We start from the raw sequence: 72,089 nt of genomic DNA on the forward strand, positions 1-72,089 counted from the left end.
GGGTTCCCACTTGCCCTTTATCACCATATAAAAGTGCGATATGTATATCTCTATAAAATATTTACGAGCAAATAACACTAATTTTTCTTATAAAGATGACAAAAATATTCCCTCAAATGAAGCTGAAAAACGACAAGTGCCAAATTTAAAATTAATAATCTGATATTTTATATTCATCTACAGGGTCCCCACTTACAGTTTATCACCATATGAAGGTGGGCTATAAATATCTGTATAAACTATGTACGAGGAAAAAACACTAATTTTTCGGATAAAGATTAGCAAAATATTCCCTCAAATGAAGCTGAAAAACATGCAGTGCCCACTTTAAAATTAATAATCTAATAATTTCATATTCATCTACAGGGTCCCCACTTACAGTTCATCACCATATAAAAGTGGGATACGTATATCTTTGTACAATATGGACGAGGAAAGAACAGTAATATTTCAGATAAAGAGGAGCAAAAAATTCCCTCAAATGAAGGAGAAAATCGACCAGTGCGAACTTGAATATTAATAATCTAATAATGTTACATTCATCTACAGGGTCCCCACTTACAATTTGTCACCATATGAAAATGAGCTATATATATCTCTATAAACTATGTACGAGGATTGAACACTAATTTTTCGGATAAAGATGAGCAAAATATTCCCTCAAATAAAGCTGAAAAACGTGCAGTGCCCACTTTAAAATTGATAACCTAATATTTTTATATTCATCTACAGGGGTCCCACTTACAGTTTGTCACCATATGAAAGTGCGATAGGTATATCTCTATAAAATACGTACGAAGAAAAGCACTAATTTTTCGGATAAAGATGAGCAAAATATTCCCTCAAATGAAGGTGAAAAACGACTAGTGCCAACTTGAACATTAATAATCTAATACATTCACATTCATCTACAGCGTCCCCACTTACAGTTTATCACCATATAAAAGTGGGATAGGTATATCTGTATATAATATGTACGAGGAAAGAACACTAATTTTTCGGATAAAGATGAGCAAAATATTCCCTAAAATGAAGCTGAAAAACATGCAGTGCCAACTTTAAAATAATAATCTAATAATTTTCTATTCATCTACAGGGTCTCCACTTAGAGTTTATCACCATATAAAAGTTGTATAGATATATCTCTATAAAATATGAACGAGGAAAAACACTAATTTTTCGGATAAAGATCCGCAAAATATTCCCTCAAATAAAGCTGAAAAGCAACGAATACCAACTTCATATATAATAATCTAATAATTTTACGTTCATCCACAGGGTCCTCTCTTACAGTTTATATTCATATGAAAGCGGGCTATATATATCTCTATAAAATATGTACGAGCAAAAAACACTAATTCTTCTGATAAATATGAGCAAAATATTCCCTCAAATGAAGCTAAAAAAACAAAATTGTCAACTTTAAATTAATAATCTAATAATTTTACATTCATTTACAGTGTCTCCACTTACAGTTTATCACCATATAAAAGTGGGATATGATACTGTGGGACAAATGTATCTCTTTAAAATATATACGAGGAAAGAAAACTAATTTTTCGGATAAAAATGAAAAAATATTCCCTCAAATATAGCAAAAAGCGTGCAGAGCCATCTTTAAGTTTATTAATCTAATAATTTCTTTTTCATCTAAAGGGTCCCCGCTTACAGTTGATCACCATATAAAAGTGAGATATGTATACCTCTATAAAATATGAACGAGGAAAAAAGACTAATTTTTCAGATAAAGATGAGCAAACAATTTCCTCATATGAAGGTGAAAATCGACCAATGCGAACTTGAAAATTAATAATCTAATAATGTTACATTCATCTACAGGGTCTCCACTTAGAGTTTATCACCATATAAAAGTGGTATAGATATATCTCTAAAAAATATGAACGAGGAAAAACACTAATTTTTCGGATAAAGATCAGCAAAATATTCCCTCAAATAATGCTGAAAAGCAACGAATACCAACTTCATATATAATAATCTAATAATTTTATGTTCATCCACAGAATCCCCTCTTACAGTTTATATCCATATGAAAACGGGCTATATATATCCCTATAAAATATGTACGAGCAAAAAACACTAATTCTTCTGATAAGGATGAGCAAAATATTCCCTCAAATGAAGCTAAAAAAAACAAAATTGTCAACTTTAAATTAATAATCTAATAATTTTACATTCATTTACAGTGTCTCCACTTACAGTTTATCACCATATAAAAGTCGGATATGATACTGTGGGATAAATGTATCTCTTTAAAATATGTCCGAGGAAAGAAAGCTAATTTTTCGGATAAAGATGAAAAAAATATTTCCTTAAATAAAGCTAAAAAACGTGCAGTGCCAACTTTAAAATTAATAATCTAATACTTTTATATTCATCTTTATCCATACTTACTCTTAATCACAATATAAAAGTGGGCTATATATATATATACCTATAAAATATGTACGAGCAAAGAATGCTTATTTTTCGGATAAAAATGGGCAAAATATTCCCTCAAATGAAGCTGAAAAAAGTAAAATTGCCAACTTTAAAATTAACAATCTGATATGATTTGTTCATCTACAGTTTTCACAGTTACAGTTTATCACCGTATAAAAGTGGGCTATATATATCTCTATAAACTATGTACGAGGAAAGAACACTAATTTTTCGGATAAAGATGAGCAAAACATTCCCTCAAATAAAGCTTAAAAACGACCAGTGCCAACTTTAAAATTAATAATCTAATAATTTTACATTCATCTACAGCGTCCCCAGTTACAGTTTATCACCATATGAAAGTGGGATAGGTATATCTTTATAAAAATGTACGAGGGAAGAACACTAATTTTTCGGATAAAGATGAGCAAAATATTCCCTCAAATGAAGCGGAAAAACGAAAAGTGCTACTTTAAAATTAATAATCTGATATTTTATATTCATCTACAGCGATCCCATTTACTGCTTATCACCATATAAAAGTGGGCTATATGTATCTCTATACACTATGTGCGAGGAAAGAACACGAATTTTTCGGATAAAGATGAGCAAAATATTCTCTCAAATAAAGCTGAAAAACATGCAGTGCCAACTTTAAAATTCATAATTTGATAATTTTATAGTCTTCTACAGGGCCCCACTTACAGTTTGTCACCATTTAAAAGTGGGATAGGTATAACTCTATAAAATATGTACGAGGAAAGAACACTAATTTTTCTATTACAGATGAGCGAAAAATTCCTTCAAATAAAGCTGAAAAACGACCAGTGCCAACTTTAAAATTAATAATCTAATAATTTTATGTTCATCTACAGGGTACCCACTTATAGTTTATCACCATATAAAAGTTGGCTGTCTATATATCTTTATAAAATGTGTACGAAGAAAGAACACAAAATTTTTCGGATAAAGATGAGCAAAATATTCCCTCAAGTGAAGCTAAAAAAATAAAAATTGCCAAATTTAAAATTAAATATCTAATTGCTTTATGTTGATCTACAGTGTTCCCACTTAAACTTTATCACCATATAAGAGTGGGATATGTATATCTGTATTAAATATCTACGAGCAAAAACACTAATTTTTCGGATAAAGGTGACCAAAATATTCCCTCAAATGAAGGTGACAAACGACTAGTACACACCTGATAATTAATAATCTAATAATTTCACATTCATCTACGGGGTCGCCACTTACAGTTTATCACCATATGAAAGTGGGATAGGTATATCTCTTTAAAATATGTACGAGGAAACAACACTTATTTTTCGGATAAAGATGAGCTAAATATTCCCTCAAATGAAGCTAAAAAAAGGAAAATTGCTAACTTTTAAAATAATAATCTAATAATTTTTTATTCATCTACAGAATCTCCACTTACAGTTCATCACCATATAAAAGTGGGATTAGTATATCTCTATAAAATATGTACGAGCAAAGAACACTAATTTTTGGGATAAAGATGAGCAAAGTATTCTCTGAAATGAAGCTAAAAAACGACCAGTGCCAACTTTAAAATTAAAAATCTAATAATTTTGCGTTCATCTACGGGGTCGCCACTTACAGTTTATCACCACATGAAGGTGGGATAGGTATATCTCTATATAATATGTACGAGGGAAGAACACTAATTTTTCGGATAAAGATGAGCAAAATATTCCCTTAAATGAAGCTGAAAAATTGGAGTGCTAACTTCAGAATTAATATGCTGATAATTTTATATTCATCTACGGGGTCTCCACTTACAGTTTATCGCCATATAAAAGTGGGCTATATATATCTCTATAAAATATGTACGAGAAAGAACACTAATTTTTCTGGTAAAGATGAGCAAATGATGCTGAAAAACGACCAGTGCAAACTTTAAAAATAATAATCTATAAATTTTGTTCATCTACAGGGTACCAACTTATACTTTATCACTATATAAAAGTGGGTTGTATGTATTTCTCGATAAAATATGTACGAAGTAAGAACTCCAATTTTTCGGATAAAGATGAGCAAAATATTCCCTCAAGTGAAGCTAAAAAAAGAAAAAATACAAACTTTAAAATTAATAATCTAATAATTTTATATTCATCTACAGGGTCCGCACTTACACTTTAATACCATATAAGAGTGGGATATGTATATCTGTATGAAATATGCACGAGAAAAAAACACTAATTTTTCGGATAAAGATGAGCAAAATATTCCCTCAAATGAAGGTGAAAAACGACTAGTGCCAACTTGAAAATTAATTATCTAATAATTTGACATAAACCTACAGGCACGCCACTTACAGTTTATCACAATATGAAAGTGGGATAGGTATATCTCTATAAAATATGTACGAGAAAATAACACAAATTCTTCGGATAAAGATGAGCAAAATATTCCCTCAAATGAAGCTAAAGCGCGGAAAATTGCCAACTTAAAATTAATAATCTAATTATTTTTTATTCATCTACAGAGTCTCCATTTACAGTTCATCACCATATAAAAGTGGGCTATATATATCTCTATAAAATATGTAGGAGGAAAAAACTAAATTTTCGGATAAAGATGAGCAAAATATTCCCACAAGTATAGCTGAAAAACGTTCAGTGCCAACTTTAAAATTATTCATCTAATAAATTTATATTCACCTACAGAGTCCCCACTTACAGATCATCACCATTTAAAATTGAGATACGTATATCTCTATAAAATATGTACGATTAAAAAACACTAAATTTTCGGATAAAGGTGAGCAAAATATTCCCTCAAATATAGCTGAAAGACGTGCAGTGCCAACTTTAAAGTTATTAATCTAATAATTTTATATTCATCTGCAGGGTCCCCACTTACAGATCATCACCATATAAAAGTGAGAGAGGTATATCTCTTTAAGATTTGTGCGAGGAAAGAACACTAATTTTCGGATAAAGATGAGCAAAAAATTCCCTCAAATGAAGCTGAAAAACGACCAGTGACAACTTTGAAATTAATAATCTCATAATTTTATGTTCATCTAGAGGGTCCCAACTTCCAGTTCATAACCATATATAAAAATGGGATACGAATATCTGTATAAAATATGTACGAGGAAAGAACACTAATTTTTCGAATAAAGATGAGCAAAATATAATCTCAAACGACACTAAAAAAAAGGAAAATAGCACACTTTAAAATTAATAATCTAATATTTTTATATTCATCTACATGTTTTCCACTTACAGTTTATCACCATATAAAAGTGGGATAGTTGTATCTCTTTAAGATTTGTGCGAGGAAAGAACACTAATTTTTCGGATAAAGATGAGCAAAAAATTCCCTCAAATGAAGCTGAAAAACGACCAGTGACAACTTTGAAATTAATAATCTCATAATTTTATGTTCATCTAGAGGGTCCCAACTTCCAGTTCATAACCATATATAAAAATGGGATACGAATATCTGTATAAAATATGTCCGAGGAAAGAACACTAATTTTTCGGAGAAAGATGAGCAAAGTATTCTCGCAAATGAAGCTAAAAGAAGGAAAATTGTCAACTTTTAAATTAGTAGTATAATAAATTTATATTCATCTACAAAGTACCCACTTACAGTTTATCACCATATGAAAGTGGGATAGCGATATCTCTATAAAATATGTACGAGTATAGAACACTAATTTTTCGGTTAAAGATGAGCAAAATATTCCCTCAAATGAAGCTGAAAAACGACAAGTGCCAACTTTAATATTAATAATCTGATAATTTTATATACATCTACAGGGTCCCCACTTACAGTTTATCACCATATAAAGCTGGCCTATATATATCTCTATAAACTACGTACGAGGAAAGAACACTAATTTTTCGGATAAAGATGAGCAAAATATTCCCTCAAATAAAGCTGAAAAACGTGAAGTGCCAACTTTAAAATTAATAATCTAATAATTTTATATTCATCTACAGGAGCCGCAATTACAGCTTGTCACCATATAAAAGTGGGATAAGTATATATCTATTAAATATGTAAGAGGAAAACACCAATTTTTCGGATAAAGATTAGCAAAATATTCCCTCAAATAAAGCTCAAAATCGTGCAGTGCCAACTTTAAAATTAATAATCTAATAATTTTATATTCCTCTACAGGGTCATCACTTACAGCTTATCACCATATAAAAGTGTGATATATATTTCTTTTTTAAATATGTACGAGCAAAGAACACTAATTTTTCGGATAAAGATGAGCAAAATATTCCCCCAAAAGAAACCAAGAAAAATTGCCAACTATAAAATTAATAATAAAATAATTTTGTATTCATCTACAGGGTCCGTACTTACAGTTTATGACCATATAAAAGTGGGATATATATATCTCTATAAAATATGTATGAGGAAAGTACACCTAATTTTCGGATAAAGATGAGCAAAATATTCCCTGACATAAAGCTGAAAACGACCAGTGCCAACTTTAAAATTAATAATCAAATAATTTTACATTCATCTACAGGGTCCCCTCTTACAGTTTATATCCATAAAAATGTGGGATATGTATATCTGCATTAAATATGTACGAGCAAAAAGCACTAACTTTTCGGATAAAAGATGATAAAATATTCCCTCAAATGAAGCTAAAAAAAAGAAAATTGCCAACTTTATATTAATAATTTAATAAATTTTCATTCATTTACGAAGTCGTCCCTTACAATTGATCACCATATGAAAGTGGGATACTTATATCTCTATAAAATATGTACGAGAAAAAAACACTAATTTTTCGGATAAAGACGAACAAAGTATTCTCTCAAATGAAGCTTAAAAACATGCTCTGCCAACTTTAAAATTAATAATCCAATAATTTGGCATTCATCTAAAGGGCCCTACTTACAGTTTATCACGATACAAAAGTGGGATAGGTATATCTCTATAAAATATGTACGAGGAAAGAACGCTAATTTTTCTTATAAAAATGAGATAAATATTACCTGAAATAAAGCTCAAAAACGTGCAGTGCCAACTTTAAAATTAAAAATCTAATAATTTTATATTCATCTTTATCCATACTTACACTTTATCACCATATAAAAATGGGCTACTTTTATCCCTATAAAATATGTACGAGCAAAGAACACTAATTTTTCGGATAAAGACGACCTAAGTATTTTATCAAATGAAGCTTAAAAACATGCAGTGCTAACATTAAAATTAATAATCTAATAATTTTACATTCATCTACAAACCCCCACTTACAGTTTATCACGATATAAAAGTTGGATAGGGATATCTCTATAAAATATGTACGAGTAAAAGACACTAAATTTTCGGATAAAGATGATCAAAATATTCCCTCAAATGAACCCAAAAAAAGGAAAATTGCCAACTTTAAAATTAGTAATAAAATAATTTTGTATTCATCTACAGGGTCCCTACTTACAGTTTATCGCCATATAAAAATGGGCTATATATATATATGTATAAAATATGTACGAGGAAGAACACTAATTTTTTTGGTAAATGTGAGCAAAATGTTCCCTCAAATGAAGCTGAAAAACGACCAGTGCCAAATTTAAAATTAATAGTCTAATAATTTCATGTTCATCTACAGTGTACCAACTTATAGTTAATCACAATATAAAAGTGGGCTGTATATATATATATTTATGAAATATGTACGAAGAAAGAACACATTTTTCGGATAAAGATGAGCAAAATATTCCCTCAAGTGAAGCTAACAAAAGAAAAATTGCCAACTTTAAAATTAATAATCTAATAATTTTACGTTCATCTACAGGGTTGCCACTTACAGTTTGTCACCATATAAAAGTTGGATAGGTATATCTCTATAAAATATGTACGAGGAAAGAACACTAATTTTTCGGATAAAGATGAACAAAATATTTCGTCAAATGATGCTGAAAAACATGCAGTGCCAACTTCAAAATTAGTAATCTAATATTTTTAAAATCATCTGCAAGGTATCCACTTACAGTTTATCACGATATAATAATTGGATAGGTATATCTCTATAAAATATGTACGAGGAAAGAACACTAATTTTTCAGATAAAGATGAGAAAAATATTGCCTCAAATGAACCCAAAAAAAGCAAAATTGCCAACTTTAAAATTAGTACTATAATAATTTTTTATTCATCTACATGGTCCCCACTTTAAGTTTATCACCATATAAAGGTGGGCTATATATATCTCTATAAAATATGTGCGAGGAAAGAACACTAAATTTTAGGATAAAGATGAGCAAATTATTCCCTCAAATAAAGCTAAAAAACGTTTAGTGCCAACTTTAAAATTAAAAATCTAATAATTTTAAATTCATCTGCAGGGACCTCACTTACACTTTATCACCATATGAAAAGTGGGAAATGTATATCTCTATAAAATATATACGAGCAAAGAACACTAATTTTTCGGATAAACATGAACCAAATATTCTCTCAAATGAAGGTGATAAATGATAAGTGCCAACTTCAAAATTAATGATCTAATAATTTTACATTCATCTACGGGGCCTCACGTAGAGTTTGTCACCATATAAAAGTGGGATAGGTATATCTCTGTAAAATATGTAAAAGGAAAAACACTAATTTTTCGATTACAGATGAGCGAAAAATTACCTCAAATGAAGCTAAAAAACGACCAGTGCCAACTTTAAAATTAATAAACTAATAATTTTACCTTCATCTGCGGCTTCCCCAGTTACAGTTTATCACCATATGAAACTGTGATAGGTATATCTTTATAAAATATGTACGAGGGAAGAACACTAATTTTTCGGATAAAGATGAGCAAAATATTCTCTCAAATAAAGCTAGAAACCGTGCAGTGCCAACTTTAAAATTAATAATTTAATATTCTTCTACAGGGCCCCACTTACAGTTTGTCACCATATAAAAGTGGGATAGGTATATCTCTATAAAATATGTACGAGGAAAAAAACTAATTTTTCTGGTAAAGATGAGCAAAATATTCCCTCAAATAAAGCTGAAAAACGACCAGAGCCAACTTTAAAATTAATAATCTAATAATTTTATGTTTATCTACAGGGTACCCACTTATAGTTTATCACCATATAAAAGTTGGCAGTCTATATATCTCTATAAAATATGTACGTAGAAAGAAAACAAAATTTTTCGGATAAAGATGAGCAAAATATTTCCTCAAGTGAAGCTGAAGAATTTCAGTGCTAACTTCAAAATTAATATCCAAATAATTTTCTGTTCATCTACAGGCTCCCCACTTAGAGTTTATCACCATATAAAAGTTGTATAGGTATAGGTCTATAAAATATGTACGAGCAAAGAACACTAATTATTCGGATAAAGAGGAGCACAATATTCCCTCAAATAAAGCAGAAAAACAACAAGTGCCAATTTTAAAATTAATAATCTAATAATTTTATATTCATGTACAGGGTCACCACTTGCAGTTTATCGCCATATAAAAGTGGGCTATATATATCTCTATAAAATATCTACGAGAAAGAACACTAATTTTTCTGGTAAAGATGAGCAAAATATTCCTTCAAATGATGCTGAAAAACGACCAGTGCCAATTTTAAAATTAATAATCTCTTAATTTTATGTTCATTTACAGGGTACCCACTTATACTTTATCACTATATAAAAGTAAGCTGTATATATTTCTCTATAAAATATGTACGAAGTAAGAACGCAAATTTTTCGAATAAAGATGAGCAAAATATTCCCTCAAGTGAAACTAAAAAAAAGAAAAAATACCAGCTTTAAAATTAATAATCTAATAATTTTATATTCATCTACAGGGTCCCCACTTACACTTTAATACCATATTAAAGTGGGATATGTATATCTCTATAAAATATGTACGAGGAAATATCACTAATTTATCGGATAAAGATGATCAAAATATTCCCTCAAAAGAACCTGAAATAAGGAAAAATGCCAACATTAAAATTAGTAATAAAATAATTTTGTATTCATCTACAGGGTCCCTACTAACAGTTTATCACAATATAAAAGTGGGCTCTATATATCTCTATATAATATGTGCGAGGAAAGAACACTAAATTTTCGGATAAAGATGAGCAAAATATTCCCTCAAATATAGCTGAAAAACGTGCAGTGCCAACTCTAAAGTTATTAATCTAATAATTTTATATTCATCTACAGGGCCCCACTTACAGTTCATCACCATGTAAAAGTGAGATAGGTATATCTCTATAAAATATGCACGAGTAAAGAACACTAATTTTTCGGTTAAAGATGAACAAAATATTCCCTCAAATGAAGCTGAAAAACGATTAGTGCCAACTTTAAAATTTATAATCTAATAATTGTATATACATCTAAAAGCTCCCCACTTGCAGGTTATCTCCATATAAAGGTGGGAAAAGTGTATCTCAATAAAGTATGTACGAGCAAAAACACTAATTTTTTGGATAAAAATGAGCAAATTATTCCCTCAAATGAAGGTGAAAAATGATTGGTACATGACAAAATATTCCCTCAAATGAAGGTGATAAACGATTAGTGCCAACTTTAATATTAATAATCTGATAATTTTACATACATCTACAGGGTCCCCACTTACAGTTTATCACCATATAAAGCTGGCCTATATATATCTCTATAAACTACGTACGAGGAAAGAACACTAATTTTTCGGATAAGGATGAGCAAAATATTCCCTGAAATGAACCTAAAAAAAGGAAAATTTCCAACATTAAAATTAGTAATATAATAGCTTTATATTCATCTAAAGGGTCCCCACTTACACTTTATCACCATATAAAAGTGGGCTATATATATATCTATATAATATGTGCGAGGAAAGAACACAAAATTTTCGGATAAAGAGGAGAAAAATATTCCCTCAAATGAAGCTCAAAAACGACCAGTGCCAACTTTAAAATTAATAATCTAATAATTTCATGTTCATCTACAAAGTACCCACTTATAATTTATCACCATATAAAAGTGGGCTGTAGATATATATCCCTATGAAATATGTACGAGGAAAGAACACTAATCTTTCGGATAAAGATGAGCAAAATATTCCCACAAGTATAGCTGAAAAACGTGCAGTGCCAACTTTAAAATTATTAATCTAATAAATTTATATTCACCTACAGGGTCCCCACTTACAGATCATCACCATATAAAAGTGAGATAGGTATATCTCTATAAAATATGTACGATTAAAGAACACTATTTTTTCGGATAAAGATGAGAAAAACATTTCCTGAAATAAGGCTAAAAAACTTTTAGTGCCAACTTTAAAATTAAAAATCTAATAATTTTAAATTCATCTGCAGGGTCCCCACTTACACTTTATCTCCATATAAAAATGGGAAAAGTGTATCTCTATAAAGTATGTACGAGCAAAAACACTAATTTTTTGGATAAAAATGAGCAAATTATTCCCTCAAATGGAGGTGAAAAATGATTGGTACATGACAAAATATTCCCTCAAATGAAGGTGATAAACGACAAGTGCCAACTTGAAATTTAATGATCCATTAAATTTACATTCATCTACAGGCTCCCACGTACAGTTTGACACCATATAAAAGTGGGATAGGTATATCTCTATGAAATATGTACGAGGAAAAACACTAATTTTTCGGATAAAGATGAGTAAATATATTCCATAAACAAAGCTGAAAAACGTGCAGTGCCAACTTTAAAATTAACAATCTAATAAATTTATATTCATTTACAGGGTCCCCACTTACAGTTTATCGACTTATGAAAGGGGGCTATATATTTCTCTGTAAAATATGTACGAAGTAAGAACGCTAAGTTTTCGGATAAAGATGAGCAAAATATTCCCTCAAATGAAGGTGAAAAACGACTAGTGCCAACTTGAAAATTAATAATCTAATAATTTGACATAAATCTACAGGCTCGCCACTTACAGTTTATTACAATATGAAAGTGGGATAGGTATATCTCTATAAAATATGTACGAGGAAAGAAAACAAATTTTTCGGATAAAGATGAGCAAAATATTCCCTGAAATGAAGCAAAGAAAAAGGAAAATTGCCAACGTAAAATTAATAATCTAATAATTTTTTATCCATCTACAGAGTCTCCACTTACAGTTCATCACCATATAAAAATGGGATAGGTATATCTCTATAAAATAGGTACGAGGAAAGAACACTAACTTTTCTGATAAAATTGAGCAAAGTATTCTCTGAAATGAAGCTAAAAAACAGTCAGTGCCAACTTCAAAATTAATAATCTAATAATTTTCAATTCATCTACAGGGTCCCTTCTTACAGTTTATATTCATATGAAAGTGGGATAGGTATATCGCTATAAAATATGTACGAGCAAAGAACACTAATTTTTCTGATAAAGATGAGCAAAATATTTCCTCGAATAAAGCTGAAAAACGTGCAGTGCCAACTTTAAAATTTATAATCCAATATTTTTGTATCCATCTACAGGTTCCCACTTACAGTTTATCACCATATAAAAGTGGGCTATATATATATATATATCTATAAATTATGTACGAGGAAAGGAAACTAATTTTTCGGTTAAAGATGAGCAAAATATTCCCTCAAATATAGCGTAAAAACCTGCAGTGCCAACATCATCAAATAATAATATAATTATATTATATTCATCTACAGAGTCCCTACTTACAATTCATCACCATATAAAATTGGGATAGGTATACCTCTATCAAATATGTACGAGGAAAAAGTACTAATTTTTCGGATAAAGATGAGCAAAATATTGCCTCAAATGAAGGTGAAAAACGACCAGTGCCAACTTGAAAATTAATAATCTAATAATTTAACATTCATCTGCAGAGCCGCACTTACAGTTTTTCTCCATATGAAAGTGGGATGGGTTTATCTCTATAAAATATGTACGAGAAAAGAACATTAATTTTTCGGATAAAGAAGAGCAAAATATTCTCTCAAATATATCTGAAAAACGTGCAGTGCCAACTTTAAAATTATTAATCTAAAAATTTTATATTCATCTATCGGGTCCCCAATTACAGTTCATCACCATATAAAAGTGGGATAGGTATATCTCTATAAAATATATACCAGGAAAGAACACTAATTTTCGGATAAAGATGCTAAAAATATTTCCTCAAATAAAGCTGTAAAACGTGCAGTGCCAACTTTAAAATGAATAATCTAATAATTTTATATTCATCTACAGGGCCCCACTTACAGTTTATCACCATATAAAAGTGGGATAGGTATATCTCTTTAAAATATGTGCGAGCAAAGAACAATAATTTTTCGGATAAAGATGAGCAAAATATTCTCTCAAATGAAGCTATAAAAGGAAAATTGCCAACTTTAAAATTAATAATCTAATAATTTCACATTCATATACAGGGTCCTCACTTACAGTTTATCACCATATAAAAGTGGGTAGTATATCTCTATAAAATATATACGAGGAAAGAACACTAATTTTTCGGATAAAGATGAGCAAAATATTCCCTCAAATAAAGCTGAAAAACGTGCAGTTCTAACTTTACAATTAACAATCTAATACATTATAATCATCTACGAGGTCGCCACTTACAGTTTATCACCTAATAAAAGTAAGCTATATATATCTCTATAAAATATTATGAGGAAAGAACAGAAATTATTCGGATAAAGATGAGCAAAATATTCCCTCAAATAAAGCTTAAAAACGACCAGTGCCAACATTAAAATTAATAATCTAATAATTCTACTTTGATCTAAAGTGTCCCTTCTTACAGTTTATTTCCATATGAAAGTGGGATGGGTATATCGCTATAAAATATGTACGAGGAAAGAACACTAATTTTTCGGATAAAGATGAGCAAAACATTCCCTCAAATAAAGCTGAAAAACGTGCAGTGCCAACTTTAATATTAATAATCTAATACCTTTATGATCATTTACACGGTCCCCACTTAAAGTTTATCACCATATAAGAGTGCGATATGTACATCTGTATAAAATATGTACGAAGGAAAAACACTAATTTTTCGGATAAAGATGCGCAAAATATTCCCTCAAATAAAGCTGAAAAACGACCATTGCCAACCTTAAAATTAATCATCTAATAATTTTACATTCATCTACAGGGTCCTTTCTTACAGTTTAACACCATATTAGAGTGGGTATAATATATATATATACAAATTATGTACGAGGAAAAAACACTAACTTTTCGAATAAAGATGAGCAAAATATTCAATCAAATGAAGCTGAAAAACGACCAGTGCCAACTTTAAAATTAATAATCTAATAGTTTTACATTCATCTACAGGGCCCCTCTTACAGTTTTCATCCATATGCAACTAGGATGGGTATATCGCTATAAAATATGTACGAGCAAAGGACACCAATTTTTCGGATAAAGATGAGCAAAATATTCCCTCAAATAAAGCTAAAAAACGACCAGTGCCAACATTAAAATAATTAATCTAATAGTTCTACTTTCATCTACTGTGTCCCTTCTGACAGTTTATATTCATATGAAAGTAGGATGGGTTTATCTCTATAAAATATGTACGAGAAAAGAACATTAATTTTTCGGATAAAGAAGAGCAAAATATTCTCTCAAATATATCTGAAAAACGTTCAGTGCCAACTTTAAAATTATTAATCTAAATATTTTATATTAATCTACCGGGTCCCCAATTACAGTTCATCACCATATAAAAGTGGGATAAGTATATCTCTATAAAATATGTACCAGGAAAGAACACTAATTTTCGGATAAAGATGCTAAAAATATTTCCTCAAATAAAGCTGTAAAACGTGCAATGCCAACTTTAAAATGAATAATCTAATAATTTTATATTCATCTAGAGGTCCCCACTTACAGTTTATCACCATATAAAAGTGGGTAGTATATCTCTATAAGATATGTACGAGGAAAGAACACTAATTTTTCGGATAAAGATGAGCAAAATATTCCCTCAAATAAAGCTGAAAAACGTGAAGTTCCAACTTTACAATTAATAATCTAATACATTTATAATCATCTACGGGGTCCCTACTTACAGTTTATCACCATATAAAAGTAAGCTATATATATCTCTATAAAATATTTCGAGGAAAGAACACTAATTTTTCGGATAAAGATGCTAAAAATATTTCATCAAATAAAGCTAAAAAACGTGCAGTTCCAACTTTACAATTAATAATCTAATACATTTATAATCATCTACGGGGTCCCTACTTACAGTTTATCACCTAATAAAAGTGAGCTATATATATCTCTATAAAATATTACGAGGAAAGAACACTAATTATTCGGATAAAGATGAGCAAAATATTCCCTCAAATAAAGCTTAAAAACGACCAGTGCCAACGGTAAAATTAATAATATAAAAATTCTACTTTCATCTACAGTGTCCCTTCTTACAGTTTATATCCATATGAAAGTGGGATTGGTATATCGCTATAAAATATGTACGAGCAAAGAACACTAATTTTTCGGATAAAGATGAGCAAAATTTTCCGTCAAATGAAGCTGAAAAACGACTAGTGCCAACTTTAAAATTAATAATCTATTAATTTTATATTCATCTACAGAGACCCCACTTACTTTTTATCACCATATAAAAGTGGAATAGGTATATCTCTAAAAAATATGTACGAGGAAAGAACACTAATTTGTCGGATAAAGATGAGCAAAAAATTCCCTCAAATAAAGCTGAAAAACGTGCAGTGCCAACATTAAGATTATTAATCTAAAAATTTTATATTCATCTACAGGGTTCCCACTTAACGTTTATCACCATATAAGAGTGCGATATGTATATCTGTATAAAATATGTACGAAGAAAGAACACTAATTTTTCGGATAAAGATGCGCAAAATATCCCCTCAAATAAAGCTGAAAAACCACCATTGTCAACTTTAAAATTAATAATCTAATAATTTTACATTCATCTACAGGGTCCCCACTTACAGTTTATCACATATAAAAGTGGGTAAATATATCTCTATAAAATATGTACGAGGAAAGAATACTAATTTTTCGGATAAAGATGAGCAAAATATTCCCTCAAATAAAGCTAAAAAACGACCAGTGCCAACATTAAAATTATTAATCTAATAATTCTACTTTCATCTACATTGTCCCCTCTTACAGTTTATATCCATATGAAGGTGGGATAAGTATATCGCTATGAAATATGTACGAGCAAAGAACACTAATTTTTCGGATAAAGATGAGCAAAATATTCCGTCAAATGAAGCTGAAGAACGACCAGTGCCAACTTTAAAATTAATAATCTAATAATTTTATATTCATCTACAGGGTACCGACTTTCAGTGTTTCCCCATATAAAAGTGCGCTATATATATCTATATAAAATAAGTACGAGGAAAGAACACTAATTTTTCGCATAAAGAGGAGCAAAATATTCCCTCAAATGATGTTTAAAAAAAGGAAAATTGCCAACTGTAAAATTAATAATCTAATAATTTTGCATTCATCTACAGTGTCCCCACTTACACTTATTAGCATATAAAAGTAGGATATGTATATCTGTGTAAAATATGTACGAGGAAAGAACACTAATTTTTCGGATAAAGATGAGCAAAATATTCCCTCAATTGAAGCTGAAATTGTGCACTGCCAACTTTAAAATTAATAATCTAATAATTTTACGTTCATCTACAGGGTTCCCACTTACAGTTTATCACCATATAAAAGTGGGATAGGTATATCTCTAAAAAATATGTACGAGGAAAAAACACTAACTTTTCGAATAGAGATGAACAAAATATTCTCTCAAATAAAGCTGAAATTGTGCAGTGCCAACTTTAAAATTTATAATCCAATATTTTTATATTCACCTACGGGGTCCCCACTTACAGTTTATCACCATATAAAAGTGGGCTATATATAACTCTATAAATTATGTACGTGGAAAAAGCACTAATTTTTTGGTTAAAGATGAGCAAAATATTCCCTCAAATGATGCTGAAAAACGACTAGTGCCAACTTTAAAATTAATAATCTAATAGTTTTACATTCATCTACAGGGCCTTTCTTACAGTTTTCATCCATATAAGAGTGGGACAGGTATCTCTCTTTAAAATATGTACGAGCAAAGAACACTAATTTTCGGATAAAGATGAGCAAAATATTCCCCCAAACGAAGCTAAAAAAATAAAAAATGCCAACTTTAAAATTAATAATCTAATAATTTCACATTCATCTACAGGGTCCTCACTTACAGTTTATCACCATATAAAAGTGGGTAGGTATATCTCTATGAAATATGTACGAAGAAAGGACACTAATTTTTCGGATAAAGATCAGCAAATTATTCCCTCAAATAAAGCTAAAAAAAAGAAAAATTCCAACTTTAAAATTAGTTATCTAATTATTTTATATTCATCTACAGGGTCCCCTCTTACAGTTCATCACCATATAAAAGTGAGATAGGTATATCTCTATAAAATATGTACGAGGAATGAACAGTAATTTTTCGGATAAAGATGACCAAAATAGTCCCTCAAATGAAGCTGAAAAACGACCAGTGCCAACTTTAAAATTAATCATCTAATAACTTTACATTCATCTACAGGGTCCTTTCCTACAGTTTAACACTTATTAGAGTGAGCTTTATATATCTCTATAAATTATGTACGAGAAAAAACACTAACTTTCCGAATAAAGATGAGTAAATAATTCCCTCAAATAAAGCTGAAAAACTGGCAGGGCCAACCTTAAAATTAATAATCTAATAATTTTATCTTCATCTACGGAGCCGCTCTTACAGTTTATATCCATGTAAAAGTGGGATAGGTTTATCTCTATAAGATAAGTACGATTAAAGAACACTAATTTTTCTGGTAAAGATGAGCAAAATATTCCCTCGAATAAAGCTGAAGAACGTACAGTGCCAACTTTAAAATTTATATTCCAATATTTTTATATTCAGCTACAGGGCCCTCACTTATAGTTTATCACCATATAAAAGTGGGCTATATATATCTCTATAAATTATGTACGAGGAAAAAACACTAATTTGTCGGTTAAAGATGAGCAAAATATTCCCTCAAATGAAGCTGAAAAACGACCAGTGCCAACTTTAAAATTAATAATTTAATCCTTTTACATTCATCTACAGGGCCCCTCTTACAGTTTTCATCCACATAAGAGTGCGATATGTAGATCTGTATAAAATATGTACGAAGAAAGAACACTAATTTTTCGGATAAAGATGTGCAAAATATTCCCTCAAATAAAGCTGAAAAACGACCATTGCCAACTTTAAAATTTATCATCTAATAATTTTACATTCATCTACAGGGCCCTTTCTTACGGTTTAATACCATATAAAAGTGGGCATAATATATATATATAAATTATGTACGAGGAAAAAACACTAACTTTTTGAATAAAGATGAGCAAAATATTCAATCAAATGAAGCTGAAAAACGACCACTGCCAACTTTAAAATTAATAATGTAATAGTTTTACATTCATCTACAGGGCCCCTCTTACATTTTTCATCCATATGAAAGTAGGATGGGTATATCGCTATAAAATATGTACGAGGAAAGGACACTAATTTTTCGGATAAAGATGAGCAAAATATTCCATCAAATGAAGATAAAAAAGGAAAATTGCCAACTTTAAAATTAATAATCTAATAATTTTACATTCATCTACAGGGTCCCCACTTACAGTTTATCACCATATAAAAGTGGGTAAATATATCTCTATAAAATATGTACGATTAAAGAACACTAATTTTTCGGATAAAGATGAGCAAATATTCCCTCAAATATAACTGAAAAAGTTGCAGTTCCAATTTACAATTAATAATCTAATACCATTATAATCATCTACGGGGTCCCTACTTACAGTTTATCACCATATAAAAGTAAGCTGTATATATATCTATAAAATATTACGAGGAAAGAACACTAATTATTCGGATAAAGATGAGCAAACTATTCCCTCAAATAAAGCTAAAAAGCGACCAGTGCCAACATTAAAATTAAAAATCTAATAATTCTACTTTCATCTACTGTGTCCCTTCTTACAGTTTATATTCATATGAAAGTGGGATAGGTATATCGCTATAAAATATGTACGAGCAAAGAACACTAATTTTTCTGATAAAGATGAGCAAAATATTCCCTCGAATAAAGCTGAAAAACGTGCAGTGCCAACTTTAAAATTTATAATCCAATATTTTTATATCCATCTACAGGTTCCCACTTACAGTTTATCACCATATAAAAGTGGGCTATATATATATATATATATCTATAAATTATGTACGAGGAAAGGAAACTAATTTTTCGGTTAAAGATGAGCAAAATATTCCCTCAAATATAGCGTAAAAACCTGCAGTGCCAACATCATCAAATAATAATATAAGTATATTATATTCATCTACAGAGTCCCTACTTATAATTCATCACCATATAAAATTGGGATAGGTATACCTCTATCAAATATGTACGAGGAAAAAATACTAATTTTTCGGATAAAGATGAGCAAAATATTGCCTCAAATGAAGGTGAAAAACGACCAGTGCCAACTTGAAAATTAATAATCTAATAATTTAACATTCATCTGCAGAGCCGCACTTACAGTTTTTCTCCATATGAAAGTGGGATGGGTTTATCTCTATAAAATATGTACGAGAAAAGAACATTAATTTTTCGGATAAAGAAGAGCAAAATATTCTCTCAAATATATCTGAAAAACGTGCAGTGCCAACTCTAAAATTATTAATCTAAAAATTTTATATTCATCTATCGGGTCCCCAATTACAGTTCATCACCATATAAAAGTGGGATAGGTATATCTCTATAAAATATATACCAGGAAAGAACACTAATTTTCGGATAAAGATGCTAAAAATATTTCCTCAAATAAAGCTGTAAAACGTGCAGTGCCAACTTTAAAATGAATAATCTAATAATTTTATATTCATCTACAGGGCCCCACTTACAGTTTATCACCATATAAAAGTGGGATAGATATATCTCTTTAAAATATGTGCGAGCAAAGAACAATAATTTTTCGGATAAAGATGAGCAAAATATTCTCTCAAATGAAGCTATAAAAGGAAAATTGCCAACTTTAAAATTAATAATCTAATAATTTCACATTCATATACAGGGTCCTCACTTACAGTTTATCACCATATAAAAGTGGGTAGTATATCTCTATAAAATATATACGAGGAAAGAACACTAATTTTTCGGATAAAGATGAGCAAAATATTCCCTCAAATAAAGCTGAAAAACGTGCAGTTCTAACTTTACAATTAACAATCTAATACATTATAATCATCTACGGGGTCGCCACTTACAGTTTATCACCTAATAAAAGTAAGCTATATATATCTCTATAAAATATTATGAGGAAAGAACACAAATTATTCGGATAAAGATGAGCAAAATATTCCCTCAAATAAAGCTTAAAAACGACCAGTGCCAACATTAAAATTAATAATCTAATAATTCTACTTTGATCTAAGGTGTCCCTTCTTACAGTTTATATCCATATGAAAGTGGGATGGGTATATCGCTATAAAATATGTACGAGGAAAGAACACTAATTTTTCGGATAAAGATGAGCAAAACATTCCCTCAAATAAAGCTGAAAAACGTGCAGTGCCAACTTTAATATTAATAATCTAATACCTTTATGATCATTTACACGGTCCCCACTTAAAGTTCATCACCATATAAGAGTGCGATATGTACATCTGTATAAAATATGTACGAAGGAAAAACACTAATTTTTCGGATAAAGATGCGCAAAATATTCCCTCAAATAAAGCTGAAAAACGACCATTGCCAACCTTAAAATTAATCATCTAATAATTTTACATTCATCTACAGGGTCCTTTCTTACAGTTTAACACCATATTAGAGTGGGTGTAATATATATATATACAAATTATGTACGAGGAAAAAACACTAACTTTTCGAATAAAGATGAGCAAAATATTCAATCAAATGAAGCTGAAAAACGACCAGTGCCAACTTTAAAATTAATAATCTAATAGTTTTACATTCATCTACAATGCCCCTCTTACAGTTTTCATCCATATGGAACTGGGATGGGTATATCGCTATAAAATATGTACGAGCAAAGGACACCAATTTTTCGGATAAAGATGAGCAAAATATTCCCTCAAATAAAGCTAAAAAACGACCAGTGCCAACATTAAAATTAATAATCTAATAATTCTACTTTCATCTACTGTGTCCCTTCTGACAGTTTATATTCATATGAAAGTAGGATGGGTTTATCTCTATAAAATATGTACGAGAAAAGAACATTTATTTTTCGGATAAAGAAGAGCAAAATATTCTCTCAAATATATCTGAAAAACGTTCAGTGCCAACTTTAAAATTATTAATCTAAATATTTTATATTCATCTACCGGGTCCCCAATTACAGTTCATCACCATATAAAAGTGGAATAGGTATATCTCTATAAAATATGTACCAGGAAAGAACACTAATTTTCGGATAAAGATGCTAAAAATATTTCCTCAAATAAAGCTGTAAAACGTGCAGTGCCAACTTTAAAATGAATAATCTAATAATTTTATATTCATCTAGAGGTCCCCACTTACAGTTTATCACCATATAAAAGTGGGTAGTATATCTCTATAAGATATGTACGAGGAAAGAACACTAATTTTTCGGATAAAGATGAGCAAAATATTCCCTCAAATAAAGCTGAAAAACGTGCAGTTCCAACTTTAAAATTAATAATCTAATACATTTATAATCATCTACGGGGTCCCTACTTACAGTTTATCACCATATAAAAGTAAGCTATATATATCTCTAAAAAATAGTTCAAGGAAAGAACACTAATTTTTCGGATAAAGATGCTAAAAATATTTCATCAAATAAAGCTAAAAAACGTGCAGTTCCAACTTTACAATTAATAATCTAATACATTTATAATCATCTACGGGGTCCCTACTTACAGTTTATCACCTAATAAAAGTGAGCTATATATATCTCTATAAAATATTACGAGGAAAGAACACTAATTATTCGGATAAAGATGAGCAAAATATTCCCTCAAATAAAGCTTAAAAACGACCAGTGCCAACGGTAAAATTAATAATCTAAAAATTCTAATTTCATCTACAGTGTCCCTTCTTACAGTTTATATCCATATGAAAGTGGGATGGGTATATCGCTATAAAATATGTACGAGCAAAGAACACTAATTTTTCGGATAAAGATGAGCAAAATTTTCCGTCAAATGAAGCTGAAAAACGACTAGTGCCAACTTTAAAATTAATAATCTATTAATTTTATATTCATCTACAGAGACCCCACTTACTTTTTATCACCATATAAAAGTGGAATAGGTATATCTCTAAAAAATATGTACGAGGAAAGAACACTAATTTTTCGGATAAAGATGAGCAAAACATTCCCTCAAATAAAACTGAAAAACGTGCAGTGCCAACTTTAATATTAATAATCTAATACCTTTATGATCATTTACACGGTCCCCACTTAACGTTTATCACCATATAAGAGTGCGATATGTATATCTGTATAAAATATGTACGAAGAAAGAACACTAATTTTTCGGATAAAGATGCGCAAAATATCCCCTCAAATAAAGCTGAAAAACCACCATTGTCAACTTTAAAATTAATCATCTAATAATTTTACGTTCATCTACAGGGTCCTTTCTTACCGTTTAACACCATATTAGAGTGGGCATAATATATATATATAAATTATGTACGAGGAAAAAACACTAACTTTTCGAATAAAGATGAGCAAAATATTCAATCAAATGAAGCTGAAAAACGACCAGTGCCAACTTTAAAATTAATAATCTAATTGTTTTACATTCATCTACAGGGCCCCTCTTACAGTTTTCATCCATATGAATGTGGGATGGGTATATCGCTATAAAATATGTACGAGCAAAGAACACCAATTTTTCGGATAAAGATGAGCAAAATATTCCCTCAAATGAGGCTAAAAAAAGGAAAATTGCCAACTTTAAAATTAATAATCTAATAATTTTACATTCATCTACAGGGTCCCCACTTACAGTTTATCACATATAAAAGTGGGTAAATATATCTCTATAAAATATGTACGAGGAAAGAACACTAATTTTTCGGATAAAGATGAGCAAAATATTCCCTCAAATAAAGCTAAAAAACGACCAGTGCCAACATTAAAATTATTAATCTAATAATTCTACTTTCATCTACATTGTCCCCTCTTACAGTTTATATCCATATGAAGGTGGGATAAGTATATCGCTATGAAATATGTACGAGCAAAGAACACTAATTTTTCGGATAAAGATGAGCAAAATATTCCGTCAAATGAAGCTGAAGAACGACCAGTGCCAACTTTAAAATTAATAATCTAATAATTTTATATTCATCTACAGGGTACCGACTTTCAGTTTTTCCCCATATAAAAGTGCGCTATATATATCTATATAAAATAAGTACGAGGAAAGAACACTAATTTTTCGCATAAAGAGGAGCAAAATATTCCCTCAAATGATGTTAAAAAAAAGGAAAATTGCCAACTGTAAAATTAATAATCTAATAATTTTGCATTCATCTACAAAGTCCCCACTTACACTTATTAGCATACAAAAGTAGGATATGTATATCTGTGTAAAATATGTACGAGGAAAAAACACTAATTTTTCGCATAAAGATGAGCAAAATATTCCCTCAAATGAAGTTAAAAAAAGGAAAATTGCCAACTGTAAAATTATAAATGTAATAATTTTACATTGATCTACAGGCTCCTCACTTACACATTATCGGTATATAAGAGTGCGGTATGTACATCTGTATAAAATATGAACGAGCAAAGAACACTAATTTTTCGGAAAAAGATAACCAAAATATTTCCTCAAATGAAGGTGAAGAACGACGTGACAACATGAAAATTAATAATCTATTAATTTTACATTCATCTACAGGGACCCCACTTAGAGTTTATCGCCATATAAAAGTGGGATAGGTATATCTCTATAAAATATGTACGAGGAAAGAACGCTAATTTTCCGGATAAAGATCAGCAAAATATTCCCTCAAATAAAGCTAAAAAAAGAAAATTGCCAACTTTAAAATTAATAATCTAATTATTTTATATTAATCTACAGGGTCCCCACTTAGAGTTTATCACAATATAAAGGTGGGCTATATATTTCTGTATAAAATATGTACGAGGAAAGAACTCTAAATTTTCTGATAAAGATGAGTAAAATATTCCCTCAAAAGAAGCTGAAAAACGACCATTGCCAACTTTAAAATTAATAATCTAATAGTTTTACATTCATCTACAGGGCCCCTCTTACAGTTTTCATCCATATAAGAGTGGGATAGGTATATCTTTTTTAAATATGTACGAGCAAGGAACACCAATTTTTCGGATAAAGATGGGCAAAATATTCACTCAAATGAAGGTGAAGAACGACATGACAACATGAAAATTAATAATCTTTTAACTTCAAATTCATCTACAGGGACCCCACTTACAGTTTATCACCATATAAAAGTGGGATAGGTATATCTCTGTAAATTATGTACGAGGAAAAAACACTAACTTTTCAAATAAAGTTGAGCAAAATATTCCCTCAAATAAAGCTGAAAAACGTGGAGTGCCATCTTTAAAATTAATAATCTTATAATTTTATCTTCATCTACTGAACCCCTTTTACAGGTTATATCCATGTAAACGTGGGATATGTACATCTTTATAAGATATGTACGAGAAAAGAACTCTAATTTTTCTGATAAGGATGAGCAAAATATTCCCTCGAATAAAGCTGAAAAACGAGCAGTGCCAACTTTAAAATTAATAATTTAATAGTTTTACATTCATCTACTGGGCCCCTCTTACAGTTTTCATCCATATAAGAGTGGGAAAGGTATATCTCTTTAAAATATGTACGAGCAAGGAACACTAATTTTTCTGATAAAGATGGGCAAAATAATCACTCAAATGAAGCTAAAAAAGGAAAATAGCCAACTTTAAAATTAATAATTTAATAATTTTACATTCATCTACAGGGTCCCCACTTACACTTTATCAATACATAAAAGTGCGATATGTACATCTGTATAAAATATGAACGAGCAAAAAACACTAAATTTTCTGAAAAAGGTGACCAAAATATTCCCTCAAATGAAGGTGGGGAACGACGTGCCAACATGAAAATTAATAATCTATTAATTTTACATTCATCTACAGGGACCCCACTTACAGTTTATCACCATATAAAAGTGGGATAGGTATATCTCAATAAAATATGTACGAGGAAAGAACGCTAATTTTTCGGATAAAGATCAGCAGAGTATTCCCTCAAATAAAGCTAAAAAAAAAAGAAAATTGTCAACTTTAAAATTAATAATCTAATTATTTTTTTAATTCATCTACAAGGTCCCCTCTTACAGTTCATCACCATATAAAAAGGGATGGTATATCTCTATAAAATATGTACGAGGTATGAACACTAATTTTTCGGATAAAGATGAGCAAAATATTCCCTCAAATGCAGCTGAAAAACCACCAGTGCCAACTTTGAAATTAATAATATAAGAATTTTATATTAATCTACACGGTCCCCACTTACAATTTATCACCATATAAAGGTGGGCTATATATATCTGTATAAAATATGTACGAGGAAAGAACACTAAATTTTCTGATAAAGATGAGTAAAATATTCCCTGAAATGAAACTGAAAAACGACCATTGCCTACTTTAAAATTAATAATCTAATAATTTTAAATTCATCTACAGGGTCCCCAGTTAAAATTTATCACCATATAAAAGTGGGATATGTATATCTCTAAAAAATATCTACGAGGGAAAACACTAATTTTTCGGTTAAAGATGAGCAAAATATTCTCTCAAATAAAGCTGAAATTGTGCAGTGCCAACCTTAAAATTAATAATCTAATAATTTTTTCTTCATCTACTGAGCCCCTCTTACAGTTTATACCCATGTAAAAGTGGCATAGGTATATCTCTATAAGATAAGTACGAGAAAAGAACGGTAATTTTCTGATAAAGATGAGCAAAATATTCCCGCGAATAAAGCTGAAAAACGTGCAGTGCCAACTTTAAAATTTATAATCCAATATTTTTATATTCATCTACCGGATCCTCACTTATAGTTTATCACCATATAAAAGTGGGATAGGTATATCTCTATAAAATATGTACGAACAAAAAATACTAATTTGTCGGTTAAAGAAGAGCATAATATTCCCTCAAATCAAGCTGAAAAACGACCAGTGCCAACTTTAAAATTTATAATCTAATAGTTTTACATTCATTTACAGAGCCCCTCTTTCAGTTTTCATCCATATAAGAGTGGGATAGGTATAACTCTTTGAAATATGTACGAGCAAAGGACACTAATTTTTCGGATACAGATGAGCAAAATATTCCCTCAAATGAAGCTGAAAAAAGGAATATTGCCAACTTTAAAATTAATAATCTAATAATTTCTCATTCATCTACAGGGTCCACACTTACAGTTTATTACCATATAAAAGTGGGTAGTATATCTCTATAAAATATGTATGATGAAAGAACACCAATTTTTAGGATAAAGATGAGCAAAATATTCCCTCAAATAAAGCTGAAAAACGTGCAGTGCCAACTTTACAATTAATAATCTAATAATTTTATATTCATCTACAGGGTCGCCGCTTACAGCTTATCACCATATAAAAGTGTTCTATATATATCTCTATAAAATATGTACGAGGAAAAACACTAAATTTTCTGGTAAAGATGAGCAAAATATTGCCTCAAATGAAGGTGATAAACGACTAGTGCCAACTTTAAAATTAATAATCTAATAATTTTGCATTCATCTACAGGGTCCTCTCTTACACTTTATCACATATAAAAGTGGGATAAGTATATCTCTATAAAATATGTACGAACAAAGAACCCTAATTTTTCGGATAAAGATGAGCAAAATATTACCTCAAATATAGCTGAAAAATGTGCAGTGCCAACTTCAATATTAATAATCTAATAATTTTGCATTCATCTACAGGGTCCTCTCTTACACTTTATCACATATAAAAGTGGGATAGGTATATCTCTATAAAATATGTACGAACAAAGAACCCTAATTTTTCGGATAAAGATGAGCAAAATATTCCCTCAAATATAGGTGAAAAACGTGCAGTGCCAACATCATCAATTAATAATATAATTATTTTATATTCATCTACAGGGCCCCATTTACAGTTCATCACCATATAAAAGTAGGATATGTATATCTCTAGAAAATATGTACGAGGAAAGATCATTAATATTTCGGATAAAGATGAGCAAAATATTGTCTCAAATGAAGCTGAAAAACGACCAGTACCAACTTGAAAATAATTAATCTAAAAATTTTATATTCATCTACAGGGTTCCCACTTACAGTTCATCACCATATAAAAGTGGGATAGGTATATCTCTATAAAATATGTACCAGGAAAGAACACTAATTTTTCGGATAAAGTTGCTAAAAATATTCCCTCAAATATAGCTGAAAAACGTGCAGTGCCAACATCAATTAATAATATAATTATTTTATTTTCATCTACAGGGTCCCCACTTACAGTTTATCACCATATAAATGTGGGATAGGTATATCTCCATAAAATATGTACGAGGAAAGAACACTAATTTTTCGGATAAGAATGAGCAAAATATTCCCTCAAATGAAGCTGAAAAACGACCAGCGCCAACATTAGAATTAATACTCTAATAATTTTACACTCATCTACAGGGTCCCCTCTTACAGTTTATATCCATATGAAAGCGGATAGGTATATCTTTATAAAATATGTACGAGGAAAGAACACTTATTTTTCTGGTATAGATGAGCAAAATATTCCCTCAACTGAAGCTGAAAAACGACCAGTGCCAACGTTAAAATTAATAAATCTAATAATTTCATATTCATCTACATTGTCGCCACTTACAGTTTATCACTATACAAACTGGGCTATATATATCTCTATAAAATATGTAGGAGGAAAGAACACTAATTTTTCGGATAAAGATGAGCAAAATATTCCCTCAAATGAAGCTGAAAACATGCAGTGTCAACTTTAAAATTAATAATCTAATAAATTTATAATCATCTACCGGGTCCCCACTTATAGTTTATCACCATATAAAAGTGAGCTATATATATCTCTAAAAATATTACGAGGAAAGAATACTAATTTTTTGGATAAAAATCCTAAAGATATTTCCTCAAATAAAGCTGAAAAACGTGCAGTTCCAACTTTACAATTAATAACCTGATATATTTATAATCATCTATGGGGTCCCCACTTACAGTTTATAACCATATAAAAGTAAGCTATATATATCTCTATAAAATTTTACGAGGAAAGAACACTAATTTTTCAGATAAAGATGAGCAAAATATTCCCTCAAATAAAGCTAAAAAACGACCAGTGCCAACTTTAAAATTAATAATTTAATAGTTTTCCATTCATCTACAGGGCCCCTCTTACAGTTTAACACCATATAAAAGTGGGCTATATATATTTCTATAAATTATATACGAGGAAAAAATACTAATTTGTCCGTTAAAGATGAGCAAAATATTCTCACAACTGAAGCTGAAAAACGACCAGTGCCGACTTTAAAATTAATAATCTAATAGCTTTACATTCATCTACAGGGCCCCTCTTACAGTTTTCATCCATATAAGAGTGGGATAGGTATATCTCTTTAAAATATGTACGAGCAAAGAACACTAATTTTTCTTATAAAGATGAGCAAAATATTCCCTCAAATGAAGCTAAAAAAAGGAAAATTGCCAACTTTAAAATTAATAATCAAATAATTCTACTTTCATCTACAGAGCCCAATCTTACAGTTTATATCCATATGAAGGTGGGAAAATAATATCGCTATAAAAGATGTACGAGCAAAGAACACTAATTTTTCGGATAAAGATGAGCAAAATATTCCGTTAAAAGAAGCTAAAAAACGACCAGTGCCAACTTTAAAATTAATACTCTAATAAATTTACATTCATTTACAGCGTCCCCTTTTACAGTTCATATCCATATGAAAGTGGGACAGGTATATCTCCATAAAATATGTACGAGGTAAGAACAAAAATTTTTGGGTAAAGATGAGCAAAATATTCCCTCAAATGAAGCTGAAAAACGACCAGTGCCAACGTTAAAATTAATGATCTAGTAATTTCATATTCATCTACAGTGTCGCCACTTACAGTTTATCACCATATAAAAGTGGGCTATGTATATCTGCATAAAATATGTACGAGGAAAGAACACTAATTTTTCGGATAAAGAAGCGCAAAATATTCTTTCAAATGAAGCCGAGAAATATGCAGTGCCAACTTTAAACATAATAATCTAATAATTTTATACAAATCTATAGGGTCTCCATTTACACTTTATCACCATCTAAAAGTGGAATATGTATATCTGTATAAAATATGTTCGAGCAAAGAACACTAATTTTTTTGATAAAAATGAGCAAAATATTCCCTCAAATAAAGCTAAAAAACGACCAATGCCAACATTAAAATTAATAATCTAATAATTCTACTTTCATCTAGAGTGTCCCCTCTTACAGTTTATATCCATATGAAAGTGGGACAGGTATATCTCCATAAAATATGTACGAGGATAGAACACTAATTTTTCGGATAAAGATGAGCAAAAACTTCCCTCAAATGAAAGGGATAAACGACCAGTGCCATCTTTTAAATTAATAATCTTATAATTTTACATTCATCTACAGGGACCCTCTTACAGTTTATATCCATATGAAAGTGGGACAAGTATATCTCTATAAAATATGTACGAGGATAGAACACTAATTTTTCGGATAAAGATATGCAAAATCTTCCCTCAAATAAAGCTTAAAAACTTGCAGTGCCAACATTTTCAATTAATGATATAATTACTTTATATTCGTCTACAGGGTCCCCACTTACAGTTCATCACCATATAAAAGTGGGATATGTATATCTCTATAAAATATGTACGAGGAAAGAACACTAATTTTTCGGATAATGATAGGCAAATTATTCCCTCAAGTGAAGTTAAAAAACGGAAAGTGCCAAGTTAAAAACTCATATATTATTATTATTATTATTATTGTGACCAACAATCCTGTTCTTCAAAATGCTATTCCTATCAGGACAAAATATCCAAGCTCAAAATATTCACAGAGTTTCTCCGTGGCTTTGCGGATAGCGGACGCGCGTTTGGCTTTGGGCGCTCGGGTTTGACTCCCGGCGAGACCCTATGTGCTTCGGAATCCACGTTAATCAGTTGGTCAACGTCTTATGAAGTCTCACTGCTGAACGGGGTGTTAAACTTGAAATCAACTCAAACGGTTTACACATTCAAATTACGATATTTTAAAAGGAAAATATTATGTTCCGGCCAACTTCACATCAAGTTGACCGGATCGTTTGAGATGATCTAATAATTTTCTGTTCATCTACAGGGTCCCCACTTACAGTTTATCACCATATAAAATTGGGATGGGTATATCTCTATCAAATATGTACGAGAAAAAAACACTAATTTTTCGGATAACGATGAACAAAATTTTCCCTCAAATAAAGCTTAAAAACTTGCAGTGCCAACTTTACAAGTAATAATCTAATAATTTTATATTCATCTACAGGTTCCCCGCTTACAGTTTTTCACCATATAAAAGTGGGCTATATATATCTCTATAAAATATGTACGAGGAAAAACACTAAATTTTCTGGTAAAGACGAGCAAAATATTCAAACAAATGAAGATGATAAACGACTAGTGCCAACTTTAAAATTAATAATCTAATAATTTTACATTTATCAACAGGGTCCTGTCTTACAGTTTATCACCATATAAAAGTGGGAGAGGTATATCTCTATAAAATATGTACGAAGAAAGAACCCTATTTTTTCGGATAAAGACTAGCAAAATATTCTCTCAAATATAGCTAAAAAACGTGCAGTGCCAACATTAAGATTATTAATCTAAAAATTTTATATTCATCTACAGGGTTCCCACTTACAGTTCATCACCATATAAAAGTGGGATAGGTATATCTGTATAAAATATATGCCAGGAAAGAACACTAATTTTTCGGATAAAGATGCTAAAAATATTTCCTCAAAAAAAGCTGAAAAACGTGCAGTGCCAACTTTAAAATTAATAATCTAATAATTTTATATTCATCTACAGGGTCCCCACTTACATTTTATCACCATATAAAAGTGGGTTATTTATATATCTATTATATATGTACGAGCAAAGAATCCTAAATTTTCAGATAAAAATTTGCAAAATATTCCCTCAAATGAAGCTGAAAGCGACCAGTGCCAACTTTAAAATTAATACTCTAATAATTTTACATTCATCTACAGGGTCCCCTCTTACAGTTTATATCCATATGAAAGTGCGATAGGTATATCGCTATAAAATATGTACGAAGAAAAAACACTAATTTTTCGGGTAAAAATGAGCAAAATATTCCCTCAAATGAAGCTAAAAAACGACCAGTGCCAACGTTAAAATTAATAATCTAATAACTTCATTTTCATCTACAGTGCCGCCACTTACTGTTTATCACCATATAAAGGTATGCTATATATATCTCTATAAAATATGTACGAGGAAAGAACACTAATTTTTCGGATAAAGATGAGCAAAATATTCCCTCAAATGATGCTGAAAAAACATGCAGTGCCAACTTTAAATATAATAATCTAATAATTTTAGATTTATATATAGGGTCCCCATTTACACTTTATCACCATATAAAAGTGGAATATGTATACCTGTATAAAATATGTACGAGCAAAGAACACTAACTTTTTTGATAAAAATGAGCAAAATTTTCCCCCAAATAAAGCTAAAAAACGAGCAGTGACAACATTAAAATTAATAATCTAATAATTCTACTTTCATCTACAGTGTTCCCTCTTACAGTTTATATCCATATGAAAGTGGGATAGGTATATCGCTATAAAATATGTATGAGCAAACAACACTAATTTTTCGGATAAAGATGAGCAAAATATTCTCTCAAATATAGCAGAAAAACGTGCAGTGCCAACTTTAAAATTATTAATCTAAAAAGTTTATATTCATCTACAGGGATCCCACTTACAGTTTATCACCATATAAAAGTGGGATAGGTACATCTCTTTAAAATATGTAGGAGGAAAGAACACTAATTTTTCGGATAAAGATGCGAAAAATATTTCCTCAAATAAAGCAGAAAAACGTGCAGTGCCAACGTTAAAATGAATAATCTAATAATTTTATATTCATCTACAGGGTCCCACTTACATTTTATCACCATATAAAAGTGCGTTATTTATATATCTATAAAATATGTACGAGCAAAGTACACTAATTTTTCGGATAAAGATGAGAAAATATTCGCTCAAATGAAGATGACAAAGTACCAGTGCCAACTTTAAAATTAATAATCTAATAATTTTACGTTCATCTACGGGGCTCCACTTACAGTTTTTCACCATATAAATGTGGGATAGGTGTATCTTCATAAAATATGTACGACGAAAGAACATTAATTTTTCGGGTAAAGATGAGCAAAATATTCCCTCAAATGAAGCTGAAAAACGACCAGTGCCAACGTTAAAATTAATAATCTAATAATTTCGTATTCATCTACAGTGTCGCCACTTACAGTTTATCACCATATAAAAGTGGGTTATGTATATCTCTATAAAATATGTACGAGGAAGAAACACTAGTTTTTCGGATAAAGATGAGCAAAATATTCCCTCAAATGAAGCTGAAAAACATGCAGTGCGAACTTTAAAATTAATAATCTAATAATTTTATATTCATCTATAGGGTCCCCATTTACACTTTATCACCATATAAAAGTGGAATATGTATATCTGTATAAAATATGTACGAGGAAAAAACACTAGTTTTTCGGATAAGGATGAGCAAAATATTCCCTCAAATGAAGCTGAAAAACATGCAGTGCCAACTTTAAAATTAATAATCTAATTATTTTATATTCATGTATAGGCTCCCCATTTACACTTTATCACCATATAAAAGTGGAATATGTATATCTGTATAAAATATGTACGAGGAAAGAGCACTAATTTTTTGATAAAAATGAGCATAATATTCCCTCAAATAAAGCTAAAAAACGACCAGTGATAACATTAAAATTAATAATCTAATAATTCTACTTTCATCTACAGTGCCTCTTCTAACAGTTTATGACCATATGAAAGTGGGATAGGCATATCGCTATAAAATATGTACGAGCAAAGAACACTAATTTTTTGGATAAAGATTAGCAAAATATTCCGTAAATGAAGCTGAAAAACGACCAGTGCCAACTTTAAAATTAATAATCTAATAATTTTATATTCATATAAAGGGTCCCCACTTACAGTTCATCACCATATGAAAGTAGGATATGTATATCTCCATAAAATATGTACGAGCAAAGAACACTAATTTTTCGGATAAAGATGAGCAAAATATTCCCTCAAATATAGCTGAAAAACGTGCAGTGCCTACTTTACAAATAATAATCGAATAATTTTATATTCATCTACCGGGTCCACGCTTACAGTTTATCACCATATAAAAGTGGGCTCTATATATCTCTATAAAATATGTATGAGGATAGAACACTAAATTTTCTGGTAAAGATGAGCAAAATATTCCCTCAAATGAAAGTGATAAACGACTAGTTCCAACATTAAAATTAATAATCTAATAATTTTAGGTTCATCTACAGTGTCCTCCTTACAGTTTATCACCATATAAAAGTGGGATAGGTTTATCTCTATAAAATACGTACGAGGAGAGAACACTAATTTTTCGGATAAAGATGAGCAAAATATCCCCTCAAATATAGCTGAAAAACGTGCAGTGCCAATATCATCAATTAATAATATAATTATTTTATATTCATCTGCAGGGTCCCCACTTACAGTTCATCACCATACAAAAGTAGGATATGTATATCTCTATAAAATACGTACGAGGAGAAAACTCTAATTTTTCGGATAAAGATGAGCAAAATATTCCCTCAAATATAGCTGAAAAACGTGCAGTGCCAACTTTAAAATTATTAATCTAAATGTTTTATATTCATCTACAGGGTTCCCACTTACAGTTCATCACCATATAAAAGAGGAATAGGTATATCTCTATAAAATACGTACGAGGAGAAAACACTAATTTTTCGGATAAAGATGCTAAAAATATTTCCTCAAATAAAGCTGAAAAACGTGCAGTGGCAACTTTAAAATGAATAATCCAATAATTTTATATTCGTCTACAGGGTCCCACTTACATTTTATCACCATATGAAAGTGGGTTATTTATATATCTATAAAATATGTAGGAGCAAAGAACACTAATTTTTCGCATAAAGATGAGCAAAATATTCCCTCAAATGAAGCTGAAAGACGACCAGTGTTAACTTTAAAATTAATACTCTAATAACTTTACATTCATCTACAGGGTCCCCTCTTACAGATTATATCCATATGAAAGTGGGATAGGTATATCTCTATAAAATATGTACGAGGAAAGAACACTAACTTTTCGGGTAAAGATGAGCAAAATATTCTCTCAAATGAAGCTAAAGACGACCAGTGCCAACGTTAAAATTAATAATCTAATAATTTCATATTCATCTACAGTGTCGCCACTTACAGTTTATCACCATATAAAAGTGGGCTATGAATATCTGTATAAAATATGTACGAGGAAAAAACACTAGTTTTTCCGATAAAGATGAGCAAAATATTCCCTCAAATGAATCTGAAAAACATGCAGTGCCAACTTTAAAATTAATAATCTAATAATTATGTATTCATCTATAGGGTCCCCATTTACACTTTATCACCATATAAAAGTGCGATATGTATATCTCTATAAAATATGTACGAGGGAAGAGCACTAATTTTTTTGATAACAATGACCATAATATTCCCTCAAATGAAGCTGAAAAACGACCAGTGCCGACTTTAAAATTAATAATCTAATAATTTTATATTCATCTAAAGGGTCCCCACTTACAGTTGATCACCATATAAAAGTAGGATATGTATATCTCTATAAAATATGTACGAGGAAAGAACACTAATTTTTCGGATAAAGATGAGCAAAATATTCCCTCAAATATAGCTGAAAAACGTGCAGTGCCAACGTCATCAATTAATAATATAATTATTTTATATTCATCTACAGTGTCACCACTTACAGTTCATGACCATATAAAAGTAGGATATGTATATCTCTATCAAATATGTACGAGAAAAAAACACTAATTTTTCGGATAACGATGAACAAAATTTTCCCTCAAATAAAGCTTAAAAACTTGCAGTGCCAACTTTACAATTAATAATCTAATAATTTTATATTCATCTACAGGTTCCCCGCTTACAGTTTTTCACCATATAAAAGTGGGCTATATATATTTCTATAAAATATGTACGAGGAAAAACACTACATTTTCTGGTAAAGACCAGCAAAATATTCAAACAAATGAAGATGATAAACGACTAGTGCCAACTTTAAAATTAATAATCTAATAATTTTACATTTATCAACAGGGTCCTGTCTTACAGTTTATCACCATATAAAAGTGGGAGAGGTATATCTCTATAAAATATGTACGAAGAAGGAACCCTATTTTTTCGGATAAAGACTAGCAAAATATTCCCTCAAATATAGCTAAAAAACGTGCAGTGCCAACATTAAAATTATTAATCTAAAAATTTTATATTCATCTACAGGGTTCGCACTTACAGTTCATCACCATATAAAAGTGGGATAGGTATATCTCTATAAAATATATAGCAGGAAAGAACACTAATTTTTCGGATAAAGATGCTAAAAATATTTCCTCAAATAAAGCTGCAAAACGTGCAGTGCCAACTTTAAAATTAATAATCTAATAATTTTATATTCATCTACAGGGTCCCCACTTACATTTTATCACCATATAAAAGTGGGTTATTTATATATCTATTATATATGTACGAGCAAAGAATCCTAATTTTTCAGATAAAAATTTGCAAAATATTCCCTCAAATGAAGCTGAAAGCGACCAGTGCCAACTTTAAAATTAATACTCTAATAATTTTACGTTCATCTACAGGGTCTCCTCTTACAGTTTATATCCATATGAAAGTGGGATAGGTATATCTCTATAAAATATGTACGAAGAAAAAACACTAATTTTTCGGGTAAAAATGAGCAAAATATTCCCTCAAATGAAGCTGAAAAACGACCAGTGCCAACGTTAAAATTAATAATCTAATAACTTCATTTTCATCTACAGTGCCGCCACTTACAGTTTATCACCATATAAAAGTATGCTATATATATCTCTATAAAATATGTACGAGGAAAGAACACTAATTTTTCGGATAAAGATGAGCAAAATATTCCCTCAAATGATGCTGAAAAACATGCAGTGCCAACTTTAAATATAATAATCTAATAATTTTATATTTATATATAGGGTCCCCATTTTCACTTTATCACCATATAAAAGTGGAATATGTATATCTGTATAAAATATGTACGAGCAAAGAACACTAACTTTTTTGATAAAAATGAGCAAAATATTCCCCCAAATAAAGCTAAAAAACGACCAGTGACAACATTAAAATTAATAATCTAATAATTCTACTTTCATCTACAGTGTTCCCTCTTACAGTTTATATCCATATGAAAGTGGGATAGGTATATCGCTATAAAATATGTATGAGCAAACAACACTAATTTTTCGGATAAAGATGAGCAAAATATTCTCTCAAATATAGCAGAAAAACGTGCAGTGCCAACTTTGAAATTATTAATCTAAAAAGTTTATATTCATCTACAGGGATCCCACTTACAGCTCATCACCATATAAAAGTGGGATAGGTATATATCTTTAAAATATGTTGGAGGAAAGAACAGTAATTTTTCGGATAAAGATGCTAAAAATATTTCCTCAAATAAAGCAGAAAAACGTGCAGTGCCAACGTTAAAATGAATAATCTAATAATTTTATATTCATCTACAGGGTCCCACTTACATTTTATCACCATATAGAAGTGCGTTAATTATATATCTATAAAATATGTACGAGCAAAGTACACTAATTTTTCGGATAAAGATGAGAAAATATTCGCTCAAATGAAGATTACAAAGTACCAGTGCCAACTTTAAAATTAATAATCTAATAATTTTACGTTCATCTACGGGGCTCCACTTAGAGTTTTTCACCATATAAATGTGGGATAGGTATATCTTCATAAAATATGTACGAGGAAAGAACATTAATTTTTCGGGTAAATATGAGCAAAATATTCCCTCAAATGAAGCTGAAAAACGACCAGTGCCAACGTTAAAATTAATAATCTAATAATTTCGTATTCATCTACAGTGTCGCCACTTACAGTTTATCACCATATAAAAGTGGGTTATGTATATCTCTATAAAATATGTACGAGGAAGAAACACTAGTTTTTCGGATAAAGATGAGCAAAATATTCCCTCAAATGAAGCTGAAAAACATTCAGTGCCAACTTTAAAATTAATAATCTAATAATTTTATATTCATCTATAGGGTCCCCATTTTCACTTTATCACCATATAAAAGTGGAATATGTATATCTGTATAAAATATGTACGAGGAAAAAACCCTAGTTTTTCGAATAAGGATGAGCAAAATATTCCCTTAAATGAAGCTGAAAAACATGAAGTGCCAACTTTAAAATTAATAATCTAATTATTTTATATTCATGTATAGGCTCCCCATTTACACTTTATCACCATATAAAAGTGCAATATGTATATCTGTATAAAATATGTACGAGGAAAGAGCACTAATTTTTTTTGATAAAAATGAGCATAATATTCCCTCAAATAAAGCTAAAAAACGACCAGTGATAACATTAAAATTAATAATCTTATAATTCTACTTTCATCTACAGTGTCTCTTCTAACAGTTTATCACCATATGAAAGTGGGATAGGCATATCGCTATAAAATATGTACGAGCAAAGAACACTAATTTTTTGGATAAAGATGAGCAAAATATTCCGTAAATGAAGCTGAAAAACGACCAGTGCCAACTTTAAAATTAATAATCTAATAATTTTATATTCATATAAAGGGTCCCCACTTACAGTTCATCACCATATGAAAGTAGGATATGTATATCTCCACAAAATATGTACGAGGAAAGAACACTAATTTTTCGGATAAAGATGAGCAAAATATTCCCTCAAATATAGCTGAAAAACGTGCAGTGCCTACTTTACAAATAATAATCGAATAATTTTATATTCATCTACCGGGTCCACGCTTACAGTTTATCACCATATAAAAGTGGGCTCTATATATCTCTATAAAATATGTATGAGGATAGAACACTAAATTTTCTGGTAAAGATGAGCAAAATATTCCCTCAAATGAAAGTGATAAACGACTAGTTCCAACATTAAAATTAATAATCTAATAATGTTACGTTCATCTACAGTGTCCTCCCTTACAGTTTATCACCATATAAAAGTGGGATAGGTTTATCTCTATAAAATACGTACGAGGAGAGAACACTAATTTTTCGGATAAAGATGAGCAAAATATCCCCTCAAATATAGCTGAAAAACGTGCAGTGCCAATATCATCAATTAATAATATAATTATTTTATATTCATCTACAGGGTCCCCACTTACAGTTCATCACCATACAAAAGTAGGATATGTATATCTCTATAAAATACGTACGAGGAGATAACACTAATTTTTCGGATAAAGATGAGCAAAATATTCCCTCAAATATAGCTGAAAAACGTGCAGTGCCAACTTTAAAATTATTAATCTAAATGTTTTATATTCATCTACAGGGTTCCCACTTACAGTTCATCACCATATAGAAGAGGAATAGGTATATCTCTATAAAATATTTTAGGAGGAAAGAACACTAATTTTTCGGATAAAGATGCTAAAAATATTTCCTCAAATAAAGCTGAAAAACTTGCAGTGCCAACTTTAAAATTAATAATCTAATAATTTTATATTCATCTACAGGGTCCCCACTTACATTTTATCACAATATAAAAGTGGGTTATTTATATATCTATAAAATATGTACGAGCAAAAATCACTAATTTTTCGGATAAAGATGAGCAAAATATTCGCTCGTATGAAGATGACAAAGGATCAGTGCCAACTTTAAAATTAATAATCTAATAATTTTACATTCATCTACGGGACACTACTTACAGTTTATCACCATATTAATGTTTGATAAGTATATCTCTAAAAAATATGTAAAAGGAAAGAACACTAATTTTTCGGATAAAAATGAGAAAAATATTCCCTCAAATGAAGCTGAAAAGCGACCAGTGCCCACTTTGAAATTAAAACTCTAAAAATTTTATATTCATCTACAGGGTCCCCTCTTACAATGTATATCCATATGAAGGTGGGATAGTTATATCTCTATAAAATATTTCGAGGAAAGAACACTAATTTTTCGGATAAAGATGAGCAAAATATTCGCTCATATGAAGATGACAAAGGACCAGTGCCAACTTTAAAATTAATAATCTAATAATTCTACTTTCATCTACGGTGTTCCCTCTTACAGTTTATATCCACATGAATGTGGGATAGGTATATCGCTATAAAATATGTACGAGCAAAGAACACAAATTTTTCGGATAAAGATGAGCAAAATATTCCGACAAATGAAGCTGAAAAACGACCAGTGCCAAATTTAAAATTAATAATCTATAATTTTATATTCATTTGCACGGCCCCCACTTACAGTTTATCAAAATATAAAAGTGGGATAAGTATATCTCTAAAAAATATGAACGAGGAAGAACACTAATTTTTCGGATAAAGATGAGCAAAACATTCCCCCAAATAAAGCTGAAAAACGTACAGTGCCAACTTTAATATTAATAATCTAATACCTTTATCATCATTTAGACGGTCCCCACTTATAGTTTATCACGATATAAGGGTGCGATATGTACATCTGTATAAAATATGTACGAGGAAAAAACACTAATTTTTCGGATAAAGATGAGCAAAATATTCCCTCCTATATAGCTGAAAAACGTGCAGTTCCAACATCATCAATTAATAATATAATTATTTTATATTCATCTACTGGGTCTCCACTTACAGTTCATCACCATATAAAATTAGGATATATATATATCTATAAAATATGTACGAGGAAAGAACACTAATTTTTCGGATAAAGATGAGCAAAATATTGCCTCAAATGAAGCTGAAAAACGTGCAGTGCCAACATCATCAATTAATAATATAATTATTTTATATTCATCTACAGGGTCTCTACTTACAGTTCATCACCATATAAAAGTAGGATATATATATCTCTATAAAATATGTACGAGGAAAGAACACTAATTTTTCGGATAAAGATGAGAAAATATTCTCTCAAATATATCTGAAAAACGTGCAGTGCCAACTTTAAAATTATTAATCTAAAAATTTTATATTCATCTACAGGCTTCCCACTTTCATTTCATCACCATATAAAAGTGGGATATGTATATCTCTATAAAATATGTAGGAGGAAAGAACACTAATTTTTCGGATAAAGATGCAAAAAATATTTCTTCAAAAAAAGCTGAAAAACGTGCAGTGCCAACTTTAAAATTAATAATCTAATAATTTTATTTTCATCTACATGGTCCCACTTACATTTTATCACCATATGAAAGTGGGTTATTTATATATCTATAAAATATGGAGGAGCAAAGTACACTAATTTTTCGGATAAAGATGAGCAAAATATTCCCTCAAATGAAGCTGAAAAACGAACAGTGCCAACTTTAAAATTAATACTCTAATAACTTTACATTCATCTACAGGGTCCCCTCTTACAGATTATATCCATATGAAAGTGGGATAGGTATATCTCTATAAAATATGTACGAGGAAAGAACACTAATTTTTCGGGTAAAGATGAGCAAAATATTCCCTCAAATGAAGCCGAAAAACATGGAGTGCCAACTTTAAAATTAATAATCTAATAATTTTATATTTATCTATGGGGTCCCCATTTACACTTTATCACCATATAAAAGTGGAATATGTATATCTCTATAAAATATGTACGAGGAAATAACACTAATTTTTCGGATAAAGATGAGCCAAATATTCCCCCAAAGATAGCTGAAAAACGTGCATTGCCAACTTTAAAATAATTAATATAATGATTTTCTATTCAGCTAAAGGTTCCCCACTTACAGTTCATCACCATATAAAAGTAGGATATGTATATCTCTATAAAATGTGTACGAGGAAAGAACACTAATTTTTCGGATAAAGATGGGCAAAATATTCCCTCAAATATAGCTGAAAAACGTGCAGTGCCAACTTTACAAATAAAAATCGAAAAATCTTATATTCATCTACAGGGTCCACGCTTACAGTTTATCACCATATAAAAGTGCGCTATGTATATCTCTATAAAATATGTACGAGGATAGAACACTAAATTTTCTGGTAAAGATGAGCAAAATATTCCCTCAAATGAAGGTGATATACGACTAGTTCCAACATTAAAATTAATAATCTAATAATTTTACGTTCATCTACAGGGTCCTGTCTTACAGTTTATCACCATATAAAAGTGGGATAGGTATATCTCTATAAAATATGTACGAAGAAAAAACCCGAATTTTTCGGATAAAGATGAACAAAATATTCCCTCAAATATAGCTGAAAAACGTGCAGTGCCAATATCATCAATTAATAATATAATTATTGTATATTCATCTACAGGGTCCCCACTTACAGTTCATCACCATACAAAAGTAGGATATGTATATCTCTATAAAATATGTACGAGGAGAGAACACTAATTTTTCGGATAAATATGAGCAAAATATTGCTTCAAATGAAGCTGAAAAACGACCAGTGGCAACTTAAAGATTAATAATCCAATAATTTCACATTCTTCTACAGAGCCCCACTTACAGTTTTTTTTCCATATGAAAGTGGGATAGGTTTTTCTCTATATAATATGTACGAGAAAAGAACACCAATTTTTCGGATAAAGATGAGCAAAATATTCTCTCAAATATATCTTAAAAACGTGCAGTGCCAACATTAAAAATTATTAATCTAAAAATTTTATATTCATCTACAAGGTTCCCACTTACAGTTCATCACTATATAAAAGTGGGTTAGGTATATCTCTATAAAATATGTAGGGGGAAAGAACACTAATTTTTCGGATAAAGATACTAAAATATTTCCTCAAATAAAGATGAAAAACGTGCAGTGCTAACTTTAAAATGAATAATCTAATAATTTTAGATTCATCTATAGGGTCCGAACTTACACTTTATCACCATTTAAAAGTGGGTTATGTATATATCTATAAAATATGTACGAGCAAAGAACAGTAATTTTTCGGATAAAGATTAGCAAAATATTCACTCATAAGAAGATGACAAAGGACCAGTGCCAACTTTTAAATTAATAATCTAATAATTTTACATTAATCTACGGGACCCCACTTACAGTTTATCACCATATAAAAGTGGGTTAGGTATATCTCCATAAAATATGTACGAGGAAAGAACACTATTTTTTCGGATAAAAATGAGCAAAATATTCCTTCAAATGAAGCTGAAAAACGACCAGTGCCAACTTCAAAATTAATACTCTAATAATTTTACATTCATCTACAGTTCCCCTCTTACAGTTTATATCCATATGAAAGTGGAATATGTATATCTCTATAAAATATGTACGAGGAAAGAACACTAATTTTTCGGATAAAGATGAGCAAAATATTCCCTCAAATGAAGCTTAAAAACATGCAGTGCCAACTTTAAAATTAATAATCTTATAATTTTATATTCATCTATAGGGTCCGCATTTACACTTTTTCACCATATAAAAGTGGAATATATATATCTGTATAGAATATGTACGGGCAAAGAACACTAACTTTTTTCATGAAAATGAGCATAATATTCCCTCAATTAAAGCTAAAAAACGATCAGTGACAACATAAAAATTAATAATCTAATAAATCTATTTTCATCTACAGTGTCTCCTCTACCAGTTTATCACCATATGAAAGTAGGATAAGTTTATCTCTATAAAATATGTACGAGGAAAGAACACTAATTTTTCGGATAAAGATGAGCAAAATATACCCTCAAATAAAGCTTAAAAACTTGCAGTGCCAACATTTTCAATTAATAATATAATTATTTTATATTCATCTGCAGTCTCCCCACCTACAGTTCATCAGCATATAAAAGTGGGATATGTATATCTCTATAAAATATGTACGAGGAAAAAACACTAATTTTTCGGATAAAGATGAGAAACATATTTCCTCAAATAAAGCTTAAAAACGTGCAGTGCCAACTTTAAAATTAATAATCTAATAAATTTACATTCATGTACAGGGTCCCCTCTTACAGTTTATCACCATATGAAAGTGGGATAGGTATATCTCTATAAAATATGTACGAAGAAAGAACACTAATTTTTCGGATAAAGATTTGCAAAATATTCTCTCAAATATAGCTAAAACACGTGCAGTGCCAACTTTACAATTAATAATCTAATAATTTTATATTCATCTACTTGGTCCCCGCTTGCAGTTTATCACCATATAAGAGTGGGCTATATATATCTCTATAAAATATGTACGAGGAAAAACACTAAATTTTCTGGTAAAGATGAGCAAAATATTCCCTCAAATGAAGGTGATAAACGACTAGTGCCAACTTTAAAATTAATAATCTAATAATTTTACATTCATCTACAGGGTCCTCTCTTACAGTTTATCACCATATAGAAGTAGATTAGGTATATCTCTATAAAATATGTACGAAGAAAGAGCACTAATTTTTCGGATAAAGATGAGCAAAATATTCCCTCAAATATAGGAGAAAAACGTGCAGTGGCAACATCATCAATTAATAATATAATTATTTTATATTCATCTACAGGGTCCCCACTTACAGTTTACCACCATATAAAATTGGGATAGGTATATCCCTATCAAATATGTACGAGGAAAGGACACTAATTTTTCGGATAACGATGAACAAAATTTTCCCTCAAATAAAGCTTAAAAACTTGCAGTGCCAACATTAACAATTAATAATATATTTTTTTTATATTCATCTACACGGTCCAAAGTTACAGTTCATCACCATATAAAAGTGGGATATGTATATCTCTATAAAATATGTATGATGAAAGAACACCAATTTTTTGGATAAAGATGAGAAAAATATTTCCTCAAATAAAGCTGAAAAACGTGCAGTGCCAACTTTAAAATTAATAATCTAATAATTTTACATTCATGTACAGGGTCCCGTCTTACAGTTTATCACCATACGAAAGTGGGATAGGTATATCTCTATAAAACATGTACGAAGAAAGAACACTAATTTTTCGGATAAAGATGAGCAAAATATTCCCTCACATATAGCTGAAAAACGTGCAGTGCCAACTTTACAATTAATAATCTAATAATTTTATATTCATCTACTGGGTCCCCGCTTACAGTTTATCACCATATAAAAGTGGGCTATATATATCTCTATAAAATATGTACAAGGAAAAACACTAAATTTTCTGGTAAAGATGAGCAAAATATTTCCTCAAATGAATGTGATAAACGACTATTGCGAACTTTAAAATTAACAATCTAATAATTTTACTTTCATCTACAGGGTCCTCTCTTACAGTTTATCACCATATAAAAGTGGCATAAGTATATCTCTATAAAATATGTTCGAAGAAAAAACATTAATTTTTCGGATAAAGTTGAGCAAAATATTGCTTCAAATGAAGCTGAAATACGACCAGTGCCAACTTGAAAATTAATAATCTAATAATTTTACATTCATCTACAGTGCCCCACTTAATGTTTTTCTCCATATGGAAGTGGGATAAGTTTATCTCTATAAAATATGTACGAGAAAAGAACACTAATTTTTCGGATAAAGATGAGCAAAATATTCTCTCAAATATAGCAGAAAAAGGTGCAGTGCCAACTTTAAAATTAATAACCTAATGAAATTTGTATTCATCTACAGGGTCCCCACTTACAGTTCATCACCATATAAAAGAGGGATAGGTATATCTCTATAAAATATGTACCAGGAAAAAACACTAATTTTTCGGATAAAGATGCTAAAAATATTTCCTCAAATAAAGCTGAAAAAGGTGCAGTGCCAAGTTTTAAATGAATAATCTAATAATTTTATGTTCATCTACAGGGTTCTCAGTGCACTTTATCACCATACAAAAGTGGGTTATGTATATATCTATAAAATATGTACGAGGAAAGAACACTAATTTTTCGGATAAAGATGAGCAAAATATTCCCTCAAATATAGCTGAAAAACGTGCAGTGCCAACTTTACAAATAATAATCGAATAATTTTCTATTCATCTACAGGGTCCACGCTTACAGTTTATCACCATATAAAAGTGGGCTATATATATCTCTATAATATGTATGAGGATAGAACACAAATTTTCTGGGAAAGATGAGCAAAATATTCCCTCAAATGAAGGTGATAAACGACTAGTTGCAACATTAAAATTAATAATCTAATAATTTTACATTCACCTACAGTGTCCTCCTTTACATTTTACCACCATATGAAAGTGGGATAGGTGTATCTCTATAAAATATGTACGAAGAAAGAACCCTAATTTTTCGGATAAAGGTGAGCAAAGTATTCCCTCAAATATAGCTGAAAAACATGCAGTGCCAATATCATCAATTAATAATATAATTAATTTATATTCATCTACAGGGTCCCCACTTACAGTTCATCACCATTCCAAAATTGGATATGTATATCTCTATAAAATATGTACGAGGAGAGGACACTAATTTTTCGGATAAATATGAGCAAAATATTGCCTCAAATGAAGCTGAAAAACGACCAGTGCCAACTTGAAAATTAATACTGTAATAATTCTACTTTCATCTACAGTGTCCCCTCTTACAGTTTATATCCATATGAGAGTGGGATAGGTATATCGCTATAAAATATGTACGAGCAAAGAACACTAATTTTTCGGATAAAGATGAGCAAAATATTCCCTCAAATATAGCTGAAAAACGTGCAGTGCCAACTTTAAAATTATTAATCTAAAAATTTTATATTCATCTACAGGGTCCCCACTTACATTTTATCACAATATAAAAGTGGGTTCTTTATATATCTATAAAATATGTACGAGCAAAAATCACTAATTTTTCGGATAAAGATGAGCAAGATATTCGCTCATATGAAGATGACAAAGGATCAGTGCCAACTTTAAAATTAATAATCTAATAATTTTACTTTCATCTACGGGACACCACTTACAGTTTATCACGATATTAATGTTTGATAAGTATATCTCTATAAAATATGTACGAAGAAAGAACCCTAATTTTTCGGATAAACATGAGCAAAATATTCCCTCCAATATAGCTGAAAAACGTGCAGTGCCAACATCATCAATTAATAATATAACTATTTTACATTCATCTACTGGGTCTAAACTTACAGTTCATCACCATATAAAATTAGGATATATATATCTCTATAAAATAAATACGAGGAAAGAACACTAATTTTTCGGATAAAGATGAGAAAATATTCTCTCAAATATATCTGAAAAACGTGCAGTGCCAACTTTAAAATTATTAATCTAAAAATTTTATATTCATCTACAGGCTTCCCACTTTAATTTCATCACCATATGAAAGTGGGATAGGTATATCTCTATATAATATGTAGGAGGAAAGAACACTAATTTTTCGGATAAAGATGCAAAAAATATTTCCTCAAATAAAGCTGAAAAACGTGCAGTGACAACTTTAAAATGAATAATCCAATAATTTTATTTTCATCTAGAGGGTCCCACTTACATTTTGTCACCATATGAAAGTGGGTTATTTATATATCAATAAAATATGGAGCAGCAAAGTACACTAATTTTTCGGATAAAGATGAGCAAAATATTCCCTCAAATGAAGCTGAAAAACGACCAGTGCCAACTTTAAAATTAATACTCTAATAACTTTACATTCATCTACAGGGTCCCCTCTTAAAGATTATATCCATATGAAAGTGGGATAGGTATATCTCTATAAAATATGTACGAGGAAAGAACACTAATTTTTCGGGTAAAGATGAGCAAAATATTCCCTCAAATGAAGCCGAAAAACATGGAGTGCCAACTTTAAAATTAATAATCTAATAATTTTATATTCATCTATGGGTTCCCCATTTACACTTTATCACCATATAAAAGGGAATATGTATATCTCTATAAAATATGTACGAGGAAATAACACTAATTTTTCGGATAAAGATGAGCCAAATATTCCCCCAAATATAGCTGAAAAACGTGCATTGCCAACTTTGAAATTAATAATATAATGATTTTCTATTCAGCTAAAGGTTCCCCACTTACAGTTCATCACCATATAAAAGTAGGATATGTATATCTCTATAAAATGTGTACGAGGAAAGAACACTAATTTTTCGGATAAAGATGAGCAAAATATTCCCTCAAATTTAGCTGAAAAACGTGCAGTGCCAATATCATCAATTAATAATATAATTATTGTATATTCATCTACAGGGTCCCCACTTACAGTTCATCACCATACAAAAGTAGGATATGTATATCTCTATAAAATATGTACGAGGAGAGAACACTAATTTTTCGGATAAATATGAGCAAAATATTGCTTCAAATGAAGCTGAAAAACGACGAGTGGCAACTTTAAAATTAATAATCTAATAATTTTACATTCATCTACAGTGACCCACTTAATGTTTTTCTCCATATCAAAGTGGGATAAGTTTATCTCTATAAAATATGTACGAGAAAAGAACACTAATTTTTCGGATAAAGATGAGCAAAATATTCTCTCAAATATAGCAGAAAAAGGTGCAGTGCCAACTTTAAAATTAATAACCTAATGAAATTTATATTCATCTACAGGGTCCCCACTTACAGTTCATCACCATATAAAAGAGGGATAGGTATATCTCTATAAAATATGTACCAGGAAAAAACACTAATTTTTCGGATAAAGATGCTAAAAATATTTCCTCAAATGAAGGTGAAAAACGACTATTGCGAACTTATTAATTAATAATGTAATAATTTTACATTCATCTACAGGTCCTCTCTTACAGCTTAACACCATATAAAAGTGGCATAGGTATATCTTCTTAAAATATGTTCGAAGAAAGAACACTAATTTTTCGGATAAAGTTGAGCAAAATATTGCCTCAAATGAAGCTGAAAAACATGGAGTGCCAACTTTAAAATTAATAATCTAATAATTTTACATTCATCTACAGTGCCCCACTAAATGTTTTTCTCCATATGAAAGTGGAATAAGTTTATCTCTATAAAATATGTACGAGAAAATAACACTAATTTTTCGGATAAAGATGAGCAAAATATTCTCTCAAATATAGCAGAAAAACGTGCAGTGCCAACTTTACAAATAATAATCGAATAATTTTATATTCATCTACAGGGTCCACGCTTACAGTTTATCACCATATAAAAGTGCGCTATGTATATCTTTATAAAATATGTTCGAGGATAGAACACTAAATTTTCTGGTAAAGATGAGCAAAATATTCCCTCAAATGAAGGTGATAAACGACTAGTTCCAACATTAAAATTAATAATCTAATGATTTTACATTCATTTACAGGGTCCTCTCTTACAGATTATATCCATATGAAAGTGGGATAGGTATATCTCTATAAAATATGTACGAGGAAAGAACACTAATTTTTCGGGTAAAGATGAGCAAAATATTCCCTCAAATGAAGCCGAAAAACATGGAGTGCCAACTTTAAAATTAATAATCTAATAATTTTACATTCATCTACAGTGCCCCACTTAATGTTTTTCTCCATATGAAAGTGGGATAAGTCTATCTCTATAAAATATGTACGACAAAAGAACACTAATTTTTCGGATAAAGATGAGCAAAATATTCTCTCAAATATAGCAGAAAAACGTGCAGTGCCAATATCATCAATTAATAATATAATTATTGTATATTCATCTACAGGGTCCCCACTTACAGTTCATCACCATACAAAAGTAGGATATGTATATCTCTATAAAATATGTACGAGGAGAGAACAGTAATTTTTCGGATAAATATGAGCAAAATATTGCTTCAAATGAAGCTGAAAAACGACCAATGGCAACTTAAAGATTAATGATCCAATAATTTCACATTCATCTACAGAGCCCCACTTACAGTTTTTCTGCATATGAAAGTGGGATAGGTTTTTCTCTATATAATATGTACGAGAAAAGAACACCAATTTTTCGGATAAAGATGAGCAAAATATTCTCTCAAATATATCTTAAAAATGTGCAGTGCCAACTTTAAAAATTATTAATCTAAAAATTTTATATTCATCTACAAGGTTACCACTTACAGTTCATCACTATATAATAGTAGGATAGGTATATCTGTATAAAATATGTAGGAGGAAAAAACACTAATATTTCGGGTAAAGATACTAAAAATATTTCCTCAAATAAAGCTGAAAAACGTGCAGTGCTAACTTTAAAATGAATAATCTAATAATTTTAGATTTATCTATAGGGTCCCCACTTACACTTTATCACCATTTAAAAGTGGGTTATGTATATATCTATAAAATATGTACGAGCAGAGAACACTAATTTTTCGGATAAAGATTAGCAAAATTTTCACTCATATGAAGATGACAAAGGACCAGTGCCAACTTTAAAATTAATAATTTAATAATTTTACATTAATCTACGGGACCCCACTTACAGTTTATCACCATATAAAAGTGGGATAGGTATATCTCCATAAAATATGTACGAGGAAAGAACACTACTTTTTCGGATAAAAATGAGCAAAATATTCCTTCAAATGAAGCTGAAAAACGACCAGTGCCAACTTCAAAATTAATACTCTAATAATTTTACATTCATCTACAGTTCCCCTCTTACAGTTTATATCCATATGAAAGTGGAATATGTATATCTCTATAAAATATGTACGAGGAAAGAACACTAATTTTTTGGATAAAGATGAGCTAAATATTCCCTCAAATGAAGCTTAAAAACATGCAGTGCCAACTTTAAAATTAATAATCTTATAATTTTATATTCATCTATAGGGTCCGCATTTACACTTTTCACCATATAAAAGTGGAATATGTATATCTGTATAGAATATGTACGAGCAAAGAACACTAATTTTTTCATGAAAATGAGCATAATATTCCCTCAATTAAAGCTAAAAAACGATCAGTGACAACATAAAAATTAATAATCTAATAAATCTACTTTCATCTACTGTGTCGCCTTTACCAGTTTATCACCATATGAAAGTAGGATAGGTTTATCTCTATAAAATATGTGCGAGGAAAGAACACTAATTTTTCGGATAAAGATGAGCAAAATATACCCTCAAATAAAGCTTAAAAACTTGCAGTGCCAACATTTTCAATTAATAATATAATTATTTTATATTCATCTACAAAGTCCCCACTTACAGTTCATCACCATATAAAAGTAGGATAGGTATATCTTTATAAAATATGTACGAGGAAAGAACACTAATTTTTCGGATAAAGATGAGAAAAATATTTCCTCAAATAAAGCTGAAAAACGTGCAGTGCCAACTCTAAAATTAATAATCTAATAATTTTATATTCATCTACAGGGTTCCCACTTACACTTTTTCACCATATAAAAGTGGGATAGGTATATCTTTATAAAATATATAGGGCAAAGAACACTAATTTTTCTGATAAAGATGAGCAAAATATTCCCTCAAATGAAGGTGATAAACGACCAGTGCCAACTTCAAAATTAATAATCTAATAATTTTAAATTCATCTACAGGGCTTCATTTGGAGTTTATCACCACATAAAAGTGGGATAGGTATATCTCTACAAAAAAAAGTACGAGGATAAAACACTAATTTTTCGGATAAAGATGAGTTAAATATTCCCTCAAATGAAGCTTAAAAACAAGCAGTGCCATCATTAAAATTAATAATCTTATAATTTTATATTCATTTACAGGGCCCCTGTTACAGTTTATATCCATATGAAAGTGGGATAGGTATATCTCTATAAAATATGTACGAGGAAAGAACACTAATTTTTCGGATAAAGATGAGCAAAATATTCCCTCAAATAAAGCTTAAAAACTTGCAGTGCCAACATTTTCAATTAATAATATAATTATTTTATATTCATCTACAGGGTCCCCACTTACAGTTCATCACCATATAAAAGTAGGATATTTAAATCCTTATAAAATATGTACGAGAAAAGAACACTAATTTTTCGGATATAGATAGGCAAAATATTCCCTCAAATGAAGTTAATAAACGTAGTGCCAAGTTAAAATCTCATATTATTATTATTATTATTATTATTATTATTATTATTATTATTATTGTGACCAACAATCCTGTTCTTGAAAATGCTACTCCTTTCAGGACAAAATGTTCAAGCTCAAAGTATTCACAGAGATTCTCCGTGGCTATGCGGATAGCGTACGCGCGTTTGGCTTGGGAGGCCCGGGTTCGATTCCCGGCGGGACCCTATGTGCTTCCGATTCCACGTTAATCAGTAGGTCAACGTCTTATATAGTCTCACTGCTGAACGGGGTGTTAAACTTGAAATCAACTAAAACGGTTTACACATTCAAATTACGATATTTTAAAAAGTAAATATTATGTTCCGCCCAACTTCACATCAAGTTGACCGGAACGTTTGAGTTGATTTAATAATTTTATGTTCATCTACAGGGTCCCCACTTACACTTTATCACCATATAAAATTGGGATAGGTATATCTCTATAAAATATGTACGAGGAAAGAACACTAATTTTTCGGATAAAGATGAGAAAAATATTTCCTCAAATAAAGCTTAAAAACGTGCAGTGCCAACTTTAAAATTAATAATCTAATAATTTTACATTCATGTACAGGGTCCCCTCTTACAGTTTGTCACCATATGAAAGTGGGATAGGTATATCTCTATAAAATATGTACGAAGAAAGAACACTAATTTTTCGGATAAAGATGAGCAAAATATTCCCTCAAATATAGCTGAAACACGTGCAGTGCCAACTTTACAATTAATAATCTAATAATTTTATATTCATCTACTTGGTCCCCGCTTACAGTTTATCACCATATAAGAGTGGGCTATATATATCTCTATAAAATATGTACGAGGAAAGAACATTAATTTTTCGGATAAAGATGAGCAAAATATTGCTCAAATGAAACTGAAAAACGACAGGTGCCAACTTGATAATTTATAATCTAATAATTTTACATTCATCTACAGAGCCCGACTTACACTTTTTCTCCATATGAAAGTGGGATAGGTTTTTCTCTATAACATATGTACGAGAAAAGAACACTAATTTTTCGGATAATGATAAGCAAAATATTCCCTCAAATGAAGTTAAAAAACGTAGAGTGCCAAGTTAATAACTCATATATTATTATTATTACTATTATTATTATTATTATTATTATTATTATTATTATTATTATTATTATTATTATTATTGTGACCAACAATCCTGTTCTTGAAAATGCTACTCCTTTCAGGACAAAATATCCAAGCTCAAGATATTCACAAAGATTTTCCGTGGCAATGCGGATAACGTACGCGCGTTTGGCTTTGGAGGCCCGGGTTCCACTCCCGGCGGGACCCTATGTGCTTCGGATTCCAAGTTAATCAGTAGGTCAACGTCTTATATAGTCTCACTGCTGAACGGGGTGTTAAACTTGAAATCAACTAAAACGGTTTACACATTCAAATTACGATATTTTAAAAGGTAAATATTATGTTTCGTCCAACTTCACATCAAGTTGACCGGAACGTTTGAGTTGACCTAATAATTTTATGTTCATCAACAGGGTCCGCACTTACAGTTTATCACCATATAAAATTGGGATTGGTATATCCCTATCAAATATGTACGAGGAAAGGACACTAATTTTTCGGATAACGATGAACAAAATATTCCCTCAAATGAAGGTGATAAACGACTAGTGCCAACTTTAAAATTAATAATCTAATAATTTTACATTCATCTACAGGGTCCTCTCTTACAGTTTATCACCATATAAAAGTGCGTTAGGTATATCTCTATAAAATATGTACGAAAAAGAGCACTAATTTTTCGGATAAAGATGAGCAAAATATTCCCTCAAATATAGGAGAAAAACGTGCAGTGGCAACATCATCAATTAATAACATAATTATTTTATATTCATCTACAGGGTCCCCACTTACAGTTCATCACCATATAAAAGTAGGATATGTATATCTCTATAAAATATGTACGAGGAAATAACATTAATTTTTCGGATAAAGATGAGCAAAATATTGCTCAAATGAAGCTGAAAAACGACAGGTGCCAACTTGATAATTTATAATCTAATAATTTTACATTCATCTACAGAGCCCGACTTACACTTTTTCTCCATATGAAAGTGGGATAGGTTTTTCTCTATAACATATGTACGAGAAAAGAACACTAATTTTTCGGATAATGATTAGCAAAATATTCCCTCAAATGAAGTTAAAAAACGTAGAGTGCCAAGTTAATAACTCATATATTATTATTATTATTATTATTATTATTATTATTATTATTATTATTATTATTATTGTGACCAACAATCCTGTTCTTGAAAATGCTACTCCTTTCAGGACAAAATATCCAAGCTCAAGATATTCACAAAGATTTTCCGTGGCAATGCGGATAACGTACGCGCGTTTGGCTTTGGAGGCCCGGGTTCGACTCCCGGCGGGACCCTATGTGCTTCCGATTCCACGTTAATCAGTAGGTCAACGTCTTATATAGTCTCACTGCTGAACGGGGTGTTAAACTAGAAATCAACTAAAACGGTTTACACATTCAAATTACGATATTTTAAAAGGTAAATATTATGTTTCGGCCAACTTCACATCAAGTTGACCGGAACGTTTGAGTTGATCTAATAATTTTATGTTCATCTACAGGGTCCCCACTTAGAGTTTATCACCATATAAAATTGGGATAGGTATGTCCCTATCAAATATGTACGAGGAAAGGACACTAATTTTTCGGATAACGATGAACAAAATTTTCCCTCAAATAAAGCTTAAAAACTTGCAGTGCCAACATTAACAATTAATAATATAATTATTTTATGTTCATCTACATGGTCCAAACTTACAGTTCATCACCATATAAAAGTGGGATATGTATATCTCTATAAAATATGTATGATGAAAGAACACCAATTTTTCGGATAAAGATGAGAAAAATATTTCCTCAAATAAAGCTGAAAAACGTGCAGTGCCAACTTTAAAATTAATAATCTAATAATTTTACATTCATGTACAGGGTCCCCTCTTACAGTTTATCACCATACGAAAGTGGGATAGGTATATCTCTATAAAACATGTACGAAGAAAGAACACTAATTTTTCGGATAAAGATGAGCAAAATATTCCCTCACATATAGCTGAAAAACGTGCAGTGCCAACTTAACAATTAATAATCTAATAATTTTATATTCATCTACAGCGTCCCCGCTTACAGTTTATCACCATATAAAAGTGGGCTATATATATCTCTATAAAATATGTACGAGGAAAAACACTAAATTTTCTGGTAAAGATGAGCAAAATATTTCCTCAAATGAATGTGATAAACGACTATTGCGAACTTTAAAATTAATAATCTAATAATTTTACTTTCATCTACAGGGTCCTCTCTTACAGTTTATCACCATATAAAAGTGGCATAGGTATATCTCTATAAAATATGTTCGAAGAAATAACATTAATTTTTCGGATAAAGTTGAGCAAAATATTGCCTCAAATGAAGCTGAAAAACGACCAGTGCCAACTTGAAAATTAATAATCTAATAATTTTACATTCATCTACAGTGCCCCACTTAATGTTTTTCTCCATATGAAAGTGGGATAAGTTTATCTCTATAAAATATGTACGAGAAAAGAACACTAATTTTTCTGATAAAGATGAGCAAAATATTCTCTCAAATATAGCAGAAAAACGTGCAGTGCCAACTTTAAAATTATTAATCTAAAAAATTTATATTCATCTACAGGGTCCCCACTTACAGTTCATCACCATATAAAAGAGGGATAGGTATATCTCTATAAAATATGTACCAGGAAAAAACACTAATTTTTCGGATAAAGATGCTAAAAATATTTCCTCAAATAAAGCTGAAAAAGGTGCAGTGCCAAGTTTTAAATGAATAATCTCATAATTTTATGTTCATCTACAGGGTTCTCAGTGCACTTTATTACCATACAAAAGTGGGTTATGTATATATCTATAAAATATGTACGAGGAAAGAACACTAATTTTTCGGATAAATTTGAGCAAAATATTGCCTCAAATGAAGCTGAAAAACGACCAGTGCCAACTTCAAAATTAATAATCTAATAATATGACGTACATCTACAGAGCCCCACTTACAGTTTTTCTCCATATAAAAGTGGGATAAGTTTATCTCTATAAAATATGTACGAGAAAAGAACACTAATTTGTCGGATAAAGATGAGCAAAATATTCTCTCAAATATATCTGAAAAACGTGCAGTGCCAACTTTAAAATTATTAATCTAAAACTTTTATGTTCATCCACAGGGTCCCCACTTACAGTTCATCACCATATAAAGGTGGGAGAGGTATATCTCTTTAAAATATGTACCAGGAAAAAACACTAATTTTTCGGATAAAGATGCTAAAAATATTTCCTCAAATAAAGCTGAAAAACGTGCAGTGCCAACTTTAAAATGAATAATCTAATAATTTTATGTTAATCTACAGGGTCCTCACTTACAGTTTTTCACCATATAAAAGTGGGATAGGTATATCTCCATAAAATATGTAAGAGGAAAGAACACTAATTTTTCGGATAAAGATGAGCAAAATATTCGCTCAAATGAAGATGACAAAGGACCAGTGCCAACTTTAAAATTAATAATCTAATAATTTTACATTCATCTACAGGGCCCCACTTACAGTTTATCACCATATAAAAGTGGGATAGGTATATCTCCATAAGATATGTACGAGGAAAGAACACTAATTTTTCGGGTAAAGATGAGCAAAATATTCCCTCAAATAAAGCTGGAAAACGACCAGTGCCAACTTTAAAATTAATAGTCTAATAATTTTACATTCATCTATAGGGTCCCGTCTTACAGTTTATATTCATATGAAAGTGGGATAGGTATATCTCTATAAAATATGTACGAGGAAAAAACACTAATTTTTCGGGTAAAGATGAGCAAAATATTCCCTCAAATGAAGCTGAAAAACGATCAGTGCCAACGTTAAAATTAATAATCTAATAATTTAATATTCATCTACAATGTCGCCACTTACAGTTTATCACCATATAAAAGTGGGCTATATATATATCTATAAAATATGTACGAGGAAAGAACACTAATTTTTCGGATAAAGATGAGCAAAATATTCCCTCAAATGAAGCTAAAAAAAGGAAAATTGCCAATTTTAAAATTAATAATCTAATAATTTTATATTCATCTATAGGGTCCTCATTTACACTTTATCACCATATAAAAGTGGAATATGTATATCTGTATAAAACATGTACGAGCAAAGAACACTAATTTTTTTGATAAAAATGAGCAAAATATTCCCTCAAATGAAGGTGAAAAACGACCAGTGCCAACTTTAAAATTAATAAGCTAATATTTTTACGTTCATCTACAGGGTCTCCACTTACAGTTTATTACCATATAAAAGTGGGATAGGTATATCTCTATAAAATATGTACGAGGAAAGAACACTAATTTTTCGGATAATGATATGCAAAATATTCCCTCAAATGAAGTTAAAAAACGTAGATTGCCAAGTTCAAAACTCATATTATATTATTATTATTATTATTATTATTATTATTATTATTATTATTATTATTATTATTATTATTATTATTATTGTGACCAACAATCCTGTTCTTGAGAATGCTATTCCTATCAGGACAAAATATCCAAGTTCAAAATATTCACAGAGGTCTTCCGTGGCTATGCGGATAACGTACGCGCGTTTGGCTTTGGAGGCCCGGGTTCGACTCCTGGCGGGAACCTATGTGCTTCGGATTCCACGTTAATGAGTAGGTCAACGTCTTACATATTCTCACTGCTGAACGGGGCGTTAAACTCGAAATCAACTCAGACGATTTACACATTCAAATTACAATATTTTAAAAGGTAAATATTATGTTCCGGCCAACTTCACATCAAGTTGACCGGAACCTTTGAGTTGATAGCATGAGCATGAGACAAAGATGGATTATTATATGGATCGTTGCCATGGAGCTCTGCATTCTACAATTTCAAATGAGCAGGGACGGCGTGTGAATGCATACGCATGCGCAGTAAATACTATATGTCAAAGTCCGGGTATGGTTGAAATAAAGCTACATCTGTTATTAAATATTATATTTTATTGTTTTCTATAAAATTTTATTATGCAGAAAGCATCCCGCATATATTCTGGACTTACATTGTTTTTTTTTTATAACAATCAAACTGAGTAAATTTCAAACCAGAATACATGAGAAGCTTATGGACCTATATGACATAAAGAATTACAAATGAAATTATAACAAACTGTATATGAAAACAAAATTATCAGGAAATGTAGTCTACATGTTGCGCCAACGACAAACAATAAAAATGGCACATTTATTAAATAAATTTATGAAACAATTAAGAAAAATATCTGTCAACTGGAAACATATTTCGATAGTCGAACCAAAGGAAGGGATAGAAAACTACCTATCAACGGCATCACATCCAGTGTCATTGCCTGCCTTTCCACGCCATCCAATGACACCACACCCTACTTGCATAGCACGTCGTCCAGTTGTACAAATGTTCAGTATTGTCCTCTGTGTTAGAGAAGAAATATCTCATCTAGTTCTTTTCCATGTGGTAAGGTGCCAAGAACCGACGACACGTTGCCACGTTGGATAGCAATAGATATGCGTTGTATTAAGAAAGATGTTGAACGAATATCTCTAGTAACGATAGAAATGCGTCTGCCTACTTCTCTAATAAAATCAAGGCTTGCAGATCCGCAAGCACCTCTAGTCTCGATGGCAATTGGAGCAAAAATAAATTTATCAAGAAGGCTGTTATATTTCCTTTGCTTTTCTACTTCTCTACGACTAGCAACAGCCCCGACATTCAAAACAGCTAAAGGGAGACTTGATGGGCGAATGTATCTGAACACGTAAAGTCCCAAACTAGTGATTTGCCTTTCAACCAAGGAACTAATGTCATGCCATCAGGTCGTTTACCATCTGAACGACAACATCCTGAAGGTTGACGTATTGAAGGAATTCCAGCTGTGGTAAGGGCTCGTAAAATGATATCATTCACAGAGGAGTGTCTAGCGTGCCTACCCATGCTCTTCATGCATGACAGGCCATGCAGACCACGTTGGTTAACTTGATCCCCGCAAGCTGGACAGCGATGTGGCTCACAAATATCTGCACCTAATCTTAAGGCGACAGAGATTCGAAATGCCTCATTAGTCAGATGAAGACCTAATGGTGGGGAGGGTAATACATTCAACCATGCCCCAGCACGTAGGGATGAGGCAACACGAATCCTGGCTTTATCCTCTGGAGCAATAACTGACTGTAAGAGAAGTTCATGAAAATGCGCTGCAATTGGTGTGTACCAAGATGCCTGAGAACCTATTTTGTTAATCTCTGGAAGATCTGTATCTGTTAAATTTTTCCATTTGGTAGAGCCTTCTTGAACTGTGCCATCTGGGTCTAGGTGGTAACCTTGCGGAAGAAGAGCCTCGACTAAACGAAAAGATCCGTGGTAGGACGCTAAAAAGGAAGGAATCGCCATATCCACGGATCGTCGAATACCAAAACCCCCTAATCTCACAGGTAAGAATGCTTGAATCCAAGATTCGTCGCTTAAGGAGCAGTTTAAAATTGTCTCCAGACCCATATATTGCGTTTCTTATCACAAAATGCAGGATGAATTCAGATATCTTTATTCGAAATTATTATTTTAGTGGGATTTATATTGCGGTAGGATATTAGTGCATTGAGACCAACAGCCAATCACTGGTCATCGACCGACTGGTAGTCAGGTGGGTTTGTCTACTTCTACTTTTTTCTAAGGCTGGAAAGAGAATAGGAACAAACGACCACTATATCACAATAGTACGCTTGCTTTCAGCGCGCGTAAAGATATTTACCATTCTGTTTAATGATCATGGGAGAAATTCACTAAAGGAAGTTCTACGGGCTTTAAATGCGGGTGCCAAAGACAGGCGGGCTTGAAGGTCTGTTATCATGCTAAGTGAATCGAAATGTATCGATGGTATTAGCATGTCAGTTATGTAAGCTATAAAACAAAGGCTCGGGAATACTGTACTTGGATAATTTGTAGACGAAGTCATGGTCTATAAATACACCTAATTTCATCCAGAGTGTTCAAATTGACATCAAAATGTGGTCAAAATTGTAGTCGTAATGACATTACGTGGAATAAAGCGAGAACGACAAGAGATATCGGAAAATGTTAAATATACGAAATACTACTCATGTTCGAAACAAGGGAACGAGGTAGGACATGTAAAGTAGGGTTACTAAAATTTGTTCTATTTTACAGTGTGCCATTACTATTTTATAAAGGATACTATCTCATAGCGCAAAGTGATGGAAAATTAATTAACTTACGCTATTTCGATGAACTTTGACCGATAATAATTTTTGAACTTTACAACGTGTCTAGTACTTTCTTGCTAGTAGCTTCGAATGAATAAATATGGATAATAGCGGTGAAACTTACAAATAGAATTTCGCGTGATGCAGGATTTTGACAAACTGTACAAACTAAATTACAAATGTAACAATGAAAGGTCTGTCACTTTTTCACCCCCTACCTTCGAACATCAATTGTCACTTAAGAAGTATAGTCATGTCCAAAATAATTGTCGCATATCTATAATTGTCTTGTAGAGATATAATTTAATACTGATTTTGCTGGTTGATTTTACACTGTACCGTAAAACAGATCTAATTTGTAATTTCTAAAAGGAAAACAAAATAAATCAGAAAAGAGTAAAAAGGAAATAATCAAGAAACGCGATTATTCTAAATTTAATTTTACATTGCATAGAAACGATTTCTTTTCGTGTCTCATGCAATTAGCTTGCAATCGTTCAACATTAGCCGGAAGCAAACATGCAGATAGAGCAGAAAATAGAAAAAAAACATACAATGAAACTGCAGACATAAGATGGAAACGCATTGAAGAGAACGTTCTCATCACAAGCAATTGATTTCCTGAGATAGGGACGCCAGATCCTTCGAACAACGCCGAGCGAACTTACAAATAGAAGCGACAACTTGTAACACTAAGCTTTTTACCTCGGTATTTCAAACTCGCAACTTCTCCGTGTGCGAGATACTCCGATTTGTGTTATTTTGTTATTCAAGCATATACGAATCTGAAGAAGAAAATACCTAAAATGAGAAAAGGACTGTCATAGACTTTTAGGGTATTTTAGAACCTTAGGAGACACCCTCGTGGTCCTCCCAAAAGAGGGAAAATCACCGAAAACTTCGCCCATACAGAAAAGAAGGAAGAGATGGTTGCCTAGCAGTCTACGATGCTGGAGTCCAGATTCCTAATTGGTCGCCGCCCAGAGCTAATATCCAAGCAATTTAGATGCTTAATGGACTAAAGACCTTCCCACCTCATTTTTCGGACTAAGACAAGTGACACTTAACCGTCAGGAACTGTGTATTAGTGAAGTGCTAGTGTGAGTGTTAATACAGACTACAACGAACTGGAATGAATGGAACCAAATCCGTAAGTAGTACTCATTTATTGGCAAATCCGAGTCAGTTGCAGTTTCTATACATATATTCTCCATTCTGCTCTCATATCTGAATGTTTCCTTTTAGGCTGTGTTGTTTCCAATCCAACACTAACCCAAAATTTTATCGGGAATTAAATTTCAAATTAGATTCGTTTTAAGAAACAAAGGCACTCGCATTAAAGCCTCACACATTGCCTTTGCTGTGAATGAATGTTTCCTTTCTACTCGCACATTTCCTCCTCGAAAACTGTGTACCTTTCATTCACCCAAAATGCTCTCCCTAATAACTTAAAAATGAAGATACGTTCTAGGTTGCAGGTACGGAAACCTCATCTAGACAAGAACGTTTAATGTGCGCTGTGCCCTGAGACCAGGTAAGACTCAGGAGCATATGCACACAACGTGGTGCCGAAACCCGCTCGTACACTTGTGGCCGCTGGCTCACAACGTGGTGCCGAAACCCGCTCGTACCCTTGAGGCCGCTGGCTCACATCGTGGTGCCGAAACCCGCTCGTACACTTGTGGCCGCTGGCTCACAAGGTGTTGCCGAAACCCGATTTACACAAACCTTGGTGCCGAAACCCGCTCGTACACTTGTGGCCGCTGGCTCACAACGTGGTGCCGACACCCTTTCTTCTACCGCTAGGATTTGAACCAGTGGTCCTTCACCCACAACGTGGTGCCGCACCCCGCTCGTACCCTTGTGGCCCCAGGCTCACAACGTATTGCCCGAAACCCGCTTTTCCCGTAGTGGTCCTGCGGACAAACAACGTGATGCTGAAACCCGATTTATCCACAACGTGGTACCCGTGCTTTGTATGCACCTTAGTTTTGTAATGCCATCACTCGGATTCGTACCTAGGGCCTTTAGTATACTTTAACGGCTCTTCGCCTTTAAGGATATTCGCTTTGTTTATGGCTGAACATCAGGGTGTTTCTTTTACTAGAACGACGCACTCCCAATGCTCTTGGATTTTGTGGCCGGGGTTCCCCGTTCATTCCCCGCCAGGGCACGAGTCCGAACCCGCTCAACTTTTTGGTCGTTGTCGCCCTTACGCCCTAAGCGTGGTTTTGTGCGAGGTTCTGATACTTCGTCCTCATGCCCCCCCTGGATCCCCTTTTGTTGGCCGCACTAACTTTTCTATGGATAACTCGTCTCGAGTTCGACGTTCGCATACGTACGCCTTTTGTGGTGTCTGTACTTTTCCAGATATTCACTGAACTAAGGACCATGTTTACTACATTATCCATAGACAGACCATTATAGTTAGCGTAAGTTTTATCGCGGTGGTTTACTATGCCATATTCATACCGACTACCCCATATCCTGCAATTCTCTCGTTTTGTCGTGTCAGCTTCAGCTGAGTTACGTGCAGACGCATAGCCTTTTACTTGCTTTAGGTGAATAACCTCCTTATCATCATGAAGCATGTCATCTTGCTTGTTTGTGTAATTGTCTTCATAGTTAGTGATGGTAGTTCTTTCTCAGTCCCGCTGTCCGCGCAGTATTCATTCCCATCTCTTGGAACAGTGTTTCAATCCCAGGACTTGGCCCTTCTTTATTCGAACACCTATTTTGTACCTGTTCGTATCCATTTGGATTTTGGCTTCCAAACTTATCGCTTGTCTGGTTGCCCTACTTGGAATAGACATTTGTCGTCTCATAGAGAAACGGATCGGGAATTTCGTGACAGGATTATTTCTCAAATCCCTTGTCATTTTCAACTCGCGGCAAATCAAGACGACTTAACTTATTCCAATCGTCGTACGAAAAGGGCTGTTATTCCCTTTTTACTTGGTATTACCACCTTGGGACTATCTTCGTACAATACTTACCAAATACACAAGATAAATGCTGTGGTAAACTCCTTAGAAAAACATGATCAAATTTTAGCGTCGGAAATAGACTCTCTTAAACGTACGCTTCACAGGGAAATTTCTATCATGCATGATGTTGTCCTTACTGTTAGACGGACTTTGGCAGGAATTCAGTCTTCGTTAGGAGCCTTGTATTGTCATCTTGCGAATACGGAAGGCTTCCTTATTGCTAATTTGACTCATATTTTAACTCGAGAAGACATAATTCGTATGTTTGAAGATATATATGCCAATCGTTTAACTATGCGTTTGTAGCCATCACATGTTGCTCGCCAAAACATACAGGGAAACAAACAATTACGTGATACAGTATACCTTTCGGACATAGGTTTGTTTTACTCCGTTACGAAGGTCTCCTTATTACAATATTCCCTTGACCATGATGTGATTACTATTCTCTTGGAGATCCCTCTCGTATCCCACACGGATATAGCTCACCTCTATTCCATTGTTAATACCGGAGTTTTATCTGGAAACACGTTAACATCTCTAGTTTTACCACCATTTGTTTACCTGCATAACACCCATTTTTATACTGTAAATATGGCCCGTTGTCAATGGCATAGTCATATCTTCCTTTGTCAGATTGATGTCGTCTCTCCAGAACGTCCTTCGCTTTGTATTACTGATTTATTGTTGTCCAACTCTACCTCCAATTGTGCATTTCGTTCCGTTCATACTTCGGTGAAATTTGTGTATCGCTACACCTTGGCTGGTTTGTTATTTACGTCTCTGTTGGATGTACACATTATTAAACGCTCTCACAATAGACCGTTTTATACGAACATGTCAGCAATGCACGGTTTGACCCGATTTCTCCCTTATGACAATTTTACTACCCTTATGGCTGGTTCCTTTCTTTTAGAATCGAGAACCCCCTTGGACGTTAATCATACCGTCATTCCTGTTGTAATGCCGAATTTCAACTTTTCCGCTAATTTTGACGAGTTTACAGTGAAATTGGATCTTTTAAGTGACGAACTTAGTAACTTGTCAGTTAATAGTCAATTACCACCTTGGTCCAACTCTACGATCGTTACTTATCCCGCTCTGACATTGGCATTCATTTTCATAGCCATTTTAACAGGTTTGTTGGTCTATGCATTTATTCGCATTCGTTCCATCACTGTCGACCTTCTTCAAGTTATGAAGACTTATAATGAATCCCATCCTATGGCGGAACCGCGCGATGTAGAAGCACAATAATATCTTTTGGACTGTTCATAACCGTTCCCCCTAAATTCCCCCTTATCCTTATTGGCTTCGAAAGACTTGATTATGTGGTGAATAGATAACCCTTCTTTGGTACCACAATGCTAGCCCAAACTGTTCCTTCAGTTTTGGAGGTGAACCTTGGTTTCCGCACCCATTGTGGCGTTCCGAATCCGTTCCCGCTTGCCAAGCAAGGTCCCATTTCGAGTGTTATCTCTTACCCACATTCGTAGTCTTTCTTAGGTTTGGTCTGGTTTTCTTCGTAACGACATGGCGGTTATTCGAATAAGTTCTTAATTCCGTTATCTACAGGTTCAGCTGAAAACATTTCCATGAGAGGTTAACTTACTTTGTTTAACGACATGGCCGGTTACTTTTGTCTTTAGATCGTCTCTAGTTGTACACTTTCGAATGCTTGGTCATTCTCGTGTTGGGTGATTTTATTTAGACAATTCTTATACCAGGTTCAGCTCATGGATTTTTCGGAGGTTTTCCTACTCGTAGGTTATACGACATGACCGTAGGGAATTTACTATTTCGATTATAACACGTTCAGCCACGTTAGTATGGAGGTACATCGTTCACATTTCGTAGTGAGGGTATTCAGGCTTACTCTTGGTTGTTCCTCTTTTCAACTACTTTGTGGAAGTTACGAAACTCTTCAGATCATACGCCTATTTCGAAACTCATTTCGATTATTTTTTTTCGCGTTCATTTTCAATTCTTCCGATTTTTTGATTGTTCCGTCTGACGTTCTTTTTGAACATTTCGAACTTTACTAGTTACTTCAGTACACCGTACTTTTGCCACTGTTTCGAATTTGTTCTTTTCTTTGAGTTTCTCCCTTTGTTTACTTCGAATCACATCATACGCCGTAACCTGTGATCCATCTTTTACCCTATTTTTTTGGTCGGTTATGTGCTCCCCTTTCTTTATGCGATTCCCCGCCTCCTAGGTCGTTTATGTCATCTTTGCGACTCAATTTTTTCGTTATTTTGTTCAGTCACCTGCTTTTATACTACGTGTTTGGAAGACTTTGGACTATTCAAAATTTGCATTTGGGATATAGATTTCAGAGTGCACTTAGGTTGCCTTGATGGTGCCGTGTACAATTTATTCCCCCCTTTTGATGTATGCCACGCGTGCCCTTTGTCCGCTTTGTATACACTTATACAATTTGTTTTTGTTCTCCGTTGTCTTCCTTTCCCGACTTGTTTAGTAATTATCCCATGTGGGAATGACATAGGCACTTGCATTGTATTCTCTGGTAGGAGCAAACTGATCAAGTATAGAGGTTCCATTCTCATACTTCAGTTTACTTCGTAAATATATATGTTGTCAGGTTCTTTTCCGTACCTTTCAGCATCCAGATGAATCTTACATGTCATCCTCGTGAGCACTTTTAAATAGGAATGACATGGTGATCAGTCTTACTCAAATGCGCGCATCCTTTTGTTAGTACGTATGTGAGTCCTACTATGGCATTACCGAATACTTCCCTAGACTGTATCACGCAAACCGGAAACTCAACTGTGCGAATGTTTGTTTGTGTATTTCTCGTTTCCTCTCCTTTTCTGCACATCCCCGTTTGCCTATCGGGCTGGTCCTGTAGTCAGACTTTTCTTTCTTTGACTTTGAGAGACCGGAATACGCAACCCTACATATACGCCAGTTTTGCAAAAAAAAAAAAAAAAAGGCACATGCATAACGTAAGCATGGTGTTAGACACACTCAGTAGTCAATGCACGCCATACAGTAAACTTCCCAATCCCAATCGACGTCACCGACTTTTGACAAGTCAAACAAGTATATTGGGAACGCAGTAGTTTCACGACACATTAACTGGAATATTTACTCCTGGTATTTTGAACATGCCTACGCAGTCTTCTAGTTTTCTTTGCCAGTAGCCTTAGTTTAAGTTAGGTTAGTATACAGGGATCGCACCTTCCCGCCAGTCATTTGCTCATGTCATTCTGCTCTGCTTCCACATGTGGATACTCGGACGTACTCGGTGAACTTCGTAGATCCTCGTTCTGTTGTGTTTACGTTGTTCCAGTTCTGGAATTCCGCGGATACATTTGAGTCTGTTTCTGTTGGATACGGATACTCTTTTCTTAAGGATTTTTGTTTGTATCCTTACCTTTTGTTTCCGTTCCGTGTGAATAAGCTTACTCGTCTGTGGTCGTTTCCATTCAGACTCGATGTCCAATTTGCTATTCTTAGAATTTTGGTTCTTTTGTAAGCATATTCACCAGAAACTCCTATTATATATATATATTTTAGCCGGCTTTTAGATAAATACTTAAGTCTCGCAAGGTGCCGATTCAAATAGGTAATCTGCCGTTTTCTACGAACCCTCCTTGGGTTTTCCATACCCCTTTTAATGTTTTGCGATTGTTCGAAACTATTTAGCGTATTAATTTTACTTGTAGATTAGGTTATGATAGGAAAATCGATTCCAAGTTTACGCGTTGTTTATTTACATATACGTTTTAATACCCTTCGTATACGGGAGACTAAAACGTTTGTTGCTTTATGCGTTTTATTTGTTTTAGATTTACCTAGAATCCTTCCCTTACCCCTATCCTTATAATGGGGCTTTACGGAAACATTTATTTACGCTATATATATGCTCAATTTGTAGCTACGCATGCTTTATCACAGGAAGTTGATTAGATACCCACGTGTGATGATCTGCTTGCTGTTTACACACGCACATGTATCGCATAATTTTCATTCCATGCAGCACTGCCGTGCTCCTCCTCTGTTGTAAGCAGCGCATGCGCATTTATTTATCTTGTTATATGTTGCCCTTGACATAGTGACGGAGTGGAAACATAGTAGCTTTTAAATCCCTCCTCTCCTTATAAGAAACTGTAATATGATAATGAGGATTCTTGTCTTTAAATGTTTACTATTTTGATAGATGTTCATTCCACAAACAGACATTGAATCTACTTAATAGAGACATGCATTTCAGTGCTACAGTACTATACAAAATGACATTGACATTTTGCAATTAGCAATGAATTAATTTTACTCCATTTGTGTAGGATTCGTGTTTTTAGTGTATTCATGAAACACGGGACTATAGAAGCGAATATGATTTCAATTTATTTACATGTTGTTTTAGATTGATTTTAAACTCATTTTGCATTTTATTTTAGTTGGTAATACTCATTATCCATAACTACGTAGTGCTTGCTGAAAATTTAAGTATGTGCTCATATAATTTTCATTTCAGGTACATTGATTTAATTTTATTGTCGTACCTTTCACATATGTTTTATGTTCATCTAATGTTTAATTTTCAATTTACTTTTGATTATTGAATGATACACACATTATGCAATTTTAGGAATTCATTTCCAGATTCATACATTCTTATTTTATGCAATTTTAATTACTTTCGTTACTTTGAGCTTTGATTTTATGTTCAATATTTCCATTTATGTTTTGATTTTGATTATTGAATGCTTATGTCATAGTTAGTCTTGCACTCATTTTCCGTGTTTACAACCTGAATGATATACAGGGCTTTCCATTTTAATTCGCCCTTATTTTGAGTTTAATTTTCACATATATATATGTTTCAATTTTGTTTCAAATTCAAGTTTCATTCACTTTTCATATGTTTACGACACATGTTTTTCGTTTTACTCCCTACTGCATATTTTCAAGTTTTCAATTTTGTCTTTGAGAAAATTGCAACTTCGCGGAGGGAGCGTAAAACAGATCTAATTTGTAATTTCTAAAAGGAAAACAAAATAAATCAGAAAAGAGTAAAAAGGAAATAATCAAGAAACGCGATTATTCTAAATTTAATTTTACATTGCATAGAAACGATTTCTTTTCGTGTCTCATGCAATTAGCTTGCAATCGTTCAACATTAGCCGGAAGCAAACATGCAGATAGAGCAGAAAATAGAAAAAAAACATACAATGAAACTGCAGACATAAGATGGAAACGCATTGAAGAGAACGTTCTCATCACAAGCAATTGATTTCCTGAGATAGGGACGCCAGATCCTTCGAACAACGCCGAGCGAACTTACAAATAGAAGCAACAACTTGTAACACTAAGCTTTTTACCTCGGTATTTCAAACTCGCAACATCTCCGTGTGCGAGATACTCCGATTTGTGTTATTTTGTTATTCAAGCATATACGAATCTGAAGAAGAAAATACCTAAAATGAGAAAAGGACTGTCATAGACTTTTAGGGTATTTTAGAACCTTAGGAGACACCCTCGTGGTCCTCCCAAAAGAGGGAAAATCACCGAAAACTTCGCCCATACAGAAAAGAAGGAAGAGATGGTTGCCTAGCAGTCTACGATGCTGGAGTCCAGATTCCTAATTGGTCGCCGCCCAGAGCTAATATCCAAGCAATTTAGATGCTTAATGGACTAAAGACCTTCCCACCTCATTTTTCGGACTAAGACAAGTGACACTTAACCGTCAGGAACTGTGTATTAGTGAAGTGCTAGTGTGAGTGTTAATACAGACTACAACGAACTGGAATGGATGGAACCAAATCCGTAAGTAGTACTCATTTATTGGCAAATCCGAGTCAGTTGCAGTTTCTATACATATATTCTCCATTCTGCTCTCATATCTGAATGTTTCCTTTTAGGCTGTGTTGTTTCCAATCCAACACTAACCCAAAATTTTATCGGGAATTAAATTTCAAATTAGATTCGTTTTAAGAAACAAAGGCACTCGCATTAAAGCCTCACACATTGCCTTTGCTGTGAATGAATGTTTCCTTTCTACTCGCACATTTCCTCCTCGAAAACTGTGTACCTTTCATTCACCCAAAATGCTCTCCCTAATAACTTAAAAATGAAGATACGTTCGAGGTTGCAGGTACGGAAACCTCATCTAGACAAGAACGTTTAATGTGCGCTGTGCCCTGAGACCAGGTAAGACTCAGGAGCATATGCACACAACGATACTGCGTATAACCGGGAAATGTATTTTTGTGATAATTCAGATGTTAAGAATTACAAATACGAAAATTAGAATTAGTAAAAACAAAATGTTGCTAAATAAACAAGAAAATTTTATTTTCGTTTTATTGTTCTTATTTACTGCTGTTTTGACATGGAATGTGCGACATACGTGTCTTTCGAAACTATACACATACTAATGTTTTAAGAAATATAGGACAAATTCGTTATCAAATTTTATTCCTACATCATATTTATACACAAGCAATACTAATTTTGTACAGGACTTGTTGCAAACTTTCTGAAAGGAAATTGATTACATCTCGGTATAATTGTTGGACAGGGAAAAGTATATTTTCCACCAAATACACAGGATAACTAACCTCCTTTTGGTGGAGTGATGGTTTCACTATTTTCGTGATATGCTAACGTTGACGGCGCCATGACTCTTTTACAGGAAGCACATAAACATGTCTTGAAATGAGATGATTTGAAAGACAGGAAATGAAACACAGGAATTAGCCTTTAGCCCAGACCCGGGTGGTGTTAAACCCATCGATCCCAATTGAAATTATTTCCAACTTCATGGTGGTGATTTGTAGTCCAAGTCCCTCACGTATCCGGGCAACGTTCGCATGAGTTGCTAACGGAAAACCTTACTACATGTGTTAGTCTCCCGGTACGTGGTTTGTCCAACAATATGTCAGCTTGAACCTTGTTAACCACTATTACACTGTCTGCACCGCAATCTTTTTTTTCTCAAGAATTAACGAATGCGACATTTTTCAATTTACTAAGATATTCCAAAAAGTAATAAATCAATATTCAATTAAAAACTATTGTTTTTTATTGTTACACTCAAAATAAAATAATAGCCTTCGTACACATTATCTATATGTTTTTTTTTTTTTTTTTTTTTTGGAAATGAATGCAATCTGAAAGAACTAGAAGAAAACTATTTGGGATTCTAAAAAGTTCAGAAGGGAACAGTGAAGCCAAAAAATAGCTTCTTCCTGCGCTTCGCGCAAAATGGAATGCCAGGTAGACAAACGGTGCGTAGTGTAGACCAATAAACAGTAATCCCCATTTGGTGTCAGATGTTCCAGAAGCTCGTACTGATGGATTCTCATATTAATCTGAGTGATAGTAAATTATATCCAATCAACCTCGGTGAAAGCCAGAAGCCAAGAGGCATTTCCAGAAAGCAGTGAAAAATCATAGGAGGAGAATGACTGAGGGAATTCAGTAAGCCGAGAGTAGAACCACTTTTCCTTACTCAGCCGAGAGTAGAACCACTCTTTCTCACTCAGCCGCAGAGCAAAGAGAAGTTGACAACTGAAGAGTGCTAAAATAAATAGGGGCAACTAGATCGATTAAGATTAGGAAGAACTGAACACAATCCAAAAGACACATTACAACGTCGTACTTTTCAGATAAGGTTTCGTCATTCTTTCTGGAAACGAATCAGTACCAGTAATACCAGTACAATTTTTTTAAGAGTGAGAGAAAGAAACTGGGCAATGACCTGTAGCTGGTTATAAACAGGTACGGCAAACAAAGAAATGTTAGCAAAAGGGAATTCAAGTGAGTGAGTGGTTGCCGAAAGTACCACTTCAGAGGCTACTAGAACACACTGTGAAAAATCTTTTCGCAGGTTGTAGAGCCAGTCTTGGGGAGCATGCGACATAACTATCTTATGTCTCAAAGACCATCAGCAAGTGGACCTCTGAGGTTCTAATGGTCAGGTCTGACGCAAGTAGTCAGCTAGCAAGGTGTGATTCAAGATTCAGATAATTTCTTCGTTACATATATGCCATTGCACCTTTTCATCGAGAAGAAAGGTGTAGGCAGAATCCCCATCCATCAAGATTCTACTGACCAGTTTGGTTCCAATACAAGAAAGACCGAGGATCTTTGATTATAATAGGTACAGACAGTAGAACAACTTAGGAAATTAGTTTTAATTTCTAGTAAGGTGTTCGTTGCTATTACGGATACTAAATCCGAAGAAACCTGTAATGTATGCGGCACATAAACAAAAGATTTTAAAATTACAGGAAGACCTCCATCAGCAAGAATGAAAATCCGGAGTTCTTCCTACATTAGAAGCATGGATTAGGTTCAAAGAGTGGCAGCTTCATGTAGCCTACAGACTAGACATAAAAAAACGGCAGTCAGAAAAGATTAGTCAATCATGAAGAAAACGAGGGAAGAAATTGAAAACAAGTTGAAAATCGAGTTATGTCCCATTGTTGATGATCCAATGACGGGCTGCAACGGAACATAAAATGAAAGTAACAACGTTAGTTTTTTTTTTTCAGAATGCGGGAACGGTAGCCATGATAACGGGGCTCCACACGATACTAACCGAGAGGTATTACAGGTATTATCATCAGGGCTATCACCGCAGACAGATTTGAAAAGTGATCAAATGATATACAAGAACTTTAAATTGCAAATTCCAACATCAGTTCATAATATTTTTGCTCATGGTTACAGCAAGATCGCTCATGGGCACAGAGATTGTTTGCGAGCTTTAGAGACAATAGTAATGTATGACAAATTCTTCATTTATTGCT

Source organism: Thermobia domestica, chromosome 12, assembly GCF_964235325.1.
Source record: "Thermobia domestica chromosome 12, izTheDome1.hap1.1, whole genome shotgun sequence".
NCBI lineage: Eukaryota > Metazoa > Arthropoda > Insecta > Zygentoma > Lepismatidae > Thermobia > Thermobia domestica.